Source organism: Aquarana catesbeiana, linkage group LG04 (assembly GCF_042186555.1).
Source record: "Aquarana catesbeiana isolate 2022-GZ linkage group LG04, ASM4218655v1, whole genome shotgun sequence".
Classification (NCBI taxonomy): Eukaryota; Metazoa; Chordata; class Amphibia; order Anura; family Ranidae; genus Aquarana; species Aquarana catesbeiana.
In genome coordinates this window covers 614,220,859-614,292,947 of record NC_133327.1, presented here as the reverse complement: position 1 = coordinate 614,292,947, position 72,089 = coordinate 614,220,859, and positions in this window count along the sequence as shown.

The window sequence follows — 72,089 nt, the reverse complement described above, 5'->3', positions numbered from 1 at the left end:
TCGTGATTGTCTACTTGGATGACATTTTGATATTCTCGACCTCCCTAGAAGCACATTGTGACCATGTGAAATCACAGATTGAGACAAAACGGACTTTATGCTAAAGCCGAGAAATGTGAGTTTGAGCGCCAGACCATTCACTTTCTTGGCCTGGTAATAACAGCCATTATGTCCTGGCCACCCCCAACCAATAAAAAAGGAGTACAATGTTTTATTGGGTTCTCCAATTTCTACAGAAAATTTATCAAAAACTTCTCCAGTATCATAGCACCTATCACGCAGCTCACAAGGAAGCAAAGACGTTTTCAATGGACTGCAGCAGCTCAAGCTGCATTTGACAAATTAAAAGGGTTATTTACCTCTGCCCTAGTGCTAAAACATCCTGATCCTGCCTTGCCTTATACCCTGGAGGTGGTGCTGTGGGGGCCATCCTGTCCCAACGCCAAGGACCTTAATGCACCCTGTGGCTTTCTTTTCCAAAAAAATTAGGTTTATCGGAAAGAAATTATGACGTAGGGGACCGAGAACTCTTGGCAATAAAATCGGCCTTGGAAGAATGGCGGTACCTCCTGGAGGGAGCTGCACACCCAATATTGATCTTCACAGATCATAAAAATTTTGAATATCTCAGGACTGCAAAGCGCCTCAGACCCAGACAGGCAAGATGGGCTCTTTTCTTTTCTCGTTTTAATTTCCATATTACCTACCAGCCAGGGTCTAAGAACAGCAAACCCGATGCGTTATGTTCACGGAGGCTGAGGTTTCATCCCCACCAGATACTATCCCGCAAGCTGGGAATTTCTTACTAACCCTTACTAATCTAGTTTTGTGTCACAAATCCATCAGGCATCCCTAAAAACATTGCTACCCCCAGGTACAAACCTCCAAGAAAAGGATGGACTCTTCTGGCGAGGAAATAAAATTTTTGTCCCTCAAAATCTGCGCACCACCACCCTACAGGTTTCCCATGACTATCCCTTGGCAGGTCACTTTGGGAGTCACAAGACTATGGATCTAGTTCAAAGGCACTTCTGGTGGCCCAATCTTGCAAAGGACTGCAGGAACTACGTTAATTCTTGCCTGACCTGCCTCAGGAATAAGAACAGTAAAAATAAAGCATGGGGACAATTGAGACCACTGCCTATCCCTGAAAGGCCATGGGATAAGATCGCAATGGACTTCATTGTCGAGCTCCCTCCCTTTGAGGGGTTTTCATCCATCTTCGTGGTAGTTGATCGCTTTTCTAAAATGGCACATTTTATCCCCATGAAAGGGACCCCGTCAGCAACCGAGACCACCAGGATATTTATTAAAGAAATTGTTAGGCTCCACGGAATCCCCAGTGACATTGTTTCTGATCGTGGGGTACAGTTCACATGAAAATTTTGGAAATCATTATGTGATGCACTAGGCATCAAACTCAGTTTTTCTTCAGCCTATCACCCCCAGGCCAACGGGCAGACTGAACGTACTAATCAAATGTTGGAGCAGTACCTACGTTGCTTCTCCTCTTTTTCTCAGGAAGATTGGGCCTCATTACTGCCTTTGGCAGAATTCGCATTCAACAACTCTACTCACTCTGCCACAAATTAGTCACCATTCTTCTCCAATTACGGATTTCATCCCTCCTTTTTGCCAACACTTGTACCAGACTCTCCTGTACCAGCTGTCCAGGATAGATTGAATTTCTTTGTCACGAACAATCGGATGCTTAGAGAAACCATCTCTAAGGCACAGGAAGATAATAAAAAATTCTTCGACAAGAGAAGAAGGGGGGAATTGAACTTAAAAGTTGGTGACCGTGTATGGCTTTCAACTACAAACCTGAAACTGGCATGCCCTTCCAAGAAACTGGGACCCAGATACTTGGGACCCTTCCCAGTTAAGAAGAAGATCAATTCGGTAGCCTATGAACTTGAACTCCCCGACTCATTTAGGATCCACCCTGTATTTCATGCTAAAGGCAACATAGGAGGTGGCAGACTATTGATCACAGAAGAGACAAGCTCACAGTCTTCTGTGGCATGTACACTGAGCTGAGTATGTGCAGCTCAGTGTACATTGTTAGCCAATCAAGACAGCCGAAGATCAGAAATCAAAAAAATCTTCTGAAAAGATGCCAGTGCTGGCAAGTATTGTGACTGTAGTTCCGCTTCAACCACTTGACAACCAGCGATGTACCCCGTATGTGGCTCAAGTGATTAAAGGGATGATGCCTGCAGCTGCGATACTGATGTTTTTTAGAGCGGACGGTCTGCTCTCTTGTAAAAGCAATCCTAGAGGCTAAGTAGCCTCTGGATTACTATTACAAGCAGTAGAAGGGGACCCCCCCCAAGCCTTCCTCGGCTTCATCAGGATGTCCCATCCCACCAGGACACCCAATCAAACAGCCGTGCTTTTGCTGGCTGATCGTAAAAACGAACAAAGACTGGAACTGCTTTCAACTCACTTCCGGTTGACCCGGTTGTACATGGAGCCATTTGTAAAAATGAAAAGCACTTGATTACACCAATCTTGGTGTGACCAAATGCTTTTAAGGGCAGAGGAGGGATCTGGATTCTTATCTCTCCACAAAGAGTGCCTGTCACGTGCCTATTGCTGTCACAAGGCTGTTTACATTCCTTGTAACAGCAATAAAAGTGATAAAAAAAAAATGAAAGTGACAGTGTAAAAATAAAAAAATAAACAAATAAAAACTAATTTTTTAAAGTGCTGTCAGCTGTCAGCCAATGACAGCTGATCACGTGATGTAAACAGAAGATCGGTAACAGTGTGAGGAGAAAAAAAAGCCAATCAAAGGAACATCGGTCCCGAATAGGGAGAGCCACCGCCGCCTCATCTGTGCCCACCAGTGCGCCTGCAATTGTCCACCAGTGCCCACCAGTGCTACCAATCAGTGCCCACCAGTGCCACCTACCAGTGCCCACTAGTGCCACCTATCAATGCCCACCAGTGGCACCTATTAATGCCCATCAGTGCTGCCAATCAGTGTCTTATAATCAGTGCCACCTATCAGTGCTGCCTGTCAGTGTCACCTACCAGTGCCTATCAGTGCCCATCAGTGCCACCATTAGTGCCACCTATCAGTGCCATCTATCAGAGCCACATATCATTGTCCTTCAGTGCCACCTATCAATGCCCTTCAGTGCCGCCCATCAGTGCCACCCATCAGTGTCACCTCTCAGTGCCACCTATCAGTGCCCATAGTGCCACCTATCAGTGCCCACCAGTGCCACCTTATCCATGCCCACCAGTGTCACCTATCAGTGCCCACCAGTGCCGCCTTATCAGTGCCCATCAGTGCAACCTATCAGTGCAGCCTATCGGTGCCCATCAGTGCAGACTCATCAGCGCACATCAATGAAGAAAAATTAACTGTTTGCAAAATGTTATAACAAACTATAAAACTGTTTCGTTTTTTTTTCAAAATGTTCAGTCTTTTTTCTAGCAAAAAATAACCCAGCAGTGATTAAATGCCGGCAAAAGAAAGCTCTATTTGTGGGAAAAAAACTATACAAATTTCATTTGGGACAGTGTTGAATGATTTGCAATTGTCATTCAAAGAGTGACAGCACTGAAAGCTGAAAATTGGCCTGGGCAGGAAGGGGGTTTAAGTGCCCAGTAAGCAAGTGGTAAATAAAAGTCAGCAGCTACTTTTTTTAAAAGTGACTGAAGAACCAGTATTTTTTTTAACAAGAAAGTGGAGAACCACTTTTATGGGAAGAAAAAATAGCAAATAAAAGTTAAATAATATAGCTTATACAATTGCGACACAAGTTATATTGTGATTGAATGTTATTAAACATTATCTTTCCTTTTCAATCTGCAGCCACTGTAATTTTATGCAATGCAATATGGCTACCTGGAGGTGTTCTGTATACAGAATGTGTATAGAACGCCCCCCAGAAACATAATTTCCTGATTGTGTGATTGGCTTACTGATCTTCCCAGAAGTCCACACTAAGATACAAGTCAGATTTTTGGCATCCCCTGCAACAAAAATAATAAAAATAATAATAAAAGTAAGATACTCCCAATAAGAAGTCATGTCTAAAGGGATGCAGACCCAGCAGTTTTCCTAATTTGAGCCCTGCAGCTGCAGCAGCTGGTTGATAAATATGAAACCACTTCTGTTACACTCAGCACAGGGGCACAGAGGAAAAAACTGTGATTTCTTCAGAATACCAAAAGGTAGAAATCTGCAACAAAGTTTTTTAAAATCCCTGCAATGTACAAACATCACCCAGAGGGAAATGTTTTTTTGTCAACAAAAGTGGAGTTACTCTTTAAGTTTGTGGGCTTAGTTCTGCTTAAAGAAGAAGTGAAATAGTTAAAAAAAAATGAACATTGTGAGCAGGCTGGATCTTTGTCTCTTCTGCAATAAAACAAATGTTCCTGTCTGTTTGCAATCTTCATTCCTGAAAAAAAACCCCATGCATATATGTGGAGGTTATGTCACCTAAAGCGGAGTTCCAATTAAAAAAAAAAAAAAAATTAAAAGTCAGCAGCTACAAATACTGCAGCTGCTGACTTTTACTAATCAGACACTTACCTGTCCCAGGGTCCAGCGATGCGGGGGAACGAAGCCCCGCTCATCTCCCCCTCCTCTTTGCGGTGCCGGCATTGTCACTGGGAAGCCACAGCCAGGCACGCGCTGCGTGCTGTGACTGGCCGGCAATCATCTAGGACCTGTGATGTGTCCCAGATGATTGCCGAGAGGGGGGAGAGGTGATCTCCCTTCCGGGGCCGCAAAGCCCCGGGAGTAAGTGGGAGCTGGAACCCTCTAAGAAGAGGGTTTCCGCTTCCCCCCCAAAAAATGACATGCCAAATGTGGCATGTCAGGGGGTCACCTTCCCTTAAAGCAGAAGTTCCATTTTTGGATGGAACTCCGCTTTAATAAATTAAAACTTTTATCCTAAAAAAACCCTGTTGCTGTAACTGCTAAAAAGTTTTAGCTGGAGTTAGGCTTTAATTTGATAGCTATTTATGTAAAGTCCATCTGAATCTGCTGGTCCCATCTAACACAGGAATCTTCAGACTACAGCCCTCCAGCTGTTGCGGAACTACACGTCTCATGAGGCATTGTAAAACATTGATATTCACAGACATGACTGGGCATGATGGGATTTGTAGTTCCTGAACAACTGGAGGGCCATAGTTTGAAGACCCCTGATCTAACACTACCCTCTCCACAGGTTAATAATGCCACTGTCCAAGGATGGTACATTGCTCCTCCATAGATACAGTTCAGTTAATGAGCATAGCAACCCAAAGAGCTCATTCACACTATTGCATTTTGGTAAACCATTCTGAATTGTGCCCCAGTCCACCTTGCCAATGGTTGTGCATTACAGCCCGACCCAAAAATGCCCTAATGAGTTTTGTTGTGCAGATATATGGTGCAGATATAGTACATGCACCATTTTTGAAACATTTTGGATTGCTAGGCAGTATATTCAAACAAATAGGCTGCCTTAAGGCAATGCACATTGGTGTGCATGTACTAATATACCGCAATACATTAGTTGAACAATTTTTTTTTGTTCAAACCAACCGCTGTGATAATCAGCAATGCCACCTGATATCTACCCCTGTGCATGGCCCTTTACACTCCTGTCAGATGTTCATGCACCCAAAATAAAGTATTCCCAAACAACAGGAAAAAAAAACATTTTGTACTCGATTGCTGGGACTCATTAAGTGATAGCAGTCTGTTCAGCCCACTTTAATGGTCTGCTGTATGTCTGAAACAAGGCTGATAATGTAATTGCAGGTGGTCTATGTGAGTCACTCAGCATCCGCACTGCGTAACAATAGCTGGCCCAGATAGAAAAGCACACCCTTGTAAAGTAAATTAGCACTGTCTTCACAGAGACTTTCAGGGGTGAACAAAGGTAAAGTAAATGCAAATGTGTCAAACCACCAAAGTTGTGCTTCAATTGGAATATAAATGTCTTGTTACAGAACCGTTTTTATATTTAGGGGGATTCCTGATATAAATGAGTCAGACGTATTGCTGTTAGAATAACCGAGCATTGACCACAGGTCAAACCTAGAAAGGAACTTCACAGCTCCTCCTTTTCCCTGTAGACATCTCTGGAAGAAATGAATTGTCTCACTGTGGAAGAACAAGCATGTGAAAGAGCTGCATGTCAACCCAGCAATGAACTTCAGAACACTTTTCAAAGGAACGTGCAGATTTTTTAAGTCTTTTTTTTTTAAATTGTTTTTTTATATATATGTTTTTTTAGTCACCTTAAAGCAGTACTATCATGAACAAAATTGCATTATGATATTGATAAATACCGAAAGGCATAGTTCATTTTTACCAAAAAACTGCCTATGTAGGTAAAGGGTGCATGTAGATAAAAACAAACTGCAGCCTCTACCAAAGTTGACTATTACCCTGACTATAGGTGTAGGCCACTTACATACCTCCCGAAGTCTGACTGCTCCCAAAAACTCCAGCTGATGGCATCATCTCATCTGGCCTCATTGCTAGGATGTTGCTAAGATACTACTAGCTGTTATTGTTCACCTCCACCATCACAGGAGTGAGCTTTCTCTGATTCAGACCCCCTCACATGGGCTTTCTCTCCCCTGATGAAGTAGCTCTGAGCTCAGCATTTAGGAGCTTGCTCATATGATGGTGAACAGTAACAGCTGGGAGCGTCTCAGCAATGTCCTAGCAACCAGGTATCTCTGGGAGGATTTCAGTGAACTGGGCCTGGGTTTGGTAAAAACTGCCAGTGTGAGTACACCATAAGTCACAGGAGCTACACAGCTGAGTAATTATCAGATAGTTAAGCTGTTGTTATTATTATAATATAATATAATACTATATTAATATGCTTAAAACAAATAGATTTTTTTACAAATATCCATCAGCATAGTAACTGTCCGTCTGATGGTCATAGAGCTAAATATTCAGTCATTGCTGAACAATCTTCTTGGGCTTACTATGGCGACATCAATACCGTAATAATGGTTCTCAGTGGTATATAATTACATTTTGCTGTGCTTTACTGCCAGGGGTCTTATGCTAGAGGAGCCCATGTGTCATTACTGTGTAGATATCATCAAATCAATTATCTCATAAAAAAGCAGTTAGAGAAAATGCAGGTAGCAGTCACAGCTTGATCACATTTGTCCAAGAAAATATTGAAAGATCATGAATAATATTGGCAGTATGACCATGGCAAATAGGATGACTGTCTCAGATAGCGTTTTTTTGAAAAGGATGATATATTTAATTTGCTTGTCAATAACAAAATATTATTCGAACATGGTTTAGGCACAGGATGCAAAATGCAGCTCTAGTCATGTTATTGCTTTTGTCCTTTTTCTCATTGAATGATGAAATGTAATGACATTGACCTGAGATGGTGGTAGAAATCTAAACACTAATATAACTTTCTTAAAGTGTATTTCCACTTTTGCAGCCAATTTGGATTATATCACCTGTTTTAAATTTTGTATATTATGTCCTCATTCAAACAGCAGAGCTTAAAAAATATTTAAAATTACAGCTTACCTTTTTTAAATGCTTTTTTATGGATCCTTCCAGAAAAAAAAATCCTACGTAGTTCCCTTTGTTTCTATGGGGGCTGGGAAACTGTGTTTGGCATAATTAGGCTCTGCGTAAACTGTGGGTGCTATATAAATCCTGTATAATAATAATGATATAATAAGTAACCCTGTCTGTACTGTGCAGGCAGATCTTCATTATCAATAGTGGTGCAGCACCCCTGTCCTGGGCTGGTTAAATTCAGTATTAGGTTCTTCTGTATACAGCTGAGCTGCAACTTATTTTTCAGGTCTGTTCAGTTGTTCCCTAAGCCTGATGGTTGGTTGCCCATGTTTGCTGCTTGAGGAATGTTCCAGAAAAAGTGTGAGAGGATCAATGTCTAGGTTGTAAATAGTTACTACTGCTACTAGGCCTCAGCAGGTGCTATGAGCTGAAGGTCTATAAGATGCAGAAGCTGGGCTGGAGAGGGAAACCTTCACTGAAGAATGTTTCAGGGGAGCTGTGTGGGAGATGCTGCCTGGACATTGTGAATAGGTCCTTTTACCCATAGCTTCAGGTGCTCAAGTGTGCTTGAGGGTAAGACGCCAGAACTTGTTACTCAGAACTGTGGCTGCTCTCATAGGGTCTCAGAATTGCTGTCTGTCCTCTCTTTATTCAGCAATATTTTTGAGGCTGCTGCTATAAAGCCCAATATTGCTGGAACCAGGGTTTTTCAAGATGTTGGCCCCCAAGATTTTTGTGTTTGCCTTTGTGTATCCTGCACCCTCAACCCTCCTCCCTGTATTGTTCTTAGAGCCTGCATTAAAAGGTAAAAGACCCCCTAGACAGAGGCTGAATTTTTTGGTGTGCTTCTGGGACTGAACATCACATGGCCAGCCTCTGGACAGGTAGGTTTGACCAAATATTTTTCTAGTGGCCCCTTCAGGAGTTAGCTCCCCAGAACCAACGTAACCCAAAGTCCCACCCTATGCATTTCATCATAGATGTTCAACGTCCTCCAGAGAAGACGCGTAGGGCAGGACTTCTGGTTACATCACTTCTGCTTGGTTGGAACGCATGCTGGAGGGCTCAGAGGCAGCTCCTAGTTTTATTCTATAAGGCCTTTATGCATTTGTAGTGTGTGAGTGCCATATTTACCTTTTACTGTGTGAGGTTTAATAAAATAACTGACTACATTATGACAGGCTTCCCTATCTTCTCTTTCTAATGACCCTGCTGAAAACTGTGCGGTGGCCCAAGAGGACTTATAGGGGCAGTGAAGCATTCCCTATATTTGATGGAAGGTCTGGTCAATGATGGATGCTAAGAGCAGCGTGATCCAGTTTATGGTAAATCCAGTTAAGAGAAGTGCATTTTGACTTTCTTGTATTATACAAGGGGTTAATAAGATCTGGTGTGTGCAGTGTGTGGTGGAGTGGTGCAATGCACTGAGGTTAATTTTGAGCATGTGTGACTAGGAATAAGCACACAGAGCACAATAAATATGTGGACTTATTACACTGGAATTAAAAGCAGGTGTTTGAGGGGCGTTAAAAACACCCCTTAATTGCCTGTGCAAATGATACAATGGAGAGCACATAGTGCTGTTCACATTATCAAAACATGAAACATTAGCGTCACTTCATTTCAAATTTGAAGCCTCATGTAGAGTCAGTAGGCATTTGAAGCCTTTCAACACCTCCCATTCAAGTCTATGGTAATGCTTTGCAAATGCAGGCATTTGCAGTGCGGCTGCGGTGCGACTGTGGGGCATTAAAATTAGTTTATTTCCTGTAATATCCCATTTCTGGATGGGTTTTAACGCTCCTTAACGCTCATCAAATGATATAAAACTGCACATAGGGTGTATGTGGAGCATTTTTAAGGCTTGTAAAATGCCAGTCTAATGCCTATACTAAAGCTCATTGACACGAGTCTAATGCTCATAATAACGCCATAGGAGTGTTTGTTAAGTGTTAGAAATTTAGCCAAGCCATTATGGTTTATTTGTTTATTCTATTTGTATATAAGTTGTAATATAAGTTTTAGAGGTGGCTTATATTATAAATACTGTCTTGCTCTATAAAATTTATATAGGGCTTTGTGATATGCTGTGTGAATGGGAACACATAATAAACATATAGCGGGGATCTCTCAAATTTGACTGCAAAGTGAAAACACGCTTTAAGGTAAACTTATCACAAACTGGAGCAATTAAAAATGAACCTGTGCTTCGCCCATAAAGGGCAAGATAACTGGTTTTCTTGATAGCTTACATCATCTGCTACTAACACCTTCTCACATTTCCCTTTTGCCCTTCTGCGTCCAGAAATCATAATTAAAAATCCCTATGTAAGCACAGTGTAGGACTAAGTCAGAGCATAGACAAGGCTACGATCTTTACCCTGCCCCATATAAAGAAGCTCAGGTGCTGATCACTGCAACATGGAAGAAACGGGAGAGAGTCACTTCATGTATTTAAAAATGCTTAGACTTGTGGACAGAGTGCTGGGACAGAAAGGATCTACTATAGAGTGGACAGGCTATTTGGTGGCCTTGTTATTTTTCTCGGAATGTGTAAAGTGACAGGTTTTCTTTAAATCCCCTAAAAGATCATTCCCTGGGTGATGCACCATGTTAAAGCCAGCAATGGTTGAAGACTTCCTAAAAATCCTTGTAATTGCTAAGCAGTTGTTTCCTCGTCTCCATAAAAGTGAAAACAAACCTTCTACTGGGTACACAGCACAAGTTACCATCACCAGAATTATGCAGAAAAACAAGGTGTTGTAGTGTTCAGAATGAACTAGATCTCTTACCACCCATTGTGCTCTTTTCTTCTTAATGCTAAGCAGGCATTTTATGCTATAATACTTTTTATAATGATCTTAAAATGATTTTTGTTTTACAAACTCTACATATTCAACTTTTCTGTTTTGATTTTGTCCATGATAGTGTCCCTTTAAAATAAAATTACATATACACATAAGATTGTCACATCTTTTGCCAGTTCTGCTGAAAGATATTTTTAAGCAGAAAACTGTTATATTACATTAAATTGTGCATTGGCGACAAAGTTTTGGGTAAACTGAAAACTATAATTGCATAATAATTGTAAAATTGCTGACACTGGATTCTCCCCAGGCTTCATAAATTAGGATAATGGAGCAAACACTGTCTGTACATTATGACTTTGAGGTTTCTAGACATTCTTTATTTTGCACAATCCAGTTGTACAGAATGTGTTTGAAATATTATAGGGCTAAACAGTAGACATTGGCTGTTGTGTTTAACTTTCTAGTACCTTTTTTATTGCCTGGCAATAAGGCAGGCTATTCAGAATTGGAAACAAAACGATAATCTAGGTTTGAGTCAAATAAAAGAATATGTTGTAACAATTCATCCACCAACTTGACTTCAGAAAATATTAATAATAGCAACCAAGCTCATGATATATTATGGCAACTATGAATAACTATGAATGTCTCATACCAAGATTTTGTATTAGAAGCAAAATATGATTCAAAAGGTCTTTACTACTGCTCGTGTTCTTACAACTGTTTCTATAGGACAGACAGTGAAGGAAAATCTCCCCAATTGGAAGCAGAAAAAAAAATAAGCCTTGACGAGGGTCTACTCTATGCAAAAAAAGTTTTGGCTTTACATACACATTAATTGGACAAGGTGGAGGTCTTTTTAATACTGAATTAATAATATAATTTATTTATTTGAGCAAACATCTAGAACAAAAATCAATATATTTTGGTCATTATTGCTACCACAACCAAGGATTTAATTGTAGCAAGTATTTTTACATAAAAAAAAATGTGAATGTTACAAAATGTATACATGTGACTTGGGATAAGTAATTAGATTGCTTTCAAAAATAATCTTTGGTAGGCCAAAGATTGTATGGACCGTCCTCACCAATAATGCTATATTATTATACATAGTGACAAGTCTTTGTATGTCTAATTTAAGTAAACATTATCTTAAATAACAGTTCAAGGTCTACTCTTAACCATAATTCAGGAAATATCAGAAAGGGTGTAAAAAAGCTCAAATTTCAACTATTTTTTTCAAAACCAATTGAGTACTGTCCGTGATACTTTTTTTTAATTTGCTCTAACATTCAAAATTTCAGGACAAACTTTCAGGGTGAACCCCCTTCTTCAAGGTCCAAACAGTACTCTAACCTTGAAGAAGGGGGTACATCTGGAAAGCTTGCCCTAAAAATGTGGCTGTTAGTGCAAACAACAATGTACAATCACGTCAACTATTTTTCAAAAAGACCACTTGCCTACCAGGCCAATTCTGACATTTCTCTCCTACATGTAAAAATCATCATTTTTTTTCTAGAAAATTACATAGAACCCCCAAACATTAAATATTTTTTTTTAGCAAAGACCCTAGAGAAAACAATGGCAGTCATTGCAACTGTTTATCTCTCACAGTATTTGCGCAGCAATTTTTCGACTGCATTTAAAAAAAAAAAATTTTGTGCTTAAAAAAAACAAAACAGTAAAGTTAGCTTTATGTTTGTTAATGTTTTTACATAATGTGAAAGATGAAGTTACGTTGAGTAAATAGATACCTAACATGTCATGCTTCAAAATTGCACACACTCGTGGAATGGCGCCAAACTTCGCTACTTAAAAATCCCCATAGGCAACGCTTTAAAGTTTTTTACTGGTTACATGTTTTGAGTTACAGAGGAGGTCTAGGACCAAAATTATTGCTCTCGCTCTAATGTTCGCGGCGATACCTCACGTGTGTGGTTTGAACACCGTTTTCATATGTGGGTGGGACTTACGTATGTGTTCGCTTCTGCATGCGCTTTAATTTTTTTTGTTATTATTGGTAATTTTACTTTATTTGTTTTAGCTTGAAACTTTTTTCCCCCAAAAAATTTTTTGATCACTTTTATTCCTATTACAAGGAATGTAAACATCCCTTGTAATAGGAATCTGGCATGACTGGTCCTCTTTACAGTGAGATATGGGGTCAATAAGACTCCACATCTCACCTCTAGGCTGGGAAGCCTGAAATAAAATAAAAAAACGATCCTGGCTTCCCAGCTGAATCGGCGCCATTCGTTTGAATGCAGAGGCCGGGCGTGATGTCATAACATCGCGCCCAGCCTCCGACGTTAATAGAGACTCCATCGACCATCTGGTCCACCGGAAATCTCTATGATGAACATCCGGGACTGGCAGATCCTGTGTCCGACTCACCGATCGTAGCGGTGAGTTGGTAGAAGCACCGGAGGGCGGCGGGAGGGGGGACGTCTCCTCTCACCTCCCGTAAGAACGATCAAGCAGTGGAACAGCTGCTATGATCAACCTTATGGTGCACAGAATCGCCGGCTCTAAAAGACGATATCTGAATGATGCCTGTAGCTACAGGCATCATTCAGATATCTCCGCTCAAAGCTGACCACGTCATTTGTCGCATGGCGGGCGGGAAGCGGTTTTTAAGCAGCAGTGTACAATGCACTCTTCTCATTTAATATAACTATTTCTTGATTTCAAACTGTTTTTCAAAAATGTATACTGCAATATTTTCATAGAAATTGTTATTAAAAACAAATTTACAGGGAAGAGCCGAAATAATCATGTATTATAATAATGTACGATTCTGTCAAAGCTAAAAACCTGCTATGGATATAATTACACAAACCTAGCAGCAGGGAGTGGTTATCCCATCTGATCGTGGGAAGATTATACTTCAACGCAGCGAAGCTGTGAAATGGATTTGGTCAACTGCATGTTGCAAAGTGGGAGTAAATGTGCACCGCAACCATGAAGGCTAGGACGGGGTACAAGAAAAACATAGGGTAATTACTAAGAAAAAAAACAATGATCTCTCATATCCAAAATGTCTGGATGCTGTCCAATCTCGTGTCTGACCAAAAAAACAAGCTGCATACATACAAACTTGTACAAAACAGATTACTCTCAAATTAGCATGTGTCTCTTTTCAATCAGTTGTGTATTTAGGAATATATAGGGTTTGTCAGTCATTTGTACAATAAGTATGTACAATAATTATCTTATTATTATTATTATTATCTTAATTATAAATAATAATTATAGTTTTTATTGAACACTGTCGAAACCTTTCACCAGTGTCGGCCACTTCATACGTGGCACAGGGGTGCCACCCCCCTAATTCGTGCCCCCAAGTCCATGAAGGGTGCCGGACGCATGGATTTCAACATTTTTTTTTTGAAGCACATGATTAGAGCCTAAGGCATTAATTGGCTTCAAAAAAGGGTGGGCTTGGGGTGCAGAGCACTGCTCCCTGAGCCCACCCAGTTGTGTGACATTAGCAAATTAATATTCGCTAAAGTCTTCCTGCTTCTTCTCCCGGCCAATCAAAAAGCGGGTCCTGGGGGGCGTGGCTACCGCACTGCTGTACAGACGCATGACCTGTTAGCTCCACTCCAACAACAGGAATCGAACTAATTTGAGGCGATCCAGTTTGCTCATTTCAGCACCAGCACCTAGCTAAAGACCTGCACCACCCCAGATGACTAGAAAGCGGCAAAACTCCTCACAGCCGAAGAAACTGAGAGATTTCTTCCCTCCTAAGAACCACAACGATGTCCAAGATGGCGCCGCCGGCTACTCTCCGGTCACATCGATAGGTTCACACTCAGCTACGCCGAGCCCGGGCTCCGGAAAAGGACTACATGGTCACTCTCCAGACGCCTCCACTCCACTCTCTGGCAGTCCTGCCAAATCGAAACCCTGCATGTCTGCTGACTCACACAGGCAGAAGGTTAGTACAGGCCAGGGCTCATTAGAAGACACGAGGGAGATGGCTGACTCAATTAACTCCTTCCCCACTGTAAACCAGCCTCTCTCAGACACAACCTTAAGAGACATGCTGGTCTCATTACGCAGTTTCTTACATGCGGACATGATGGAATGTATGCGGAACTTTAAAGTAGAAGTTTGAGAACTTGGAGGCAGAGTTGACCATGTAGCAAAAAATATGGGTGACTATGCAGCATCATATAACACTCTAGTAGATGCACACAATGAGCAATCGGATGAGGTGACATGGCTTAAAGAAAAAGTCGCGGACCTCGAGGACAGATCACGCAGAAACAACTTGAAAATGCGTGGAATCCCAGAAAATGTCCAACCCTCACAACTCCGTCAGTACGCTCAGGAATTTATGTCAGCCTATTTACCATCAGTCCCCTCCTCGGAGCTAGTCATTGATAGGATTCACAGACTACCCAAACCAGCACACCTGCCAGACAATATTTCCAGAGACGTTCTGATGCGGGTGCATTTTTTCCACGTTAAAGAACAATTCATGCTCGCCTTCAGAAAAAATGCACAACCCCCTGAGCAATATTCTAATATTCAATTGTTCGCAGACCTTTCACAGTTTACTATGCAAAAGCGCAAATCATTGCTAACTGTGACTAAAGCATTACGTAATCACAATATTGTTTACAGATGGGGTTACCCAACAAAGCTTATTATTACTCATGACAGCAAAACCTCAGTGGTTACTAACCTAGAAGAAGGTCTATCAATGCTGCGAACATGGGATATACTCCCAGAGCAAACCCCTGCTAGATCCACCTCCACATCGAGGTTGGACGACCAAAGCGAATGGCAGGTTGTGTCACACAAAAAGAAACCAAGGAACTGCAACACCCACTCGCCTCGAATGACATAAGCAACCCAATGCTACGAGTTTCCTGATACCATATGGAGCTAATACCCCACAAAGCTCCCCTCCTAAATAATGTGCAGTATATCTGCCATCGGATTCCAGACGGAATCTAATTTTTTTATGCACCAGTTCCATTTTTGTTTGTTGACTCTCTGGTTTTTATCTTTTGTACTTTTTCTATTTCTTATCCCTTACCCCTCCTCATCGGTGATGGAGCGTAAGATCATATACGTGAAGGAAAACTACCCCTCTACGAAGCTGACAGGATATCACTCAAGACCTCTGGAACCCTGCTCTGGATTACTAAGAGCCCTTTCACACTGGGGCGGGGGCGGCGTCGGCGGTAAAACGCCGCTATTATTAGCGGCGTTTTACCGTCGGTATGCGGCCGCTAGCGGGGCGGTTTTACCACCCGTTAGCGGCCGAGAAAGGGTTAAATACCACCGCAAAGCGCCTCTGCAGAGGCGCTTTGCCGGCGGTATAGCCGCGCCATCCCATTGATTTCAATGGGCAGGAGCGGTAAAGGAGCGGTATACACACCGCTCCTTCACCGCTCTGAAGATGCTGCTGGCAGGACTTTTTTTACCATCCTGCCAGTGCATCACTCCAGTGTGAAAGCCCTTGGGGCTTTCACACTGGAATGAAAGTAGCGGCACTTTCGGGTCGGTTTGCAGGCGCTATTATTAGCACAATAGCGCCTGCAAACTGCCCCAGTGTGAAAGGGCTCTTAAGGTACCAACATCTCACCACCTCACACACCTTACATGGCAATTAGAGTGACCTCCTTTAACATCCATGGCTTGAACCATCCTGCTAAAAGAGCTTCAGTTTGGAAGGAGGCTCTCAAACTGAGCTCTGACATCTTATGTCTACAAGAGACACATTGGGCAACCTCATCAATCCCTAAGTTTTTGCATCACAAATACCCCCACATTTTTCATGCATTAGCTTCTAAAAAACAAAAGGGCGTTCTTATTGCTATCAGAGACTCTGTTTCCTTCTCACTTCAAGAGACCCACATGGACTCAGAAGGACGCTACCTAGTCCTGATCGGAGAATTCAACAACCACCTATACACAATAGTCAACCTCTATGCGCCCAAGACACACCAACTCCGCTTTTTGAAAAAGCTATTTCAAAAGATCAACTTAATCAAAAAAGGAGCAGTCATAATGTGTGGGGACTATAATGTCACAGTAGACTACAAGATGGACACCACCTCCAAGTCAAGACGCCCTCTACCTTCAATCCAACACATGCTACATACCGAAGAGATGTATGATGCCTGGAGGTGTCAGCACTCCAATGAGCCCGATTTTACCTTTTAATCAGTCGACGCCATTCAATCATTTTTGGCAGACCTCTCACTACCCTCCCTCTCAAAACCACAACTAGAATTCCTCAATTCACCCATAACGGAGACTGAGATCCGAAAAGCAGTAAAAACACTACCCAGTGGTAAATCTCCAGGACCAGATGGGTTACCAAATAGCTATTACAAAGTATTTTGTGAAAGCCTGTCCCCCTCGCTGAAAGAAATTTATTCCGAAGCAATGTCCTCTGCCTCGTTCCACGCTGAAATGCTCAAAGCATATGTTGTCACCATTCCAAAACCGGGCAAGGACCCCATAACACCTGCTAATTTTAGGCCTATCTCCCTACTAAATACAGATGTAAAACTGTATGCCAAAATCCTAGCCCACAGACTTTTATCAATCCTACCATCCCTGATCAATCCAGATCAAACAGGTTTCACCAAAGGTAGACAGGCGTCTGATGCCACAAGGAGGGTTATTGATATCATCCACTATGCTGGATCCTGTCGGGTGCCTTCTCTGCTACTCTCTTTGGATGCGGAGAAGGCATTTGACAGGGTCCATTGGGGATATATGACACAGACACTCAAAAAATTCAGATTCTCAGGTCCCATTCTCTCAGCCATCTTAGCCCTGTACTCCTCACCATGTGCGCAAGTTTATACCTCTAACCCCCTCTCTCTTTCTTTCCCTATTACCAACGTTACCAGGCAGGGATGCCCACTTTCCCCCTCAATATTCAATCTCCTTATAGAGCCTCTAGCAGAAAAAAATCAGAGCACACCCAGGTACACCAGGATTTTCCCTCTCAGGTAAATCACATAATATTAATCTATTCGCAGACGACATCATTCTTCTTCTGACATCACCAGAAACATCTCTAAAATGTGCACACGATATTCTTAATAATTTCAGCCAGGTGTCCTATTATAAAGTAAACTTTTCAAAATCCCTAGTATTAGGCTTAAATCTCCCCTCCTCTCTTAAATATGACCTACAGAAAAATTCCCCATATACATGGAACTCATCTAGCATCCAATACCTAGGATTACAGATAACGGCCGATCCCTTAAAATTAGCAGATGCCAACTATAATCCACTGATAGATAAAATCACTAAAGAAACAAAACGTTTAACCAAAGTAGAATTATCCTGGTCGGGACGCCTAGCATCTTTCAAAATGCTACTCCTACCCCAAATTCTATATGTATTTCGTACACTACCCATTCCACTCAAAAATACCCACCTCCAATCACTAAACTCCCTCCTTAAACACTACATATGGGGATCTAAAAGACCCAGATGCTCCAGAGCCTTTCTAGTTAAGCATAGGCTGGCTGGCGGGATGGGCCTAATTGATATCAAAGACTACCACCGAGCTTCCTTGCTTACCCAACTCAGATATTGGTTTTCACCATCTCCAGATATCCTCTGGAGCAACATGGAGCAAGCCCTTAGCCCAACCCGAGATCTCCGTATGCTCTTATTACTTGATATATGGAAACCGTACCCCCTACGCTCACTACCACTAACCGTTCAGACCTCCTTATCAACATGGAGAGAACTTCATAAATCAACTTCAGTCTCCCCTAATGATACAGATATACCAATTCCAACAACTATTCTAAACTATGCCATTCCACATTCTAATTTTTCAAGTTGGCCCACTAAAGGCATATCTCTGATAACTGACCTATATGTTGATAACACACTTAAAACATTTAGTGCACTGGCGGAGGAGTATTCATTACCTCTAGCGGATCACTTTAAATATGTCCAACTTACTCACTTAAAGTCTTTGAAATCACCCCACATACTTATACAAGACTTGGTGTGGCAATTCTACACAAAAACCCCTAACACTTCCAAAGGAATATCTTTTTTCGATAATCTCCTCCAAAATAAGACCTCCTTTAACAAACTCCCATCTTTCAATAAATGGGAACTAGAACTAGGAGAATCTTTCACAGATGCTCAATGGAAAATTGCATTTAAAACTACATATAAGGTAACTCGATGTGTCCCAATCATTGGGAACTTTCCCTAAAAATAGCTCAGAGATGGTACCTCACACCCTACAGGTTGTCTAAATTCTCCCCCTCCAATTCACCATTATGTTGGAGAACATGCGGAGAAGTGGGAAATATTTTACATGTGTTTTGGTCGTGTAAGCATCTCATTAGTTTTTGGAAAAATGTTTTTAAATGTATATCACGTATCACAGGAATTTTAAGACCACCAAATCCTGGACTGGCATTATTAAATTTAGGTATCGAAAGCTTTCCTCCCTGTTTCCGAACAGTGATCACACATATACTCCTGGTGACCAGATCACTAATAAACAAAAATTGGAAATCAAATATAGTACCCAATGTATCAGAAGTTCTTGCAATAACACAAACTAATTATATCTACGAATCATTATTAGCAGCTAGAACTGAACAGAGACCTTCCTTTGATAAACATTGGAAAATATGGTCAGACTGGTTTAGAAAAGAATAAAGAGGGGGGCGTGGTTTGGCGCCGGACTCCGATGGCCGCTTGATCCCAGCGCTCCGGTCCTAGGAGGTATTTCATCAGCCTAACAGAGCCACTCAAACCCGCTGACATGGGGAAATCAAAGGGGAACCCATCCCCGTCCCGATCCCGATCCCCGCGGAGACCCGACTCTCAGGTGAGCCGCAGCATACCGGAGATTTTCCGGACACAGCCACGCGAGGCCCCGGCTTCATCTCGGGCCTACTCCTCCACAATGCGCTCCTCCAGCCTCAGCCCCTCCGGCAGACACCAGGAGCAATCACCCACATCTCAGTTGGCGGCAGAACAGCCCCTAAACATTGGGGACTTGAGATCAGTGGCAGAAGACATTAAAGCCACATTGGCCTCAGCGATCACAGACCTCAGGAGAGACATCCAATCCATGACGGTCCGCATGGAGAACATGGAGGAATCAACAGCTCGCAATGAGAATGCCATCCACCAGCTCCAGACTTCTTCCCAGGCACACAATGTCCAACTCAGAGACCTGTATAGATATATGGAAGATCTGGATAACCGCGGCAGACGGCACAACATACGTGTAAGAGGCATGCCAGAGACAATCGATCATACCCAACTTGCCCAGGCAACTGTAGCCGTATTCAACGATCTGCTAGGCAGACCCCCCGAGACCCCCATTGAATGTGAGCGCTTACACAGAGCTCTCAGGCCCAGAGGCAGAGACACAGATCCTCCAAGAGATGTAGTGTGTTGCCTGGTTAACTTCAAGCTGAAAGAAGAAATCCTGCGCAGGGCCAGAGATCGTCGTAATCTATCATGCCAAGGCATGGAGATAAAAATCTATCAAGATCTATCACCCATTACTCTCCAAAACAGAAGAGATCTGCGTCCCCTTCTGGACTTACTACGCACAAATGGAATTCAGTATCGCTGGAAGTTCCCTTTTTGTCTCTCGGCCTCAGCACAAGGGCGTACGGCCAATCTGAGGGTGCCTGAAGACATCTCCACATTCTGTGAAACTCTGAACATACCTTGCATTGAGCTACCTGATTGGTACAGATCTCTCAGACCTCCTCATCTCAGAAGATCCAACTCCATGAATGCCATCCCAGTACGTGATGAATTCCACATCAGAAGACGCAGATCCAACTCGCCCAGGACCAATACGTCCGCAAGACCCAGGAACTCTGCAAACAATAGTCCCACGGCATCTCCTGCTCACAGACGACCCCGTCATGGAGGCCCTGAATAATAAGTCGGCTCCCTGGCGTCTGTCATTCTACACCGGAAGCCCTCAAACCAGTTATCTAACTTACAAACCAACAAGATTTTCTACAATTAAACCCACTACAACGCAACTGTCTACATTCAGAAACCTGATGTCCAAGAGGAATTTCTTCTTGTCCCAACTGACTAGTTCAATACCCTCCCCTCACTTTGTTCTTGACAGAAGCCCACCACCTGGAGCCTGAGGAATACTCGCACGTAGACATCGCCCCCCACCTCTCTTCACAACACAAAATCGATGCACGAACTAAGAACCAACCACGACTCCGGATCCCCTTCATCTGAGACAACCAACTGTGACTTCTATAACACGGACAAACTACTATCAGCTTGATCATTGTCACGCAAGTATAATTTACGATTGATCTGAGAGGGAAAAAAAATTTATAAGACCACCACATACTACTCCACAAAATCTCCCCTCCTCATTATTTCCTCCACATCTCCTCCAGCTTCCACCCCCTCATACAACTCCCATCTAGGCTTGGCTCAAGCCCTCTGATCAATTTCTATTCCCTACCATGAATCGCAAAAGGTACATTTCCAAGATAAGGACCTTCTATACGAATTCAAATTCTTCCGCAAGAATTTAAACTTAAATGATGTTAGTGTAAATCCCTCTCTGGGGAGGGCGATTCCACACGGAACGTGGGTTCAATGCCCAGTATTACCCACTCTCTATTTATCCAGCTCCAGTAAACTCCCCCCTACTATGCAGAGTTCATCTCCATCTGCCCACACTCCCCATCACCCTCCCCCGAAGTCAGTCAACAAGGGGAACAATAGGTCTTCGAATTATGACATCCACTAAATTACCGTCCAATACCTACCCTTTATCTCCTAGCAGCCCCCAGACGAACCTTATTTCGGTGTGGACTCGCCCACTCTATACACTTGGTGACACACAAAGTTAACCCCCCCAAAAAAAAAAATCTCCAGCTGAGTTAAAACCCAAAGAAAGTAATTAATCCTGCTAACAGTGATTGTTATTACTATTATATGATCATATATTGCTCACTGTCAACGGGCTATATTGGAGACTGCAAAATCCCTCCCTTTTTAGCATATATGATGTCTAAATGGCTAGGCTCATTTAAAGGCTTCCTAAGTTTCCTTTTATAGTTTATTGTTGTGTTGTGTTATAATTTTTTCTTTTTTTTTTTTTTTTTTATATAATTTTTTTTTTTTTTTTATTAGAGATCCGTCATAGTTAATAATACTTTTCTTTATACAGCTAAACGGAAGAACCCGGATGGACCTCTGGCGTGTGTGGATTATCCCTACACCCCGCTGAAAGGGTAAGCCCTACTTCATGGCCTCTCGGACGAGCATACAATCAGGTGGGCGCAAACGGTCTTTTCCTACAGCAATCTCTCAGGAAACCCTTTCCCGAACTGACCGAGGTTTATCCACACACGCCGGGGGTCCATTCTGGAGGGGAAAATGATGCAATCATAGTTGGGTACACATGATAACTGTAAAACGTGAAATTAATGCAACAAGGTTAAAAAAAAACAAAAACTTTACAGCTGACTTCTCTCATTTCACAACAAACATTTATGCGATTAATCGCTGAACAACCACCCCCAATCCTCACAACACCAATGTTGACACTTCCCAATATAAGTGGAAGTAGTCCATCGCCCCCAATGACCCCGATCTCATCTGTTACACAATAACTTAATCTATACCGCAATATCACACTAAAACATAGCGCCCCCCTCTTTGAACCTTAGCACGCATCTTAACTACTAGATTGCAATGGCTCATTCTCCCATAGCAAATACCCTTATACCTCTGAGGACCAGAGGACCACACTCACCTATTAACTCCGATCTCTCCGGCGCCTCTCACCTCTCCACACAACGAGAACCCATATTTCCCGTTGACCTCCACCGGACAACACAACACCCCATAAGGGGGGTCTTGGAACCCTCCCTTACCTCCGGAACACTTGCTCCTCTCCCTTTTTAAAATTTTATTTTTTTTTTGTCCTCTTCCCTTCCTCTTCTTCATTGTCCTTGCTCTCATTTCCCTCTCTCTCTCTCCCCCTCCATACGTAGTGCCGTGCCCCTCCTCTACATCTTCCTCTCCCCTCTCCAGTCACACTCATTTTCCCTACTTCTCCGTAGTCCTCCCTACTCCCACCCCCGTCTCCTCGGTCTCCGCCACCTTACTATCACTAACTTGACCCTCCCTCATAAGGCTCCAATATTCTCACAAACTACTCTTCGTCACACCTAAGGCTATTTAGAGACAAAACCAGCAGACGCTCTCCCTTGCCCAAAGCCTCTCCCCCCCTAATCAGTATGTCGCACATCAAGCCTACCACTACACACAGCACGCTAAAAGTGACATCCTTAAATGTGAAGGGGCTCAACATCCTAGAGAGATGCAGCCATGTTCTCTCTTTGATGCACAAACTAAAAACCAATATCGTCTTCCTACAGGAAACCCATTTCCGCATAGACAAGATCCCCAAGCTCACGAATCACTGGTTCCCACATTCCTACCACTCTACCAATCCACAGGCAAAAACTAAAGGGGTTTCAATTCTGATCTCCAAAACCGCAATGTGGGAACTCACCGATTCGCTTATAGACAAGGAAGGCAGATACATCTTTTTAAAAGGCAAGATTCAAGGTCAACCTGTAACCCTGGCCAATATTTACAGCCCTAACTCTGCACAATCCAACTTCTTCAGACAGATCTCCCAACTTTTATCTGGTTTTTCGGCCGGTCTAACCATACTAGGGGGAGACTTTAATGTAGCTCTATACCCAATACTGGACACCTCATCAGGCACAACATCATTGCCATACAAAACCCTACGCCAAATCAAGCTACAATTCCAAGACCTTATGTTACATGATACATGGCGCTCTCTCCATCCAAACGAAAAGGATTACACATTCTTCTCCGCCCCCCACAACAGATATTCCAGAATTGACTACCTCTTCCTTTCCCAGACAGACCTTCCTCTCCTCTCCCACACAACAATCGAACCAATGCTCCTATCTGACCACCACCCAATTACAATGACATTGACCTTCCCTGACCTTCACACCGTTTCGAAGATATGGCGCCTAGACTCATCTCTATTGACCTCAGAAGAGGACATCAAAGACATTAGACAAACCATACACAACTTTTTTCTAGACAACGACAACGGAGAAACGGCCCCACTAACACAATGGGAGGCCCATAAATGCGTCATGAGAGGAAAACTCATTCCCCTAAAAACGTCGCGGAAAAAAGCCCACCAAGCCAAAATCACAAACCTGATTCAAACGATTAATACTTTAGAGATAGCTCACAAACAAACCCAAGCCCAACAGACATACCGAGATCTCACACACGCCAGAGAATGCTTACTCACAGAACTATCCCACAAAACTAAACGTAAATTTATTTTACAACAGAAATTATTCTATGAATTTGGAAACAAAAGCGGAAAATACTTAGCAAAAGCCATTCAAACGAACAAAGCACGCTCCTCCATCCACACCATCAATGACTCCCAAGGTAGACCTAAAGTCTCAGCCCCAGACATAGCTTCCCAATTTGAAGCATACTATTCCACTTTATATAATCTCAAAACGCAAACAGATGGCCCTACTGCAAACAACGCTAGACGCTCCCTTATCAAAAATTTCCTAAAAGAACACTGCCCCAAACCCATCGACAGGGAAGACGCCCGCCTATTAGAGAACCCCATTTCAGAAGACGAACTGAAAAATGCAATTAAACAACTAAAAGCCGGAAAGAGCCCCAGCCCAGACAGATTCACAGCCGTATACTTTAAAACCTTCACAGAGGTACTCACTGGTCCTTTCGTCAAGGCCTTTAACTCCCTCTCTTCCTCCACGCTTCCCTTCCACAGACTTCTCGAAGCCCACATTACAGTTATACCAAAGGAGGGGAAAGACTCGACATTAGTCACTAACTATAGGCCGATCTCCCTACTAAATGTCGACATAAAACTGTTTGCCAAAATCCTAGCCAATCGCTTGCTTCCTCTACTATCATCTTTGATAGACAAAGACCAAGTTGGTTTTATTCCAAGTCGAGAGGCAAGAGATAACACTATCAAAGCCATAAACCTCCACCACTGGATGACAACCACTAAATACAAAGGATTCTTCCTATCATTGGACGCGGAGAAGGCGTTTGACAGGCTGGCATGGGACTATATGGGAGCAGCTTTGAGACACCTAGGTATCCAAAATCGTATGTTCAACTCCATCATGTCCCTGTACACGACACCCACCGCCAGAGTTCGGATTAATGGCCATCTGTCAAACGCCTTCTCCATAACCAATGGGACGAGGCAAGGTTGCCCACTATCCCCTATTCTTTTTGTACTAACCCTTGAACCCCTCTTAAACTGTCTCAGGAAAAACGAAAATATTAAAGGAATACCCATAGCAGGCCGCACCTACAAGTTGGCAGCTTTTGCTGACGACATTCTCCTCTCCCTTAGCGAGCCCCATACTTCTATTCCAAATTTATTGAACGACTTCCAGCTTTTCCAACGCCTCTCTAACTTTAAAATAAACTTCTACAAATCCCATGCCCTAAATGTTACTATCCCACAAGAGACAGTTACACAGTGTGAAACTAACTTCCCTTTCAAATGGCGCCACGATGCAATTAAATACCTTGGAATCTACCTTACAGCAAACCTATCAGATCTCTTCGCCAAAAATTACCTTCCCATTCTCAAAACCATATCTGAAGACCTTAAAAAATGGAACAAACCACAGTTTTCCTGGTTCGGTCGTGCGGCAATTATCAAAATGAACATCCTACCGCGTATCTTATACATCCTACAAGCTATCCCCATTAAACTTCCCCCATCATTCTTCCTATCTTACAAAAGACTATGTACAGAATTTCTATGGAAACAAAAACATCCGAGAATTGCCTACGACCTCCTAACACGACCTAAGACGAGGGGAGGCATTGGTCTTCCAGATCTCAAAAAATACTACTGGGCCTGCCACCTTACCAGGATTGTGGACTGGTCACTACACAACCAATACAAAGATTGGGTCAGACTGGAAAACACATTGTCTCCTTTGCCTTTGCAATCAATGCCCTGGTTGGCACCTAAACATATTCCCTCCACTCTCAGAGAACACCCTCTTATTGATCCGACCATCGGATGTTTCAAAGAAGCTTGCAAGAAGATACGCATCTCGTCCACTCCGAGTCCCTTAACCCCTATAAGACTAAACCCCGCCTTCCCCCCTGGTATGTCCGCACAATTTCTATCACAGCAGTGGCAAGTCCCGAACATATTAGCGCATCAATTTTTCCGCGACGACTCTTTCTTAGATCGCCTTGCATTAACACCTACCACCACTAACAACCCTCTCCCATTCTGGACCTACTTTCAAATTCGCCACTTCCTACAGGGGCTTAATCGCGACTCCTCCATTACACGACCACTTACTCCTTTCGAACGTCTTTGCTCCCAATCCAACCCCCAACAACATTTAATCTCAAATATCTATGAAATGCTATTTGCAGAAACTTCCCCCAAGGAAGGGAAAACATTTAAAACATGGGAAAGGGAATTACAATTAGAACTATCAGAGGATCAATGGGAACACATATTTACAATTGCCCATAAAGGCTCTCTAAATGTTTCCATTCAGGAAAACAACTACAAGACCCTAACACGCTGGTACCGAACCCCAGTCATACTAAACAAATTTAACCCCTCGTATCCCATTAAATGTTGGAGATGTGACGGAGAACCGGGTACATTGTTACACATTTTGTGGTCGTGCCCAGCAATTCAACCATTCTGGACGCAAGTCCGAGAACTCACCGAATCAATATCAACTTACACATTAGAGCATTCCCCAGCCCAATGCCTCTTCCACCACTCTGATTTGTCAGCTCCATACTACCGTAAGACACTGATTTTACCCCTACTTAATGCAGCAAAAATGTGCATTCCAAGACATTGGGGCTCTCCCTAGGCGCCGACCATCCCAGAATGGTTCAAACAAATTAACAAAATAGCTGAAATGGAAGAACTCATTTCCATCTCCCGAGACTCCCCAGCCAAATTTTCCAAGACGTGGGCATGCTGGACTCATTTTCGAACAACCGACAGATACCTGACATTGACAAACTAATTTCTGACCAAGACCTGCTAATGTGTGATAAATACTCATTACCTCTACTGCAGAGTCCCTTCAAGCACACCCCCCCCCGCCTGTTTCCAATCCTTTCCTAGCCGACATGGACCTCCCACCCCTAAACAAGGGACGAGTATGGGAGGCCACATGTCAACATTATCTCTAGTTGGCTCTCCGGCAACAGGTGTCCTTCAAACCAAACTCACGCCACCCTAAAATGATACCATTCCACATCTACACTAGGAGTGGCGGAGACCGAGGAGATAAACATCCCTCTACTACCTAGACCTCCCGCCTTTATCCCTACCTTCCCCCTCACCACACCTCCATCCATATACTTTTCACTATCCGCCCAAAACCTATATCAATATTGCGTGCGGCATGGGTCCTCGCAACAGAGCACCCAGCCAGCAACTTTACGCCCCACATGGATTTAATCGTCATACAAATTCCCGCACCACTACTCTACGAATGGTTTTCTCCCCTCAGTGGTTGTAACAGAAGATGTAAATTATGCCAATATATCTAACAATGATTACTCGACAGTCAATTTACTGTTATTATTCTAATAGTTAAAACATGCTTGTTCTATGTAAGCTGTAATATATGTATGAGAGTTTTTTCTGTTATAGCCAAATCATTGGCACACTTGTTCTAACCATAACAACAACTGTTCCATGATTTTTGAATAATTGTATGATGATACTGTAATACTGCAAAGATTTATCCTCAATAAAATACTTTTTGGAAAAAAAAAGAAAAGAATAAAGAGATTGGTGAGCCAGGGGTATATCACTATTACCCAAATGTATAGCTCCGGGTCTTTGAAACATTGCTTTAATAGGAATACTACTCCTCTCTATGCTTCACCTAAACTAGAATAGTTAATGATAAAATGTAAATATGCCTCCATCACCCTACTACCCCCCCCCCCAGTTCCCTACCTTACCTTCCACCTCTCCCTTTTCCCCCTTCCTCTATTTTTTCATATTATTGTTTCATGGAAATGCACTATTCTACCTAAATGAACAAATATGCCAGTATATTACAGATAAGAATGTAATAGGACTGTAAGAATCAACCTTCCTCAAGAATGTACACTCTGAGTACCTTATATCTTAATGTCTGTTCTCATGCTTTGTACTTTAAGAAAAACTTGTACTATGTTTTGTATTTTGAAAAACCTTTAATAAAAATTAATTGAAAAAAAAAAAAAAAAAAGCGGGTCCTGAGACTCGATTGGCCAGGGAGTCTTAGGACTCCTAGCCAATCGGGTCTCAGGACCCACTTCCTGTTCGGCTGGTAGGAGAAGCAATGGCCCGGCTTGGCAAGCTGAAGCGAGGAGCAGTGGGCGGGGGGGGGCAGCAACGGACGCTTTGAGAAGCCCTACCCCAGATCCAGCACCACCTCGTCATCGGAAGGTAAGGCCATGGATCGCCGCCTTCCTATCCGACCCACACGGGGAGGGTTTTCCACCCCCCAAAAAAATATTGAGCACCAGCCGCCACTGCCTCTCACTAATATCCACATGACATCTCTAATGCTATTTCCCTTTTTCTTAAATCTCTTCTTCACACAACCAAGTATTAATTGTACAGTATATGCATTTTTTCTAAATACATCATTAGATTTTTAGTTGATTTTACTTCCAGAATTTCTCTCCCATCAGTCACACTTTCTGTTTTATATCTTCATTTTACTATCAGGCTACAATATACTGTTACAGCATAGCTAGGGATGCCAGTTCCCTCTTACCAATTGTTTCTGCGTGTTCTCTTTTTGGGTTTTGGGCAGCGTTCTCATCATCCTTTCAATCAGTGCAGTTCATCACTTTGTAAAATCACTGCAGAAGATGTTGGCCCTGTTTAAAATCAACCTGCCATTAGGTATATATTTTTATGTTAAGTGCATGCTTTGAAAATAATGTGAAGCATTGACACCTACAAGCATGTAATGCCTCCCACCAAAATCACAGAATCTCCCTGAACAATGCTTTCGTCTCATTTTCTTGCAGAAGGATGGCACCATGTTCATACACTATACAGGATCAGCAACTCAGGATCTATATCTTGCACTGATATGCTGACCCAGAGACATAATCATGTAAACCCTGATGCCTGTGCAGGTCTCGCCTGTGTTCACAAATGCCTGACACTATCTTCATCTTCGTGCAGTATCTCTCCTTGTGCCAGTTTTTTGCTGTGGTCACAAATGACCACTAAGGATGAGCCGAACAACCCCCGGTTCGGTTCGCACCAGAACTTGCGAACAGACCAAAACTTCGCACGAACGTTAGAACCCCATTGAAGTCTATGGGACTCAAACGTTCTAAATCAAAAGTGCTAATTTTAAAGGATAATTTGCATGGTATTGTCCTAAAAAGTGTTTGGGGACCCGGGTCCTACCCCAGGGGACATGTATCAATGCAAAAAAAAAGTTTTAAAAACGGCCGTTTTTTCGGGAGCAGTGATTTTAATAGTGCTTAAAGTCAAACAATAGAAGTGTAATATTCCTTTAAATTTCGTATCTGGGGGTGTCTATAGTATGCCTGTAAAGGGGCGCATGTTTCCCGTGTTTAGAACAGTCTGACAGCAAAATTACATTTCAAAGGAAAAAAGTCATTTAAAACTACTCGCGGCTATACTGAATTGCCGGCCCGATAACACACATAAAAGTTCATTGATAAAAACGGCATGGGAATTCCCCACAGGGGAACCCCGAACCAAAATTAAAAAAAAATGACGTGGGGGGTCCCCCTAAATTCCATACCAGGCCCTTCAGGTCTGGTATGGATATTAAGGGGAACTCTGGCCAAAATTAAAAAAAAAAATTGGCGTGGGGTCCCCCTCAAAATCTATACCAGACCCTTCAGGTCTGGTATGGATTTTAAGGGGAACCCCGTGCCAAGATAAAAAAAAAATGGCGTGGGATACCCCCAAAAATCCATACCAGACCCTTATCCGAGCACGCAACCTGGCAGGCCGCAGGAAAAGAGGGGGGGACGAGAGAGCGCCCCCCCTCCTGAACTGTACCAGGCCACATGCCCTCAACATTGGGAGGGTGCTTTGGGGGTAGCCCCCCAAAGCACCTTGTCCCCATGTTGATGAGGACAAGGACCTCATCCCCACAACCCTGGCCCGGTGGTTGTGGGGGTCTGCGGGCAGGGGGCTTATCGGAATCTGGAAGCCCCCTTTAACAAGGGAACCCCCAGATCCCGGCCCTCCCCCCTGTGTGAAATGGTAAGGGGGTACAAAAGTACCCCTACCATTTCACAAAAAAAATGTCAAAAATGTTAAAAATGACAAGAGACAGTTTTTGACAATTCCTTTATTTAAATGCTTCTTCTTTCTTCTATTTTCTATCTTCTTTCTTCTATCTTCCTTCGGTTTCTTCCTCCATCTTCTTCTGGTTCTTGTTCTTCTGGTTCTTCTTGTTCTTCTGGTTCTTCATCCAGTCTTCTCGTCCGGCATCTTCCTCAGCAGCGCCGTCTTCACTTCATCTTCTTTCCTCGGGCCGCTCCGCATCCACGATTGGATGGGAGGCTCCCGCTGTGTGACGCTTCTCCTCTTCTGACAGTTCTTAAATAACGGAGGGCGGGTGACCCCGCCCCCTCTGACGCAGGGCGGGTGACCCCGCCCCCCTCTGATGCACGGGGACTTTCCTGTGGCATTCCCCGTGACCCGCCCTCATTATTTAAGAACTGTCAGAAGAGGAGAAGCGTCACACAGCGGGAGCCTCCCATCCAATCGTCAGGAAATAATAGAATAAAGATAACTGTAAAGTTGCTCAGAGGCTCACTTTAAATAGGACCATAAATTGATAATAATGGTGTTATTAATGATAATAATAATAATAATAATAATATGTGACCCTGCTGTTAAGTGGGTAGAATCCTATATCAGGCAAGAATGTGACAACATTCCTCTCCCAAAACTCCAGCAACTGGTCTCCTCATGGCCCAATTTTTTTTGATGTGTTGCTGCCATCAATTTCAAAATTAGCTTTTTTTCTTAAATGGTTTTCTCATTTTAAAAAATGTGATATGTTTTCTGTTTTCTATAAAATATGGGTTTATGAGATTTGCAAATCGCTGCAGTCTATTTTTTTCTAGATTTTACGCGTTTCAACTTTTTTGTGTAATAGTGTAATAGTAATAGTGTAATAGTGATATTATTATTGTTAATATTATTAGAACCAATAAAAATAATAATAATAACAGTAATGTTGCCTTTTTTTTAAAACAAAATACCTAAAAATAATCAGTCTTCAAGATTTTTCATAACTTCGTTGTTGCTTATATTCTACTTATATAAGGATTTTGGGAATTATTTTAGTCAATCGTAAGTAAACTGTTTTGAGTTTGACAAGTATAGATATTTAATGATTAGAGTTGGTCTGAACACCCCCCGATTCAGTTTACGCCAGAACTCTCGAACATTACAAAAGTTCAGACCTGACCCCGAATCCTATTAAAGTCTATGGGACCCAACTTGAAAAATCAAAAGTCCCCACTTTGAAGGCTTAAATGCAAGTTATTGGCCATAAAAAGGATGTCCCCCCGGCTGCTGCCCTTGGTGATATGTATCAATGCAAAAATGATTTTTAAAAAAGACAGTTTTTACAGGAGCAGTGATTTTAATGGCGCTTAAGGTGAAACAATAAAAAATGAAAAAGTCCTTTAAATATAGTGCATGGGGGTCTCCTTAGTCTGCCTGAAAAGTGTTGCATCTGTATTGTGTATAGAACCTGCTGCAGCAAAACTGACATTTATAAAGAAAATAAATTACATTCAAATTGCCGGCAATACAATACCATTGCCGGCAATACAGAAATGTAAAAAAAAAATGGCACGGGGGACCACCCCATTCATACCAGGGTTTGAAATGAAATGAAAAAAAAAGTTTTTTTAAAAGACATTTGGGGTGGAGTTCCCTGTAAAAAAGGGCCTGGTATGAATTGGAGGGGGGACCCCCATGCTTTTTTTTTTACTTTTTTTAATATTCCCAGCAATGTTTATTTATTCATTCAGCTGTCAGCTGGAAAGCCTGTTGACAGCCGATGACTCATCCGTTGTTAAGGATGCAGAGGCCGGCTTCCCGGCCCGCTCCTTAACAACTACCTATTCATTGTGCCCTGATTGGGCAAAGCTTTCTAAGCCCAATCAGGTCTTAGAATGCATTGTGCAGTGCGTAGTGCATCGTGGGGTGTTTGGCGGGCAAACATCCCGCCAAGTTTCCGTCAAATTCGGGTGTTTGCCAAATGGTCCAACAGGCGATGTTCGAGCTGAACTTTTGCTCAGCTCGAACTGTTCACCCATATCTACTTATGACTCTTTTTCTGTGTTTATTACTAGAGGACGAAAAACAACACTGTTGCATAGCACCAAACACCAAAATTGGCTGTTTATCCAAATGTGTTACTTCTTTTTTATAATAAAGTGCAATGGCCAGTTTTCTTAAACTGGCAGGATTTTTTACAGGTGTTCTATGAGAAGTAATTAGATAAAGTGTATCAAAACTTTTTCTTTAGTTTAGATAAAATGGAAAAGAATAGGAACCCCCTAAAGTTTTAATTGCTGTCTGTGTCCTTGCTCGGAAAATGTATCCTCTCTATTTGTCCTGTTGGCCATTATCACCTGGACTCAAAGTACGGGAAAGTAAGGTTAGAATCTATTTTGATTGTAGATTGGAAATACCAAGAAGGAAAGTTCAGGGGTGGGGGGTCTGAGGTGAGAATTCTCTAGTGGACCTTTGGTAGAGTTTCAAGTGATCATGGTTCTTCAAGCATGAGGGATTTGCCTTTTCTACCATCTCTGTATCTTTTTGTGTGTAGTATTCAAGTATCCCTGTGCTAAAATCCAGATAATTTTCTAACCATAATGACCTAAAACCAGAGTCTCTATTTCATTCCAGAAAAGCCTTAAATAAAAAAATCTGGTGGTAGATATTTAGTTAAAATTCCTCCCCCATTAACAGCCATCCCCTTGTAAATAATTGTACTTAACTTTCCTTTGTAAGTGATTTCTAAGAGCAATAAACATTTTTGATAGACAAAGAACTTTATATCAGGCCAAAAAGAAGCAGAGAGCTTTCTTCCCATTCAATTACAACATACTTGATGTATATCTCACATCTTGGATTCATTACTAAGGTATTTTAATAGGACAAATGCCAACTTTGGCTCAATAGATTGACTTTAATTTTAACCCCAAAGTTAATCTTAAAAAATAAATTAGACCTCATATTTCCCATCCCCTTCCACCTACATTTCCTTTTATCACATGGTTAATTGTCAACTAATAATGCATCTGGCTATGGCGATTAACTCAAATACCGTTTAATGGCTAGTGGAGAAAATTAAAGTTGTGTCAGGGAGAGTTACAAGGAGAAGACATGTAATATTACCTAGAGTATGAAATATGATTAGGGTCTGTTTGTTCCCCTTCACTGATAATGAATTTACAGAAACATTTCCCCAATGCACTTACCAGTATTAATGTTTCACAGGATTTAAATGCCTAATGGTTCTCATATGGCTGAATTGGCTAATTGTACTTGCTAAACAGCAACATGTTCTCACTGGTGTTATGGCAAAGTTTCAAAAACTAGAAAATAGGTTAAAGAGTAATCCTTACTAAAGAAGTGCATAGTTAAAACTCTTACGTAGGGACGGTTTTACGCATTAGAAGGTTTATAAAATAATTTACAGTAAAACCTTGGTTTGAGAGCGTTTTGCAAGACAAGCAAAATTTTTAAATAAATTTTGACTTGATATACAAGCAATGTCTTGACATACAAGTAGCATCATGTCACAACTGAGTATAAAAGAGAAGAGAGGTGCCTCTAAGTGTAGCAATGAAGGTACAACATTTAGAAACTCACATGGTTTATGATTAAAACAGGCACATCTAAGTATGCAGGCATCTGGGGTAAAGCTGTCCACATAGACCATCCTCCGCACTGCCATTGACGTTGTCCCTTCCATGCTGCGCGTCACGAGCACCTAAAGCCTCACTTTCAGATCACCCTACTGCAGGGTAGACTTCCTGGTCACGATTGACAGTGGTGAGAGCTGGCGGTGCGGAGGATGGTCTATGTGGACATCTTTACCTGCTTGCATACTTAGATGGGCCCTTTTTAATAATCAACCATGGGAGTTGCTAAATGTTGTAGCTTCATTAAATGTAACCATATTTCTACACTTAAAGGCAACTCTCTTCTCTTTTATACTCTGTAGCTCCTGCTGGATTTTGCTTCTACATCTTACGGTTACACAACTTGGTCACATTGCTATAGTCTTTTTATATGGACTATAAACTGTAGGACTTATAAATAAATGGTTGTTGGAATGAATCATTTGAGTTTCCATTATTTCTTATGGGGAAATTCGCTTTGATATACAAGTGCTTTGGATTTCAAGCATACTTCCAGAATGAATTATGCTTGCAATCCAAGGTTTTACTGTACATCATTTTGTGATACATTGCAGTTAACTTACTAATGAAATAAAGACTTTTTACTAAGCAAAGTGAATGCTCAATTTGGAAAGTATATGTGTGTGAGTTCACTTCAGTCTTCCAATCTCATGTAAGCAATCGGTGTGAGCTCAAAGTTCAGTCCAAACACCTATTGCTTTTCTTTTAATGGGTGTGTTTCATACTGCTTGACATGGATCTGCATCGCTGACCAACATGACTGACAATGGATTTATATTGTGGGACATTTTTTGTATAAAGGAATAAAATACTTTAATTACTATTTACTTTTTTTTTTGCGTGAACGGGTGGGGTTCTGGGGGCACCCTTATTGTTAAGGGGAGCTTCCAGACTGTGAAAAGTTCCAACCCATAGACCTCCACAACGAGGGTTGTGGGGAAAAGGCCCTTGTCTTCATCAACAGTGCTTTGCAAGGAGATCCCACTTGACAAGGTTCTCCCGATGTGGAAGACATGTGGCCTTGTATGGTCCACCTTCCCTTTCTTGGCCTGCGAGGCTACACGCTCAGATAAGGGTCTGGGATGGAATTTGGGAGGGGGGACATGCTGTTTTTTGGTAGGTCCTCCAATAACATCTTTATCAGACACCTATCTAGGATAAGGGTCTGGTACAGATGAAGGGAATCCCTGTCCATTTGTTTACAAACAGAAGGAAGCATGCAGGAACTATAATTTGCTGGCAATTTAACCAGTGTTTTTTTCTTTGTAAAGGTCAGTTTTGCTGTACAAGGTTGTATAAATGTGCCACTTAACAGGCAGGTTAAAGGGATTGTAAACCCTCACGTTTTTTTCACCTTAAAGCGGAGTTCCACACAAAAATGGAACTTCCACTTTTCAGAACCCTCCCCCCCTCCGGTGTCACATTTGGCACCTTTCAGGGGGGAGGGGGTGCAGATACCTGTCTAAGACAGGTATTTGCACCCACTTCCGGCATAGACTCCCATGGGAGTCTATGCCTCTTCCTGTCCCTCCGCGCTGTCTCCTGGGAAACGCACAGCTCCCAGGAGATAGCGGGGACCAGTCACGATGCGCAGCGCGACTCGCGCATGTGCAGTAGGGAACCGGGAAGTGAAGCCGCAACGCTTCACTTCCTGATTCCCTCACCTAGGATGGCGGCGGCACCTGCCGAGAACCGAGCAGGTTCTCGGCGTCGCCTGCCGACATCGCTGGACCCTGGGACAGGTAAGTGGCCATTTATTAAAAGTCTGGCTTTTAATATTTTTTTTTTTTTGGCGGTTTAGGTGGACCCCCCGCTTTAATGCATTCTATACATTAAGGTGAAAAACCTTTTGTGCTGCAGCACTTCCCCCGACCTCCCTTCTTTTTCTTACCTGAGCCCAATCGTTCCAGAGACGGGGATGAGCACAGCAGCTTCAGCCGATGTCTCGAGTCCTTATTGGATAGATTGACAGTAGCAGGAGCCATTGGCTCCCGCTGCTGTCAATCAAATCCAGTGATACGGGAGGGGCTGAGTCCTGCTCTCTGTGTCAATGAACGCAGCAGCAGGACTTGGGAGCCACCCGCATGAGTGTCCACATGGAAAGCGGCTCTCCATGGGGGCACTCAAGAAGAGGAGGAGCCAGGAGCGCCGTGGGGGGCCAGAAAAGGAGGATCAGGGCCACTATGTGCAAATCCCTTGCACAGAGGAGGTAAGTATAACATGTTTGTTATTTAAAAAATAAATAAAACTAAGCTTTACAATCATTTTAAGGGTATCCCAATGCATGTTATTTAACCACTTCCCGTCCGCCCTATAGCAGATTGACATCCGGGAAGTGGTTCTGTTATCCTGACTGGACGTCATATGACGTCCAGCAGGATAACATGCCGCAGCGCGCCCCCGGGGGCGCGCATCGCGGCGATCGGTGGAGCGGTGTGTCAGTCTGACACACCGCTACACTGATCTTGGTAAAAAGCCTCCGGCGGGGGCTCTTTACCACGTGATCAGCCGTGTCCAATCACGGCTGATCATGCTGTCAATAGGAAGAGCCATTGATCGGCTCTTCCTCACTCGCGTCTGACAGACGCAAGTAGAGGAGAGCCGATCGGCGGCTCTCCTGGCAGGGGGGGTCTGCGCTGATTGTTTATCAGCGCAGCCCCCCCTCAGATCACCCCACTGGACTACCAGGGATGCCACTAGGACCACCAGGGAAGGGGCAACGTGGATGGCCAGGTATGTACCCCATGGCCATCCACATGTGCCCAATCTGTGCCAATCAGTGCCCACAAATGGGCACTGATTGGCACTATTATGTCCATGATCTGCCCAGATCTGCCAAGCAATGCTCTATCAGTGCCACCTGTCATTGCCCATCTGTGCCACCTGTCATTGCCCATCAGTGCCACCTGTCAGTGCCCATCTGTGCCCATCTGTGCCCATCAGTGCCCACCTATCAGTGCCCATCAGTGCCACACATCAGTGCCACACATAAGTACCCATCAGTGCCACCCATATATACCAATCAATGCCACCTACGAGTGCCCATCAGTGCCGCCTATGTGTGCCCATCGGTGCCACCTATGAGTGCCCATCAGTGCCGCATACCAGTGCCACCTATCAGTGCCCATCAGTGCCACCTATCAGTGCCCATCAGTGCCGCCTATCAGTGCCCATCATCAGTGCCCGTTAGTGCCACCTCATCAGTGCCACCTCATTGGTGCCACCTCATCGGTGCCCATCAGTGCCGCCGTATCAGTGCCCATCAGTGCAGCCATATCAGTGCCCATTATTGAAGGAGAAAGCGTACTTATTTACAAAAAAATTTAACAGAAACAAAGAAAAACTTTTTTTTTCGAAATTTTCGGTCTTTTTTTATTTGTTGCGCAAAAAATAAAAACTGCAGAGGTGATCAAATACCACCAAAAGAAAGCTCTATTTGTGGGAACAAAATGATAAAAAATTTGTTTGGGTACAGTGTTGCATGATTGCGCAATTGTCATTCAAATTGCAACAGCGCTGAAAGGTGAAAATTGGGCTGGGCGGGAAGGTGTCTAAGTGCCTGGTATTGAAGTGGTTAAAGGTATTTTGCATTTTTAATGTTGCCCTTTAAAGTGCTTTAACTAAGCTCTCTCAATCAACAATAACTATTTTTAATCCTTATGCTGCTAGCATTAGTAGATAGATAGAAAGGTTTATTATATTTAATATACCAGTTTTAAACTTTTTTTTTTAAATGTCTTCAGTTGCTTTCTGGTTTCTGACCTAGGCCAAATCAATGCCATGCATCCCAGGAATCTTCATGGGAAGTTTTTTCTTTCATCTGGAAGAGGAGAGGAGGGTCTTTCTCAGCTATGCACACCCTCCTACCTTTCAGCCTGAGCTAAGAGCAGATGGATTCCAGGAAGTAAATACTACAATCATCTGCCCTTACTCAAGATGGCCACAGTCAGAAATGCTAGGGGGTGTTTTTTCAAAGTGATTTCTCAGGAAAATACAGCATGGAGATATGGATGGATTGGTCAGTTTTCTTTGAGTATTAAAAATGAATTAAATAGCATCTTCAGTTTGTGGTGCACAGATACAATTAAATTCCGCTTTAAGCATTATTAAAATCACTGCTTCCTGCCAAACAAAATTTGTAATTTTTTTTTTCTTTGATACATGTTTCTTGGAGCAGTGACCCCCCCTCCCCCCCTCTCCTTCACCAGGTAATTTGTTTGACAATCTCTTGCATATAACCCTGGAAAATGACATTGCAGGTTTTTTTAACATTCGGCTCTAATTGACATTAATAGAGCTCACATTCCGCACCTGAACTTTACTCATCATCATCAGGTAACTTTCAATACATATTGAAAATTACCTTTAAAGTGGTTGTAAAGCCTAATTTTTTTTACCTTAATACATTCCTTGCATTAAGATAAAAAATGTATATATATATGTATATATATATATATGTTATAGGCTGCAAATGATCTTTAATAGGTGAACACAGCCATATTCCTAATTTTACAGTCCATGTAACAAGTTCAAAATAACATAAATAGACCAGTGATGGTGAACCTTGGCACCCCAGATGTTTTGGAACTACATTGACCATGTTGGTCATGCACTCTGCAGTGTAGTTGAGCATCATGGGAAATGCAGTTCCAAAACATCTGGGGTGCCAAGGTTCGCCATCACTGGTCTAGGGTGTTCTGAATTTTCCTCAGTTTCAATTGGCTGCTTTAAGAATGCATATCTAACACATTGGGGTTGATCTCTTAACGGCAAACAGGCTGGTCACTTGCAAGGGAGTTTTTATTTTGCAATGGAAATTTTCACTTAGCTTAGTGAATGTGGTGAAAATTCACATTGTAAAGAACCACCCAATACCCAATCACGTGCAAGGAAAAAAGAAATATTATTTTGCTTGAATGTGATTGGATGATAGAAGACGTCAAAACTTCTCACTCCTAAGCTAAATGTAAACTTCTTTGCAAAGCAAAAAATCAGATTGCAAAGTAAGCAATGTATTTGCCTTTAGTAAATTAACCTCATTGAGTATTTTTCCTGTTTGCCAGATAAACCACAAGTAATACATTTTTTTCATTATTTAAACATCTTGTCACTGAAAAGAAATTCAACTAATATGGAAAATACTCTTTGGCTTATGACACAATATAAATAGTAAACAGACGGGCTATGACTTAATGATCCAAATTATATAAATAACTATTAAGCATACATGCAAATAAATGTCTTCTTTTTAATTCTAGAATTTAGAATCTATTTGGCTTCTGAACTGGATTTGTTGATATGCTATAGATGTAGTAATTTGTTTATTGAATTTCCTAAAACCCATTAACAAGGGAGATTAATAAATTCTGTCATTATTAAATTGGACTTTAGATTATGTACATATTTATAAAAAGACTATCTGTAAATTACAGCTTCAACACAATTAAATAAAGGAATAAATACTGTTTGATGCATGCATTCCCTGTATACTCTGTGTGGAGTGTATTCTGGAAGTGCTAGTCTGGGATTGCTTGGGCTAAGTTTAGACTTGCGTCTAAACTGTCTAAACCGCTGTGCCTCCTAAAAGCAATATGACACCACCTCACTGCCTGTTTAACCAGATAAATGCTGCATTAATGTACCAAAGCTGCATGCATTGCACATTTGCAGCACACCCCCATCCCCTTGAATGGGTCATGTTCAGTGATGGTACTACCCACTGAGTGTAACAGGAGCTATAATTTGTGCCGAAGGCATGAAGCAAAGCATCACGGTGGTGGCATGTAAACCCTCATGTCTGCTACCTTTTCAGCTTAAGGGAGAAGGGTGGGGAAGCCATTGGGGGCCACTAAAAACGTGGCTCAACTGCACATTTATAATGCCTCCCAAAAACAAGTCTAAACAAGTCCTTTGAGAAATATTGCAGAAACAAGTACAACCCTGGGAAGTAAGGAGAAGACATTGGCCACTACATCACAAGGAGATAAGCTTGTCTACAACGTGTGTATATGTATATATATATATATATATATATATATATATATATATGAAAACCCTCTGTCATATATATATATGACAGAGGGTAAAAGAAGCCAGATTACACTCAAAACCAATAGGGTGTGAGTGAACATTTATTCCAGATGCATGAATATGTGATCAAAATTCTTGAACCAGAAACTCTCTACTCACTCTTCATTGGACACTATGGGTGTTATTTGCGAAAGGCAAATCCACTTTGCTCTACAAGCGCACTGTAAGTGCAGTCGCTGTAGATCTGAGAGGAAGATCTGAAATGAGGGGAAGCTCTGCTGATTTTATCATCCAATCATGTGCAAGCTAAAATGATGATTTTTATTTTCTTTGCATGCCCCCCTCAGATTTACAGCAACTGCATTTCCAAGTGCACTTGTAGTGCAACGTGGATTTGCCTTTCGTAAATAACCCCCTCTGTATCAGTGCACCCAAACAAGAATGTTTTCTCTACTAGCCACAGGGAGCCCACAACTACTTACAGATTTATTACTCTGTATGATCTTGAAATTTGTAAACTTACTTTGTGAAGATCCACACACGTTTACTTTTCAAATTTACTACATTAATTCACAATGTCGTGTGTGAGTAGGCACTGCTGTTTCACACATTTCACAGAACCTGCCTTCTGAACTACATAGGTGCAGAGAGCAGGCGTTCCAGAAGGCAGGGTCAGTACAGGAGTTAGAGCTTGCAGGCAGCAAGGTACCATGGGATATGTAGTCCTGAAATTCAAACTGAAAGTAAACAGTAGAGGAGAAGATGCAAAGCATGTAGAGAATCCAGGAAGTTGTGGAAAGAAATGGCCAGCAGACAGGCAGCACTTACATGAAAGGAGATTTTTCAAGTAATCTTATATTGGATTGTCTAAACTTAGTATATTTTGCAATGCAGATGTTATAAAATGAATGTGTATGCTGTAACCATAAAACTCCTTAAAGTGATTGTCATCCAAAACAGAACAGACAATGCTTCACTGTTCTCCCCCTCTCAAGTGTAACTGTGATAAGGTACACTGTATGGGTCCAAGTTAGTCAACTCAGCTGGTATTGTCCCTGTGCCCCTTTAGTACTAATTGCCCAATTGTGGGTAAGATGACAAGCTCCCGGGGAACACAACAAATACCACTGCACTTTTGAGGAAGGAGGGAGCAACAGTTCTGCTATATTGATATGATAAAATTTTCCTTCAGACTAGAGCAGTGATGGCGAACCTTGGCACCCTAGATGTGAGCATCATAAGAAATGTAGTTCCAAAACATCTGGGGTGCCAAGGTTCGCCATCACTGGACTAGAGGAAGAGATGTCTGCTGCCCCCATCACACTCTGCGTCACGCAAACCAACTGGTTTGCTTAGCAGCATGGTATATCTTACACCCTAAATTTTGGTGTGACGTGTTACAAGGTGCAAAAGGTAAAGTTAGCCTTTATGGGGTGATATATATTATATTATATGTGTGTGTGTGTATATATATATATATATATATATACAGTTTAAAGTTTTGCTCTTATATGGTTTCTATGTACTGCTTTTCATGCAGCTATTTTGAGCAGAAAACATATGAAATGTGTTTATTGTCATGTGTTTGTCATTCTTTATAGCTTTCAACACAATTTAAATAAATCTTTTTGGGTTCTGTCAAGTTGAGTCTGGTTTGAATTATCTGTTGATGTTGCATTGTTGCTGCAACACTTATTGTTAAACAGAACTGGAAATATATTGTCCATCTCGTGACACATTGTAAATGAAATGATAGATTTATAATGAGTATAAGAATGGAAAATGTACCCTATTAAACTTGTTGCAGGATCAACAATACTATATATAGAGTGTTCCCCTTTTAAATGTGTCTTCATAGTTATATCATAAAATGTACATTGTACAATTTGGATTAAAATTCAAATCAGTTAACCTGACCATACTGTACATCTCATCTTTTTTGAGCATGTATTTCTTCATTGTGTCTAGCATCAACTTGACAATACAATTGTTACTCAGTAAATAGACAGAGAGAGCTGCTTTTATGACATTGGTACGGCTGTCAAACAAATGAAATACAGCTTACCATGCAAGGATAATACAGAAACAACTTAAAACAATAAACATTAATAACCTTACAAAAATCACAGCAGAATTGTCGCATGACCTCCCATTAGTGTGAGAATTCAGATAGAATAGCGATCCCCATGCTGCACTAAGTCTGGAATTATCCAGAGGATAATACTATCAGAATATTTCCAAGTGTCACAGCACACCTTTAAGTTTTTCTGTGTTGTACCAAGTTGTGTGCCTGATGGTGGCCACTACATCCTTGGTTGATCCAGGACAGCTCTGATTGCAAGTAACAGGACCAGATTTTAAAAAATAGTTTATTTTTAATTATTAAGTTATTTATTCCTCTGAATGTTTGTTTTAACTAAAAGCATCAATTTAAATAATATTGGCTTGAACTATAACATAACATAAATTAGGAGGACCTGCTTAGATGCATCAGGACAGTATGGTTTTCCTCAACCCTAAAAAGACAAAAATCTACCATCTAGTCAAATTTCTGCTCATTTGAATATGGAACATGGTGTAGCAGACACATGAATAGACATAGGGGCCTGGTGATCCCAGTTATTTTATTCAAGTGAGATGATGAGATAGTGTCCTACCACTTTTCTTTTTTTTTTTTTTTCTCAACAGAAGATGTATCTACAATTTCTTTTCTTTTTTTTTTGGAGGGGGGCATATTAGGAGCTACATGTTTTTTTTCTGATCATCTGATTAGCAAAACCATCTTTTCTGCTCCTTGTAAAGGTGGTCCAGCACCTTCAGATTGAATTATGTTACATAAGGATGATGAACTACTTATATAAGGAACGTGCCTTTAGATCTTCCTTTGTCTTTGGAAGGACAGGGCAATAAGATCTTCATGTAGGTAAGATCTGATAAAGTGGGTTCGGATTTGCCTACCAATGTCCAAGACCTTGTGCCCACTAGCATCTAATCACTCATGCTTAGATTAGATGCAGGTGACTGATCAATTGCATGTGATCGCTACTTGAGCGATTATATGCGAGTGGGTGTGATTAGCTGTGAGAGCCAGCAGCTTACCATTGCTTTCAATGGGGCTGCCTACTCACAGCTAATCATGGCACCCCTCGCTGGGGTTCTCTCAGGTAATTGTGAAGAGGGTGCAATCGCAAGTGTGAATGTAATCTTATTTGCCGGAAAAGCAGATGCTTGCATTTTTTTAATTCTTACTCAGACACTCAATGATGTATGCCACTTGTAGGGAGAGCCGGAGTATGATAAGGTGGAGTGTGCCTCTACTACTGGTAGGTGTGAGGCTGATTGTGTATGATGAGCTGTTCCAACTTGTAATTTTTTCACCTCCCATGCCTGCTTCTTTATCATTGCTTCAGCAATGAGGACTTATCCCCATATTTTGGGTCATGAGAAAGAAAGAGACATGAAAATGCATTCTAGTCTAAAAAGCCTCTACTGTGCTTCTGGCTAGTTTATTGGAGGATTTCTGGTTCCTATTGGTCCATCCCTCCATAAGCTGTTGGGTTTATTATCATCTTTTCTTTTTACTTAAATCCTATTCCATTGAAACCAGTGTTTCCATACACCGCACTGATTATGGCCTACAAGCCTGTAGCAGCTGTATGTAGATTTGAGGAAGTGCCTCCATAATATTAGGCTGTAGTGGTTCTAGATATACAGTAAGCCACGGGGGTATAAAGAAATGATTTGCATGTCTCCACCCAGTACCCAAAACTGAGCAATAATTCCCTTATTTTTGGATTTTGTGATGGAATGAGACCTCTAAATACCTTCTGTTCTAAGAAAACTCTGCTGTGCTTCAGCAATTGTAAAAAAATATTGGCTAGAAGAGGACTTTAGACAACAACAGCTGATATTAAGTTGTGAATGGAATTCAGAGTGATGATGAACTGGACCAGGATAGGATGACTGTCATTGACCATTGTTCTTCACACAGGAGAGTGTGAGTGACAGGTTGTCTAATAATTTACAGAAAAAGTGGCCACCTGTAGGCTATCTGAGTCTGGCCAATGGCCACTGACAGTGAGTTACAAATAAATCATCACCATTACTGGAGACGGCCATTTTTAAAAGCTGCTCTGGATCATTTAATGTTATCAGATTGTTCTTGCTTTCATTTTCATCAGTTCCACCCTTCTGCTCTGAGGGCACCTCCTGGTTATCATGAACTGTTATCTATGCCCTGTTCATCATTGCATCATTACTTCATCCAGTGTCTAACAGAATATTAGAATAAACATTGCTGTGGCATTGTGTGTACTTTTTTCACCCCCTAATTTGGCAAGAGGACCATGGCCACCCCACCATTACCATGGTCATTAGCAGCTTTTTCACTTTCAGTGTCCACCTCCTCACCATATCCCTCTGCTGATATATCAGCAAATTTAATATTTCCCTAATTTCTCTTTCTCCTTGGTTAGATTTGGAGATCTCATGTCTCCATGAACACAACTATTTTTCCTTTCAACATAAACACTGCCTTTAGAGACTAGGAAAACTTGAGATGAAGATAAACTTGAGAGGAAGACTGCTTGAAAAAGATAAAGTCATAGGAATGAGCGGTACCCTGGTGCAAAGTGTCAGCTCATCATGCTGAGATCGTGAAGATGAACAGGCTATCCAATTTATTGTCAGGGGCTTGACAAGGATAAATTATCCTGTTCTCACCAATTGACAGGCTTGGGAACTGAAGCAAGTTCTTGCTGCTGCTGATACACTTAACAGTAAAAGAATTTTCTTCTTCTGTTGTGTCATTAGAAAGTGCCATAACACAATTATTCAATGCAGCCTTAGTTAATTGTATCAAGCCAAAACAGCACATTATATGGCACCACAATAGCTTCTTATATATCACATTACAACACAAATAATAGTAATAATAGTTCATCACATTTTGCAAGTCAAAGACATGTGGAATTACGGAAGTGTTTAGTATATCAACTCTTGTGAGTATTTATACCTTTCAGCAGGAATCCCTTGCATCATCAATTTGCCTCTCTATAGTGCAGTGGTTCTCAACTCCTGTCCTCAGGACCCACTAACAGGCCAGGTTTGCAAGATAACTGAAATACATCACAGGTGATATAATTTGCTGCTCAGTGATTGCAGTATTCTAGCCTGCATCTCCCCCAAGGTAATACTTAAAATCTGGCCTGTTGGTGGGTCCTGAGGACTGGAGTTGAGAACCACTGCTATAGTGCATGACACAGGTAACTAAGCCAGAAACATCAGGTCAATGGTTTATTTTTCAGCAAGGTAATACACTAAGTAAGGTACAGTTTGTACAAGGTTTGCAATGCAATGTAACAATCTGTGCTTCTCACAATTTAACACATTGCTTTCCAACTAATACTGCAGCATTTTCTTCCATTTAGATTAGGGGTGTCCAACATTTTGACCTTCTTGGGCCACATTGAAAGAAGAGGAATTGTCTTGGGCCACACTTAAAATACACTAATACCTAGTACACACGGACCAAATGTCGGGAGACATTGTCCGGTTCAATAAAAACCGGCCGATGTTCAGCCCATGTGTATGTCAGCTCGTCCGACAGAAGGCTGCCGTTTGGCTTCTGTCGGACTAGCATGCTGAAAAACCAGCAGCTGACTGGCTCCCAATCAGCACTTTCAGCCAATGGCAACGGCAATGGCAATGGCAATGGCCAATGTCTAAGAGCGTCAATCGGAGTGTTCTGGTGGCAGGGCCACCCCCCTGTCAGAACACAACAGCTCAGCATGGAAGATCACTGTACTAACCTCAGATCATTAGTACAGTGGCTCCAACTGGCTCCAACGCTGGCTTGAATGGAAAAAAACTTAGTGTGTACCAGGCTTTACAATGAGGACAGCTGATAAGCAGAAAAAGTCGGGCAGATCACAAGTTAAGGTGATACTAAACTCTTGTTTTGTTTTCTGTAAAAATAGCAAACATGTTATACTTATCTGCTCTGTGTAGTGGTTTTGCACAGGGAAGCCTGGATCCTCCTCTTTTCAGGTCCCTCACCAGTGCTTCTGGCCCCTCCCTCCTGTTGAGTGCCCCCACAGCAAGCAGCTTACTGTGGGGGTACTTGAGCCAAGCCGCAGCTCCATGTATCCATTCAGACACGGAGCCGTGATTCAGACCTGCCCCCACTCTCTCCTCATTGGCTTACTGACTTTGATTGACAGCAGCGGGAGCCAATGGTGCTGCTGCTGTGTCTTAGCCAACCAGGAGGGAGAGTCCCGGGCAGCCAAGGCACTCGTGAACATCACTGGATCGAGATGGGGCTCAGGTAAGTATTAGGGGGAGCTGAGGGGGACTGCTGCACACAGAAGTTTTTCTTAACTTAATGCATAAAATGCATTAACATAAAAAAACCTTCTGCCTTTTTAACCACTTTAACTATCACTGATATTGATAATGTACCTATCTAAGTAGTAAAACTTTTTTTTTTTTTGTAACTTTTTTTATTTTATTATTACATTATATATTTTTTCATATAAAAGTAAGAGGGACACATAAAGTTAGTGCGATATTCTACACCGTTTTTGATAAATTAACGAATTAATATCTGGTTGGATGGATGTAGTAGCAATTCTCAATGAATACTCGTCAGATATTTTGATTCTAATTTTGCCCTTTGTGTGCTTCATCCTTGAAAATGGTTGCTCTCAAATATAGGTGCACATTGAGTAGATAAGGGACTGACTGGAGGCTGCTGGATGACAATGCAGCAAACAGTAGGAAGCTCTGTTAAAACATGACTACAATCTCTATGTTAAAGGAGATCTATTATGACACCATACATTTTCATTTTCTAACATCAGCGTTGTAATAACAATACATACAATAGTCATAGTTTCAATCCAATGAAAGCTTATTTGAAGAATCTCCTTTCATATTGTGAATTTAGCCTGTTCTCTGGCCATCTCTTTCGACAACTTCGTGGTTTCCCTGGATGCTTTGCAGCTTCTCCTCTGCTGTTTTTTTTTTCCATTTTTATGGACTACATTACCCATGGTACCATGCTGCCTGAAAACTGTGATTTCTGTACTGGCTTTGCCTGTAAAAACTCCTCCTCTCATCACCTCTGTAGCTCGGAAGGCAGGCTCTGTGACACATGCAGTGACTACTCACAGGCCATAGTGAATACGTGTCACAGAATTCAAGTATAATAAATGTGTGGGGATCTTCACACAGTAAGTTTACAATCTTCAAGATCATTCAGATTAATAGGAGTAGGCAAGGCTGCTGTTAGAAACCATGGGGCCGCATACAGCAAACACAGTAAACACAATTTACTATGCTTCAGTTATGAATGAACACAGAGAGTGATCGGTACAAATCACTCATTGTGTTCATTAAAGAACAGAAGGGGCTGGTAAATATGACATATTTACCGGACCCTTTCCCCACTGTGCATCCTAAAGGATCCTATTGTGTGCTTGCAGCTGCCAGCAGGTAGGAGAAGAAGGAAGTCGGAAGCACTGCAGGGGTGGTGGGCACACAGGGGGGTCTGGGTAGCAGGGGAAATGTATGGTGCAGAGTGAGCATTACGGGAGGGAGGTAATTTCTGGAACCAATCCCCTATATGACTCTCTCTGCAGCAGCTGAAAGCCTTTGAGAGGGAGAGGAGAAGAAGCTAGCTTTCAGCTGCTGGCCTGGGCCCTGTACAGGAGGACTGGTGGTACCCCACCAGTCTACGGCCCTGGGAGTAGGATAGAAATAATTTACCTTCATCCTATCTGTAAGGCCTAAAATACCAAGGAGATTTTATATTTCTTACCAAATGTATGTCTTACTGTTGACAAATGCCTAACTGAATTTATGTTGGCAGCAACAACCTGTGCCATCACAAAAATGACAAAAATAAAGTCATGCTTTCGTTAGCAAATGTTATTTTTTTTTAAAATAACAATATGGCATTATTTTGATGAAAATCATAATCAGCTCTTCACCGAAAAACTAAAGAAAACATTTAAGTAGCAGAACATTTCCAGAGAGAAAGTAGCTGAGAGCTTTGCCCATTACTCTGTCATCAAACACATCAGCTTCAGGTTATGTTAGGCACATTTGTCCATGTATTCTGATATGAGTTCATGTAGCTGGAATTTCAAACACCAGCCAGCTGTGGGAACCGAGGGAGAGACTTGTCACACTGAATGCCACATAAATATGTTCCTATCTATAATGTGGCAGGAGCATGCCGGTACTGCTGAACATATACATAAATATTGCAGCAGAATTTTTTTTTTTGTTTGCTATATAGGCTTATTCATTGTAGCAGTGCAAGAAGCAAGGACGTTAAGTACAGCACCCATAGCAACTAATCTGAATCCATTTTCTACTGCCTTTATTAAAGAGTAACTCCACTTTTGATGAGAAAAAAACATTCCCCACTAGGTGATCTATGTACATTGCAAGGATTTTAACAAACTTTGTTGCAGATTCCTACCTTTTGTTATTCTGTAAATCCCTGTGTGTCTGTCTGTCTCCATGTGATAAGTGAATCTGTATGGGAGTGGCTTTATAATCATCAATCAGCTGCTGCACCTGCAGGGATCTAATGAGGAAAGTGTCAGGGTCTTCATCCCTTTAGACGTGATTTCCTATTGGGAGTATCTCACCAAAAATTAATTTTTTTTTTGGAGAGGATTCAAAAAATCTGACTTTTATCTTAGTGTAGACTTCTGGGAAAATCAGTGAGCCAATCACACAAGCAGGAAATTATGTTTCTGGGGGGCGTTCTGTACACATTCTGTGTACAGAGTTCCTCCAGGTTGCCATATTGCTTTGCATTTTACAGAAAATTACAAAGCTGCAGATTGAAAAGGAAAGGAATTTTTTTAATAACGTTCAATTACAATATGACTTGAGTCGTAATTGTATGCGTTATATTATTTCTATTTTATTTGCTATTTTTCTGCCTACGAAAGTGGAGTTACCCTTTAACCACTTGCCGACCAGCCGTCACAGATATACTGCAGCAGGGCGGCTCTATTGTGTGAATCACTGTACCAGTACGGAGCTTTGTGCAATAGCTATAGCAGGCGCGTCGCCAGAGCCGATGCACCTGGCCGACGGCCGCGATGTCTGCCGGCTACCTGTGATCACTCCACAGAGAGCCATAACGGGGTTCTGCCAGTGTAAACAAAGCCAATCCCCATTCTAACACGGGAGTAGAGAGAGATTGACTGTTCCTAGTGATCAGGAACAGCGATCTCTCTCTGTACTTCCAATCAGTCCCTCCCCCACAGTTAGAAACAACTCCCTAGGGAACACTTAACCCCTTGATTGCCCCCTTAGTGTTAACTCCTTCCCTGCCAGTGTCATTTATACAGTGATCAGTGGATATTTTTAGCTCTGATCACTGTAATAATGTCAGTGGTCCCAAAAAAAGTATCAAACGTGCCCGATCTGTCTGCCGCAATGTCACAGTCCCACTAAAAAAATCGTTGATCACTGCCATTACTAGTAAAAAAATAATAAAAATGCCATAAATCTATCCCCTATTTTGAAGACCCTATAACTTTTGAGCAAACAAATTAATTTAGGCTTAGTTATTATCAAAAGTATGCAGCAAAAATGCATATTGGCCTAAATGGATGAATACATTTGTTTTTATATATTTTTTTGGACATGTGTTATAGCAAAAAGTAAAAAATATTGTTTTGTTTTTTTTTTCAAAATTGTTGGTCTTTTTTTGTTAATAGCGCAAAAAATAAAACCGCAGAGGTGATCAAATACCACCAAAAGAAAGCTCTATTTGTGGGAAAAAAGGAAATCCATTTTATTTGGGTACAGCATCGCACTCCTACGCAATTCTCAGTTAAAGCGACTCAGTGCCGTATTGCCAAAAATGGCCTTGTCATTAGGGGGTAAATCCTTCCGGGGCTGAATGGGGTTAAAGTGAATTCTAAAAGATCACTGCACTTTGCCCTTAGCTCTTTGCACCTTGTACTTACACAATATTATAAAATATTCATAACAACAAATGCAATATATATTAAACATTTGTATCTAAATCTGTGGTTTTCTTTAACTGACAAAATATTCAAATGTATCTTCTTGTAAGGGGGAAGAATTGACCCCTTTTACATTTTATCCCATCCATCACTAGCTCCCGTGTTTTTCATTCTGGTCATCATTTTCTCTCTTATCTGTTGAACCCTGGTGAGGCATGAAATGGCCACTATTCTGTAACTATGAGCCTCTGTGAGCATGAGCATGCACTGGGGTCAGGGCATGTCAGCAGCTACAAATACTGTAGCTGCTGACTTTTAATTTTAAGGCACTTACCTTTCCAGGCCTTCTGCGGTGTCCTCACCCAAGCTGATTCTTCGTTTGGCTATCGGGTGCTGGCGCCGCCATCTTGACTAAGGGAAACTGGCAGTAAAGCTTTGCGTCTTCACAGCCGGTTTCCAACTGTGTATGCGTGAAGCGCCCTGTACTTTGTGAATGGGCCGCAGTCACAGGTCCCAGAAGGCTGCAGGGGAAGGAGGGGGGCCAAATTTCCAGCTCAGTTCCTATCAAAAACAGGTACCGGCTTCCCCTCCCCACCAAAAGGGGTGGGGAGAAGGTAGACAAGCGGAACTTCCCCTTTTGGGTGGAGCTCCACTTTAAGAAGCACCATTCAGAGCTTTTTAAGCGTATGTAAGAGCAAAAATATATATTTTTTTACTAAAGTGAAACTCAATTTAAATATTAATAATATATTAATAATAATATTAATATTTTAAACTCTCCCCTTCCTTCTGTTTAAAGAAAAAAAAAATCATATTCCATATACCTTCTCCGTGCTCCAATGCCTTCCCCAGCTTCCTCCTTTGTCCAGCATGGGCAGTCCAAGCGGAAAAACACTTGTGTTGTTCTTGCTGTTTGCTTTGAACTCAGCCTATCATTCACATGCCCTCTAGGGGGTGGGTCATCATGCTGGCTGGGCTCACAGTACTCCAGGACTATGTGGCAATAAATGTCATTAAATGAGCACCACTCATCCCTGGAAGAATGTCCAGAGGAAGAAGAGGAAGCTGTGATGTTCCTGGACCAGTTAGAAGAATGCAGGAAAGGGGTATGCATATGTTTTTGTATGTAAAAAATGCTGTGCGGGGGTCTTCAAGGGTTTGAGGGAGGCAAGGGATTTAAATGCCGGAGTTCCACTCTTCCACAAAGTTTAAAGCTTAAAGCAGAGTTCCAGTCATATTTTTGTGTAGCTGCTGACTTTTAATAAACAGCCACTCACCTGTCCGACGGTCCAGCGGTGCACTCACCCGAGCTGTATTCTCCCCGTGTCCCCCATCGGCAACATCAGCATCTCTACTATGGACAACCGGTTGTGACAGCTTGCAGCTTCACAGCCAGGTTCCCACTGCGCATGCACGAGCGGCGCTGTGCTCTGTGACTGTTCCCCAAAGGCTTCTGGAGGGAGAGCATCCCCTTCCGATCGCCTAAGGGGTACCTGCTCCCCCCCAGTTCCCCAAAAGCGCCAAAAGTTGGGTGGAACTCTGCTTTAATGATTACCTTACTGTGCTCCCCATTTTTCTTTTTTCTTTATACAATAGCAAGAAATACCTAATGATCCTGCCAATTTTCCCCTTTTTGCAACTGCTTCCTTCTGCATTATGTCAGTGCTATTTGTGAGTTTAGAGTGTGGTAGCATTGACAGAAAGACAGCTTAGCCAGTAAAGGGAACAGCAGAATGCCATACTAACGTGTCTTTTGCAGTCTCTTAGAGCACGGGTGCTCAACCCGTGGCCCTCCAGCTGTTGAGGAACTAAAATTCTAATCATGCCTCTGCCTTTGGGTATCATTCTTGTAACTGTCAGCCTTGCAATGTCTTATGGAACTTATAGTTCCACAACAGCGGGAGCCACAGGTTGTGCCCCCCCCCCCAGTCTTAGAGCTACAATAGCCACAGAGGAAAGAGGAAGATCTATCAGTCATTAAGCTGCTGAAAAAGGAACTTGTGTAAATTTTTTAGCATTGAAAATGAAGAGAAATGCTTAGTGATGGTACCTGCTGTATTCAATTTTTTACCTTTTGCTTTGCTTGTACATATGCAGTAAAACCTTGGTTTAAGAGTAACTTGGTTTGAGAGTGGTTTGCAAGACAAGCACATTTTTTTAATTAATTTTGACTTGCTATACAAGTGATGTCTTGATATACAAGTAGCGTCATGTCACAACTGAGTATAAAAGAGAAGAGAGGTGCCTCTAAGTGTAGCAATATGGTTACAATTAATGAAGGTACAACATTTAGCAACTCACACGGTTGATGATTAAACAGACACAATTAAGTATGCAGGCATCCGGGATAAAGCTGTCCACATAGACCATCCTCCTCACCGCCATCGACATCATCCCTTCCACACTGCATTCCACAAGCGCTTCAAGCCTCACTTTCAGATCGATGTACTGCAGGGTAGACGGGTAGTCCAACGGAGTTACGGTGGACTTTCCGAATGAACGGGCTTGCCCACACCAGGACAAGTCCGTTCATTTTGAACGTGACTCGGGTACGATGGGACTAGAAAGGAAGTCAATCTAGCCGCTTTGTCTTTTATCTTTATCTGATTATATAGGGGGTGACCCCGCCCCCTTAAGACGTCACAGTCCCTGGGCATGCTGGGACTATGACATCTTAAGGGGGCGTTGTCAACAACACCGGGTGACCACGCCCCCTTAAGACGTCATAGTCCCAGCATGCCCAGGGACTGTGACATCTTAAGGGGGCGGGGTCACCACCTATATAAGTCATAGCGGAGCGCTCAGAGAGCATTACAGCCGGAGAGAGCGTCGTGTCAACATCGGAAGAAGAGAATAAGGAAGAAGACAAGAAGGAAGAAGGCAGAAGTCCGGGCCACCACTAGCAAAAGAGCAGCAGAAGAACCGGACGCCGGGAGAAGAGGCCGGAGAGACCCCCGAAGTCGGAAGAAGACCCCGGAGCTGTCTAATAAATTACTTTAAAAAAACCTGTCTAGTGTGTTTTTTTTATTGACACTTTTTTCCTAGGTGAATGGGTAGGGGTACCATGTACCCCATACTCATTCACATAGGGTGGGGGGCCGGGATCTGGGGGCCCCCTTATTAAAGGGGGCTCCCGGATTCCGATAAGCCCCCCGCCCGCAGACCCCGACAACCAACGGCCAGGTTTGTCGGGAAGAGGCCCTTGTCCTCATAAACATGGGGACAAGGTGCTTTGGGGTGGGGGGCCGCAGGGCGCCCCCCCAAAGCACCCACGCCCCCATGTTGAGGGCATGCGACCTGGTACGGCTAAGGAGGGGGGGCACTCACTCGTCCCCACCCCCTTTCCTGACCGGCCAGGCTGCATGCTTGGATAGGGGTCTGGTATGGATTTTGGGGGGGACCTCATGCCGTTTTTTTCGGCGTAGGGGGTTCCCCTTAAAATCCATACCAGACCTAAGGGCCTGGTATGCCCTGCGCTCGCCACAATGGGAAAATTTGTTTCTCCTATTGAAGCGAGCACGAGATGCAGTACCCTGCCCTTGCGTCGCATCTGGTCCGTCGGACCATCATACAGACGAACGGGCTTTCTGTCAGGAACTGAGTCCGGCGGAGTTACGACGTAAAGATTTGAAGCAGGTTTCAAATCTAAGTCCGTTGGATTTCAGACCGAAACGGTCCGTCGGAAGTCCGATGCAGCCCACACACGGTCGGATTGTCTGCCGGATTCGGTCCGTTGGACCGGTCCGGTCTGAAAGTCCGCCCGTGTGTACGTGGCATTAGGGTTTACAAAACATTGCTTTATTAAGATCAAAAAAGATCACTGGACCGGAGACTCGCAAGATGATTGTTTGTTATACATGTTATGTGGTTAATGTCACTGTTTTTTGTTCTTTGATTTTTTTTTTGTGTTATGTTTGCTACACTTTCAGGGCCACTTTGTAAAGTGCCCGTCAAGCAAACACCAAGACTCTTATCTCAATTACCTCTTTTCTCCATTAGAGGCAGATCTATATGATCCTTTTTTATCTTAATAAAGCAATTTTTTTGTAAACCCTAACACTGTACTCTGTGTCACTCATGTGGCCGTCTTTTCCCCCCACAATCCTTAGTGGGGATTGCTTTTGTTTATATGCTATGTAGGGGCTAGAGTGACACTACCTTAATTGGTAAGCAGTGTTGGCATAGGGTATTATCTTTACATATGCTAAATAGCTATTATCCCTCAACCTTTTTTTTTTTTTTTACTAGCTGTTTGTCGGCTCTTGTTAGGTACATTTAGCACAAGTGACTGGATTGGTGTTCTTTATAAGAAATGTATGACAGATGGCTGTGGGCAAAAACTTAAGGGCACATGAGTGTACAATATTTGCAGTCAGTGTCTGGCAGCAAGCTTTCTGTTAGTGGCCCTATTGTTGGTGGTACAATGTTTTTTTTAACACAACACTTGGGCTTTCCAAGTCATTATAGTAATGGCAGAACTTCTTAAGCAGCACTGCTTTTAAAAAAACGTTCACCAAGTGCACTAGAATTACTAGAACTAGAACAAATATTTGCAAAACAGAACTATGTCATCTAAAACCCTATCAATGTGTATTAAGAACATGAAAAAAAAAACACACATCATGACTGATACAATAAAAAAAAACTCTCCTTTTTTTTGTAAAATAAGACCCCAAGCCTTGAGCTGAAGGGGAATTATTTAGACATTCCATGTTGCCAGTCTTAATTAGTTTGTATGCCCAATAACGAAGAGCTGCTAAGATGATCTGTCATGGCAAGGGTAAATAAGAGAATGGGCAGATCAGGGATGGTTGACAAAAAATCCTATTTGGTGCCTATTTTACCTACAGCAATATATTTGGTGAAAAGGCTAGTGGAAGGGGCAGTGCTTAACTAGTTCATCATTCAGTCAGAAGTCAGGCTATGAGGTTTAAGGCCTCGTGCACACTGGACATTTTTACAGCTGTTGTTTTTGGCATTAGGTGTTTTTTTCTGCAGCCAGTAAATTCCCCAGCATGTTGTCCTATGTGTCTATGCACACATACAGTGCCTTGAAAAAAGTATTCATACCCCTTGAAATTTTCCACATTTTGTCATGTCATGTTACAACCAAAAACGTAAATGTATTTTATTGGGATTTTATGTGATAGACCAACACAAAGTGGCATAAAAATGTGAAGTGGAAGGAAAATGATAAGTGGTTTCCAAATTTTTTACAAATAAATATCTGAAAAGCGTGGGGTGCATTTGTATTCAGCCCCCTTTACTCTGATACCCCTAACTAAAATCTAATGGAACCAATTGCCTTCAGAAGTCACCTAATTAGTAAATAGAGTCCACCTGTGTGTAATTTAATCTCAGTATAAATACAGCTGTTCTTTGACACCCTCAGAGATTTGTTAGAGAACATTAGTGAACAAACCACATCATGAAGGCCAAGGAACACACCAGACAGGTCAGTTAGCAGGGCTAGGTTATAAAAAAATATCCCACGCTTTGAACATCTCACGGAGCACTGTTCAATCCATCATCCGGAAATAGAAAGAGTATAGCACAACTGCAAACCTACCAAGACATGGCCATCCACCTAAACTGACAGGCCGGGCAAGGATAGCATTAATCAGAGAAGCAGCCAAAAGGCCCAGATAACTCTAGAGGAGCTGCAGAGATCCACAGCTCAGGTGGGAGAATCTGTCCACAGGACAACATTTCGTCATGCATTCCAGAAATCTGGCCTTTATAGAAGAGTGGCAAGAAGAAAGCCATTGTTGAAAGAAAGACATAAGAAGTCCTGTTTGCAGTTTGTGAGAAGCCATATGGGGGACACAGCAAACATGTGGAAGAAGGTGCTCTGGTCAGATGAGATCAAAATGTAACTTTTTAGCCTAAAAGCGAAACGCTATTGTGGTGGAAAACGAACACAGCATGTCACCCTGAACACACCATCCCCACTGCGAAACATGGTGGTGGCAGCATCATGTTGTGGGTATGTGTTTCTTCAGCAGGGACAGAAAAGCTGGTTAGAGTTGATAGGAAGATGGATGGAGACAAATACAGGACAATCTTAGAAGAAAACATGTAATGCCTCGTACACACAACTGGACATTCTGACAGCAAAATCCGTGTTTTTTTTCCGACTGATGTTGGCTCAAACTTGTCTTGCATACACACGGTCACACAAAGTTGCTCAGAAATTCCGAATGTTGAGAGCGCGGTGACGTACAACACGTACAAAGGCACTAGAAAGAGGAAGTTCAATACCAAGTGCGCCACCCTTTGGGCTCCTTCTGCTAATCTTGAGTTAGTAGAAGTTTGGTGACAGACGATTCACACTTTTCAGCCTCCTGCTTTTCAGATCGTTACTGCTCTTTGGTTTGTCCACTCGTTTCTGATTTTCAGCTCTGGCCTTTCTGTTTTTCAGTGCTTTCTGTTAGTTCGTTCTGACCAGCCGATCGTTTTGAAGCCATGAGGATCCTCACCTCGGACCAGAGGGTTTATAACTACCGTCTGGCCAGCGCCAGAAGAGTGGTGGAGAACGTTTTCGGGATAATGGCCAGTCGGTTCCGCCTATTCCTTACGCCAATCAACATGGCGGAATATAAACTTAACCAGATAATCCTTGCATGCTGCATTCTACACGATTATTTAAGGAGAAATCCAATGAACTATGAAGAAGAAATCCTGACGGCGCTTGAAGCTGGCCATCCTGGCTTGCCCCCCCAAAGCGCCCGTGAAGTAAAACAGAAGTATGTTGAGTACTTTGTGGGTAGGGGGGCCAGTGATATGCCAGGAACGGTTTAAGAAATATTTTATCAACAATTTTTGAACTTAAACTGAAAGAAGATTTCCTTTGATTTACTGCCTGGATTTCTTTTAGCTGTGTCCTAGGTTCTCCAATGGGCTTTTTGGACATTTTCTTCAATAGTGCAAATGTAATTTATTTGATACATGAGATGACAATCTCTTCTTCAGCTAACTATTATTATGTTGTGGGTCTGCTACACACACCTTGTTTTTGTTGTTAATGTATGTAATGCATTACTGACAAAAATATTAATCATTTTCAGTACCATGAATGACTTTTGTGGAGTCATTGTGGCAAATTAGAAAGCACTGTGGGAGTTATTTACTAAAGGCAAATCCACTTTGCACTCCAACACTTAAAAGTGCACATGAAACTGCACTTGGTGTGCAAAGTGGATTTGTCTATAGTAAATAATCCCCATGTAAAATGTAAACACCAACTTACTACAAAAATTGCTATTGAGCATTGAGAGAAGAAGCCACACACTGTTGAGTATAAAACATTTTACTCAAAGTACATTCACATGTGCGTTATGGGGCGTACACACGGTCGGACTTTTTAACCAGAGTGGTCTGACGGACGCCGACCAAATCCGGCAAACAATCCGATCGTGTGTGGGCTTCACCAGACGGACTTTAGATTTGGAATAGGCTTCAAATCTTTACGTCGTAACTCTGCCAGACCCAGGAATCCGTTCGCCTGTATGCTAGTCCGACGGACAAAAACCAACGCTAGGGCAGCTATTGGCTAATGGCTATCAACTTCCTTAATTTAGTCCAGTGTACGTCATCACGTACGAATCCGTTGGACTTTGGTGTGATCGTGTGTAGGCAAGTCCGTTCGTTAGAAAGTCCGTCGAAAGTCCGCTGGAAAGTTTGTCGGACCAGTCCGGTCGAAAAGTCTGCCCGTGTGTACGCGGCTTTAGAAAAGGGTTTTTGAACAAACCAACATCTTTGGTGTATATATTTTTCTTTTTTTGGCTAAACATTCATGTTTCAAAGCATAACATACACAACTCAGGAACTAACAAAGTTGAACTTTGATAAAGTGAAGGCAATATCAGACATGAGTATGTCCAGAATGTGTTGATATTGCCTTCATCAGATGGGGTGATGTCACCCCTGTAAAAGCCAAATTTTGAAGATGCACACAAATTGGATTCAAACTGAGGATTTCCCTCCTGATCCCATGCCTAATGTCAACATGTGCTAGCTCCCATCATAGGGGATCAATGGACGTGTTTTGGGGGTGCTACCCCTCCCTCTTACCTAATTGAGTTGGGAGGAAGGGGTTGCACTTACAAAACGCGTACATTATTATCCCCTGATGGCAGATAGCACATGTTGACACACTGGGTGCATCTTCAAAATTTGGCTTTTCAAATACTCTACAACTTTACAATTTTGTTGTTTTTTATATTCTGCCTAAAACATCAATGATGTTATTCATTTTTTTTTAACATCATTGATGTTTTCCTTTATATTTTCTAAATAACGATTGCACCCCAGTCTCCCCCCTGGATCTGGGCACTTTCACTGGTGAAATGAGATTCTTCTTCCACAACATCCACATCACCTAAAAGAAAAAAACACACCATGTATTAGAAATATGCAGGCATAGATCTCTTACGTGAAGCTGTGGTCTCAGACACTCACCTGTTGTGGTGACAGTTTTGCCCACTTCATAAACCTCTCCCTCCTCATCCTCTGCTTGTGGTGTGGGGATTTCCCCTTCTTTAGGAGGTGGGGGGTCCCTGGTGTCCTCAGATGTCCCGAGTCTTTTCTCCCCTATGTGAATAAAAATAGGTATACTTAGCACACAGATATTTGAGGGCAGAAATAGGAATATGAAACATTGCTTGGAAGTGTCATACAATTGTCTGTTTTGGCAGAGTTCCAAGCTGAAGAACATTTAATTTCCTTTCTAAAGCTGGAATACTTCCCTTTTTTTGTTAAAGTATCACACATTGAAACACCCCTATAGTATCCACTGGAGTACCTGTGTGGGACACCCTAAAATGTTTGTTCTGGTGTCCCACACTAGTGCACCTGCGTCCAGATGTGTAAGTGTGAGTGTCCTCTCCTTACACAGAATCAAGTTTACATTTCATTGTAGTTACAAACCCATCTAGACAACAAACTTATTTTAATACAAATAGGCATGAACAAATGTAGTTAACCTGTATCTGCCAAAAACATCTTAAAGTGGGTGAACGAACAATGTTTCCTACGATCGATTACTGTGCCCATGAACATGAAAGTAGCCATTTTAAAATGTACAACAGTAAAGAAAAACACATGGGGCAGCACAAACGTTAAGAAGAAGAATAGGAACACATGACAAAATACTTACTTTTTTCAGCACCCTCTTGATTCTTCTGTACTGATCCTGCTCCCTCAATTTGAGGTCTGACCATTGTTTCCTCAGTTGATCCTTGGATTGCCGTACCCCAAAATTCCTGTGTACACTCTTTACAACTTTAGGCATGATCTTGGCCTTTCTCACATTTGGGTTTGGGTAAGATCGATCCTTCCCGTCATAGTCGTCCCTCTTCAAGATGTCCACCATCTCCGCCATCTCTACAAAGGACATATTTGAGGCCTTCAATCTCCTCCGAGATCGTGAGGTTCGGGGCTCCGGCCTTTCGTCGTTGCTGCTCTCCTCTACATGCACCTGTTTTCTCTCCGCCATGTGCTCTCCCACTGTGCCGAAAGAGAAGGGATGGGGAATAGACTACAAAGAACGTCAGGGCGGGGGGAGTTTCACGCATACGCAGTGTATATAAAGTCGTACGTACGTTCTGTGAGCGGAGGACGAAGTAAAGGAAGCGACGATCGTTATAACGAAGGTACAATTTTAAGTTGGTGCATCAGTGGCCTATACTGCTTATAGATTGAGGCCTATATTGGGTCAAGGTTAGGAGAGTTTCGCCTCTATGTGTACAGGGAGCTGCCCTGTCTGTGGCAGGTAAACCACCCGTTTTATAAGAATAAACCAAAGAGGAAGGCAGCGCTGGATCAATTGCTGGAATTTGTGAAGCCGGTGATCCCCACGGCAGACATCCCCTATTTGAAGGCCCTAATTGGTGGCATGAGGAGCTCTTATAATAGGGAGTGCAAGAAGGTCCAGGATTCCCTGAGATCAGGAGCTGCAGCAGATGACATTTATGTACCCAGGCTGTGGTACTATGAAGACCAACCTGGGCCTTCCAGGCAGCAACATGTGGAGGAGCCCAGTCTTGAGTCAGGTATAGCATTCTTCAAAATGTTTCTGTTTGTCAAATTAATGATAAAATAAATATATGTTAGTTTTGATAACTAATTTCTGATTTCACAAAGTGTTTTACATATCAATAGACAATAGTGGCCACAAATGATTGGGACAAGAATGAAAAATGCTGGGGTCAGAATGATAGTCTTTTCTATTTATTAACATTCAATTTGCAACAGTCATGAGCTGAAAATTGTGTGTGATTGATGAACCAAAAACTAAAACTATGTCCCTTTTTCATACACAGGAAAGTCTCAGCCACGAGAAGGCCGTGGAAAGTGGCATCCCAGGTCCCTCCCCTTTGCCTTCCACAAAAAAGTGCCAGGAAGAGGAGTAACCTGAAGGAGGCAGCAATTGGCCTATTTCTGAAGGCTACTGAGGCCCTCAGAACCCCCCCCCCCCGGTGTTCAAGAGGACTATGCCTACATGACAGCCTGCAAATTGCTGGAAATGGAAGAGGGCCAACGCCTCTTATGTGAGGAAGTTATGTTACCAGCCCCAAAATAAGGGGTTGAGGGACGAATTCAGAAACCAAAGTCACGTTTGTGAGTTCAACCATGGTCCTCCTCCTCCTCCAGGTCCTCCACCTCCTGCCACAACTCCAACACCAGAGCCATAGCCTGGAAGGAAGCGTCTAAGGAAGACAAGAGAGTGATGGCCTGGGTTCTCACTATTATATGGACTCCTCAGGCCACCAATTTTGACTGTAAAATAATTGATGTGTGCCCTGGGGTACAAAGGCTTCGCAAATTTCAGCAGTTTCTCCAACGTTGCCTTCCTCTTTATTTTGTTATAACCCAGAATAAATAGCTATTTCTTTTTCACAAATACTTGGCTATGTGTTTTAGTTCAAAAAGGACAGTTTGTTTGTGAGTAGGCAGGTACATTTCAAAAATACAAGGTCAAATTAACAAGGGACACCAAAGATGGTGTTGTGGTAGCTTGACACACACAACGAGAAATAATATTATGGAGAGCATAGAAAAAAATGCAGATCTTGATTAAAAAAAAACCAAAAGAAAAAAAGAAAGAAAAAAAAAAAAACATTATTATGGAGATGTGACGAAAAACAAAATTAATATTATTCATGAGACCACAAGAAATAATAAAGAAATCAGTTTGTGACAACTCTGTGTGAATATGAGCAGCAAAACAACTTCATTCTTCTAGCATTCTAAAGAAGAAGAGAATGCGCTGCATTAAACTATTTTAAAAATTGCAGCATGACGAATGTGCTATCTCCATTACGAACGGTAGTTTTACCAGACTGAGTGCTTCCGTCTCGTAATTTATTCTGAGCATGCGTCGGAATTGTGTACACACGATTGGGATTTATGCGAACGGATTTTGTTGTCGGAAAATTTGAGAACCAGATCTCAAATTTTGTGCGACGGAAATTCCGATGGAAACTATCCAATGAAGCCTACACAACAAAAGGCTCCCATCAAACATTTTCCATCAGAAAATCCGACCATGTCTGTAAAGGACTTGAGACTGGGGCAGAGGTTCACCTTCCTACAGGACAACAACCCTAAACATACAGCCAGAGCTACAATGGAATGGTTTATATCAAAGCATATTCATGTGTTAGAATGGCCCAGTCAAAGTCCAGACCTAAATCCAATTGAAAATCTGTGGCAAGACTTGAAAATTGCTGTTCAAAGACACTTTCCATCCCATCTGACAGAGCTTGAGCTATTTTGCAAAGAAGAATGGGCAAAAATGTTGCTCTCTAGATGTACAAAGCTGGTAGAGACATACCCAAAATTACTTGCAAATGTAATTGAAGTGAAAGGTGGTTCTACAAAGTATTGACTCAGGGGGGCTGAATACAAATGCATGTAAAACATTTTGAAAACCATTTATCATTTTCCTTCCATTTCACAATTATGTGCCACTTTGTGTTGGTCTATCACATAAAATCCCAATAAAATACATTTATGTTTTTGGTTGTAAAATGACAAAATGTAGAAAATTTCAAGGGGTATGAATACTTTTTCAAGGCACTGTAAGCTGTTATCAGCATTTTTTGGCAAGGACGTTTTCTGGCTGGAAAAAAACCCAGAACTAGTGGGTTTTAAGAGGGGGTTTTCAGCTGTAAAAATGTTCTAACTCTGATAAAAGCTTAAAAATGCTAAAACTGCTAAAAACCCTGAAAACGCGGCTATTTGGCGTTTTCAGCATTTTTGAGTCATAAGCTTTTGTGGGAGTAAAGTTTTCCTAAAAAAAAGCCAAAAACACTACTGCAAAAATGCTGCAAAACTCATTCTACAGCTACTGCTTTCTACAGCTATCACTACTGGTGTTTTTAGAAAATCCGGTGTACATGAGGCCGTAGTCTCACACTGCAGCATTCTAGGATATCAACCTCACATATCCCAGGAGGTTTTACTTTCCTCATTCATAGAACAATATGTAAACAAAAGAGGCACCAGATCTTGCTCATGCGCAGCCATAGATCTGACACCATGTGTGCTTACATATTGTTTTATTAATAGAATTAATATTAATAGAAGAATGTAATATTTGCTGGGATATGTAAGAATGATATCCCAGGAGGCATTATTTTCCTCCATTCATAGAACCATATGTAAATAGACAGGCACATGTGCAAACCAAGATCTGGCACTGCTTCATTGGGGGGCTGGCTGCAAGAATCAGGAAGAGACAGCCGGTATTCTGTCAGATTAGCAAACCCATCAGATCAGCAAACAGAAGTGACGTTCCATCAGCTGATATAGTTACTACGCATACGTTCCACCGCTAGCAGGTTTGCTAATCTGATAGAATGCCTGCAGTGAGAAGGCGGCAGCAGACATCTTGTTACACCCAGACAAGTCTTGAATTTCAGACTCATTATAGCAATAAAGAGAGAGTATATGCTTATATACAGTACTTTGAAACCCGTGGGACTGTTTTGATATTTAATTTTGAAAGCCTGCAGAACATCGGCACCTTTATGACTATAAGTTTGGCATTGAGCAGTGTGGGGTGTATCAAGATGGCCGTTGCCACCTTCTGACTGCAGGCTTTCAAAATTAAACATAAAAACAGTCTCACGGGTTTCAAAATACTGTATATAAGCACAAGTCAATTTGGTTGGTAGCTGGCTGATTGGTAAGTTTGAGCTTGGAAATCTCTTTGTATTTGTTTGACATGCGTCGCCGCTCCAGTGCTCCTTACTGCAATAGACCAGTTATAGGTGGGGGCAGTGGCCACTTGTTTGTATTTTGATTATATTGGTCAGGCAAAGCATTGACATCTTTTCTGCCATAGTGCTATGTGCTGGGTGTTCCATGTGCCCCTGTACCTTTAAGGAGGAGTTGGCTCCTTCCAAGCCACCTGTCCTCACTTATCCATAAAAATGCAAGTGCATTTCCATTGTGGAAACCCAGAAGTCAGGGTTAAGGACTAAAGAAAACAGGGTGCCTTGATGGGGCCTGTAGCTTATGCATGTACTTGTGAATGTGTGCAGACTAAACCCCTGTTCTTAACGCATATTGTTAGACAGGTCAATTCGGTTGGTCACTGGTTGGTTGATAAGTTTGAGCTTGGAAATCTCTTTGTATTCGTTTGACATACATCACCCTTCCAGTGCTCCTTGCTGCAATAGACAAGTTATAGGTGGGGGCAGTGCCACACAACACTTGGGCTTTCCAAGTAGTCATTATCGAAAAGGCAGAACTTCTTAAGCAGCACTGCTTTTTAAAAAACTTTCAGCAAGTGCACTAGAATTAACCAAATATTTGAAAAACAGAACTAAGTCGCCTAAAACCCTCACAATGTGTATATAAGCATATATGCTCATTTCATTGCTGTAATGAGTCTGAAATTGAAGACTTGGCCTGGTGTAAAAAGATGTCCGCTGACGCCTTCTGACTTCAGGTGTTCTGTCAGATTAGCAAACCTGCTAGCGGTAGAACGCATGCACAGTAACTATTTTTGGTAAATCAGTTGATGGAACGTCACTTCCATTAGCTGATCTGACAGGTTTGCTAATCTGACAGAACACTGGCTCCCTGTAATGTAAAAATAAAGATGGCAGTGTGTGACAGGACCTAGAGTAGGAAACTGGTGCCAGAGAAGAGTTTAATGTTGGATCGATTGGGCTTGTTAATCCAGCATAGCAAAGCGCAAATTGTCATTAGGAAAAATAAATAGCATTTTTATTGGGAAGCTGAAGTTCCTCTTCAACTCTGCCTTTTATATGTTATAGCGTGAAAATACTGGTCTAACCATGATGAAATGTGAAGGATAAAAAAGAACTTTTTATCCTTCATGATATCCAACTAATAGCGAAACCAACAAGGAAACAGACACCTGGAACTCAAATTGAATAAACAAAATGTTGAACCCTCATGATTTATGGCTTAATTGCTGTGTGGGAGAATCATTTTTTCCTTATTGCAAATATTGTTTTGTATATAACCTGTTCGACCTCTTTTCAGAAACATATCTGAGGTCATATAATATGTTATAACCTACAAAATATGCATGTATAGTCATGTTGTATGTCACTTAACCCTAAAGAGATATAGTACAAGTTAACACATGTTTTCATGTCACGTAACCTAAAACAATATAATGCAAGATAATACCCTGAGCGAAATATGGATTTGTACCTTTCATAGGTCCTAAGTAGAAATAAAACTGAGGGAATTGAAGCAATGTGTTTTAATAGCAGCATATATCCATACAATCCTCTGCTATGCGAAGGTTAGCTCAGTGTGCCTGATGATTTTAGAAATGTAGCACTACAGCCAAGAAACTGGAATTTTAGCTCAGGCTAATATTATTCTTTCCCAATGTAACTCTTGCAGCATACTGTAAGTGATTACTGAGTGTTTTTCTATACTGAATTCATAATTGTCAAAAGGCCAGGTTGTTCACACCTGGTCATACATGGGTATTATTGACATTCGTGTCCCTGGAAGGTAATTTTTCTCATTCCATGCTCATTCCTACATGTACATTATTTGGCCAAAAATAAGACATCCCTCTACTCTTATTCCATTCAGTTGCTTCCACTGAATGGTACTGTTAGTGCTACAGAATGTTAGACAATTAGACAACCTTGTGGCAACAATTTGGGAAAGACTATTTTGTGTTCCAACATGACTGTGCCCCTGTGCTCAAAGCCAGCTCCATAATGACATGGTCTTTTTGTGGAGAAACCCAAATGACCTGCACAGAGACCTGATATCAAAAGCTACTGAACCTTGGGGATTAATTGGAACAACAATTGCAAGTCAGGATTTCTCATGTAACAACAGTTTGTGACTTCAGAAATGCTGTTGTGGCTGAATGTGTACAAATGTTCACACACACTCACAAAATATTGGGGAAAGCTTTTACAGGAGAGTAGAGGCTGTTATAGCCACAAGGGGTCAACCAATTCCACATTGCCAATTGCTCAAGTAGATGTGATGGTCAGGTATCCATACACTTTTGGGCATATATTATACATTCATTGGGGTACGTTTACTAAATGAGTTAAAGAATATGAAAACCCTAACAATGAATCTTTCTTATTTTTTTTATTTGGTTTGTTAAATATAACACTGAAAGCATTTTGTTATATCAGTTAGATAATTGGAAAAAAACCCTGTTGATGATGCCAGAAATTCAGAACTATCCTGCATCACATTTCAAAGACAGTAATTACCGCTCCCAGGTCTTATCATGGAACTACTAAATGATTAGCCTTTGTGTTGTGAAGATGTAAGAGTATGTATGTGTGAAAGAAAACTGAGCAGGGCTGATAACACTCAGTCCACATAAAATTCTTTGTGTTGTCAGCCCACAACAGGACTTTTTTTTGTACTTGTAGGGTCTTTAAAGGGATAAAACATGGGAAAATGTTCATGTATTGCAGGGATGTATTGCATATGTTTTTATTTTTCCTTGACATTCTCTTTAATAGTAAACTTGAGTGAATAATAAATAAACTTTACCATTTTGCTCCCCAGTGTACAGTAAGGTATCTGGTAAAAATTGGTGCAAAAAGAAAATCCCCTGAAGGGATCCTTAGCTTACGTTCTAGGCTCACTTACCTTGTATTCGGAAGTATAGCTGATTCAGATATCTCTGATGGCTACCTTAATACCGTAAAGTGTATGAAAAGCAGTAAAGGAGTAAAATACGCTCATATAAAGCATTTTTTGTACAAAGTTTGGACGAGTTTAGGAGAGTTTTACTGTTTTTCTGCCTCCAAGCTCGAATCAGAAGCGTGAACCAGAAGGTTTTTTTTTCTGCCTTTAAACGTTAAACTCAAAATATGCCTCTTTAACGTCCGAATGTGCATGGACACATAGGATAACATTAAGCTGCTTCTACAGGCAGAACACAAAACTCCTATAGAAGCAACGTTTTTTTATGCCAGTGTGCATGGAGCCTAAAGTGTTTATTCCTAACCAATGACACCACAAAGCTCCTAGTTCACTCCCTGGTCATCTCTTGCCTCGACTACTGCAACTTCCTCCTCACGGGATTACCTTAACATAGGCTATCCTCCCTTCAGTCTATCATGAATGCTGCTGCCAGGCTCATCCACCTTATCAACCGCTCAGTGTCTGCTACCCCTCTCAGTCCCTCCATTGGCTTCCACTCACCCAACAAATTAAATTCAAAATTCTAACAACAACTTACAAAGCCATTCACAACTTGGCCCCAGCTACATCACTAATCTAGTCTCAAAATACCAACCTACGTGTTCTCTTCGTTCATTCCAAGACCTCCTACTCTCTAGTTCCCTCATCACCTCCTCCCATATGCGCCTCCATGACTTTTCCCGAACCTCTCCTATCTAATGGAACTCCCTAACCCAATCTGTCCGACTATCTCCCACTCTGCTTGCTTTTGGACAATCCCTGAAAACCCTTCTCTTCAGAGAAGCCTATTCTGCCTTCACCTAACAAATGTACTCTTACATTCTCCATCAGCTCATCCCCCACAGCTGTTACTTTTTGTATCACTTGACCCTTCCTTCTAGATTGTAAGGAGCAGGGCTCTCTGATTCTTCCTGTATTAAATTGTATTGTAACTGTACTGTCTGCCCTCATGTTGTAAAGCACTACACAAACTGTTGGCGTTATATAAATCCTGTATAATAATAATAATATTTGTTAAAAAAATGAAAAAATACCTATTAATTTCCCCGCAAATCTTGTGAACTGATTACCTCCTCTGCTCTGTACCAGTGCAAAAAGGGGTTATGGAGATGAAGAGTGAGAGTACATGAGAAGGGGTTATAAAAGTGAGGAGACGAAGGAGGGGAGCTCTGTGTTCTCTGCAATCCAAGAGAAATGAAGTAGGCAGAACTGATACCAAATGCTTAGGAATTCAGAGCTGGTTTGTCAAATCTAGGAAGATGTAGGAGGACACTATATTTCTGGCATATCAATAGTTATTTTTGCTGACGCCTTCATGGCAGCACACACTGGGTTGTGACCCTGCCTCCACAACCTGACAGGATTAGTCTAGCTATAAAAGTTGAAGAGAGATCCCCCCCCCCACTGTACTCTTTTTTATCCTCACCTGACGAGATTGGATGGACATCGCAAACCTCTTACCACATCACCCCAGCAGGTTCAAGCCTCTCCTGTTTGGAGCTTCTATGGAGGAAACCCCGTTCTGGTGGTCTCAGGGGCATCTGCAAAAAGAATATCTGGCATTGAGTAAGCTTTAAAGAAGCTTCTAAACATTGCAGTGGTCCCCTACTTTAATTACTGCTTTAATTACTGCTTTAACTACTACTCAAATATTGCACAATCTTTACTTTTTTTTCCTTTTCATTCCTGGGATCTGTGGTCCCACAAACATGTTTTCATGGCCGCCACGTCTCTCTCCGCATTGCGCATTAGCGGAGGAAGGAGATCTGGCTGCTCAGAGCCTTTTGCCTTATTCCAAGATGGCACCGACATGATCACGGTGCTTCTGCGCATGCTTAAAAACAGCAGAATGCCTGTCAGTGATTCTGGGTCAAGGCTTACAGACAAACTCTGTATGTTTCACCCACAGTTTCCAGGTAAGTGTACCAGTCTTATCCTTTTATGAATACTAATGCCGCGTACACACGGTCGGACTTTTCGTCTACAAAAGTCCAACGGACGCTGACGGACTAAAGCTGGCTGGTAATCCGATCGTGTGTGGGCTTCTCCGGACTTTCAACTGACTTTTTTAGCCTCAAATCCGACGGACTTTAGATTTGAAACATGCTTCAAATCTTTATGTCGTAACTACGACGGACCCCGAAATCCGCTCGTCTGTGTGCTAGTCCGACGGACAAAAACCCACGCTAGGGCAGCTATTGGCTACTGGCTATGAACTTCCTTATTTTAGTCCGTTGTACGTCATCACGTACGAATCCGTCGGACTTTTGTGTGGTCGTGTGTAGGCAAGTCCGTTCGTTAGAAAGTCTGCCGCAAGTCCGCCGAAAGTCCGCCAGAAGTCTGTCGGACAGGCTGTCGGACTTTTGTAGCTGAAAAGTCCGACCGTGTGTACGCGGCATAAGGGTTTTAGCACTGTCTGCTCTATTTTCTAAAATTTGTTACTATCCTTTACAGGGCTCTTTTTTCTTTCTGCCTGCTTCTATCTACACCGCTCATGGAGACCACTGCCCACGCAGACCACCCTCATCCAATAGGGTAAGAGGATGTCCGCTGTTATTGGTAAGTATTGAAGAGAGAAAAAAGAGAGCACAACTACTAACATGGCACCTTCTGGCAGCCCTTGCAGGTCAAGGTCAGGATGTAAAGGCCAGTCAAGCCATGCCTCAAGCAGAAGATCCTGCAGAAGCCAATCTCGATCCAAATTTCATCATAGGCATTCACTCCATAGCCATTCATGCCATGGTCACTCACACCACAGCTGCTCGCGACGTAGCAGATCACATCATAGAAGATCACCTTCATCACATCACGAGCGAAGTCACCACAGCCGACCTGCAGAAAATGCCTGCTGGGTATGTGGCGCCCCGCCTTGCCAGATAAATGAGCATGCCGCACATGCTTCAATGAGGCCACCAGAGAAAAAGAATTGGATGCCAGAGAGGTGACTGAGCTGATTCATGAATCTGTGTGGGAATCCATATTGGAGACAACAACACCTATGCCTGGCAGACCAACTCCAAACACATCATCTGCTGCTACCCCTCACGCAGTAGAACCGGAATCCCCTTCCGAGAATGAGGAGCCAGAAGTGCCAGCTGGTTTTGACTTCTCTCTGGTAGAACCCTTTGCGAAGTCAGTCAAGGAGGCCATAGGTTGGGAGGAATCTGAGGAAACACCTCAGAAAACGCAGAAATATTTTCCAAATTTAAAAAGGGATCCAGAAACCTTCCCCTTCATTGAGGAGCTAGAAGACCTCATTAAAGACGAATGAGAAAGATCCGACAAGAGGTCCAGCCTTAATAATAGGCTAGCTAAGATGTATCCCTTAAAAGAGCCTAGGGTTAACCCCTTAATTAATGCTCCTATTGTCGATGCTTCCTTAATCCGCTTGGCAAGTCACTCTACCCATCGAGGAGGCAGTCTCCTTCCGGGACGTTTTAGATCAGAAAATTGATCTAGAACTAAAGAAAGCATACCCCACGGAGGGAGGCGCCTGTAGACCGGCAGTCACCACGGCGGCAGTTGGTAGAGCCATCTCGGGTTGGGCTTCTAATATCGAAAGATCTCTTCAGGAAGGAGCAGACCAAGAGAAAATAATTACTTCTCTGCAAGAACTGAAGTTGGCAGGCGATTTCGCCGCAGAAGCCTCAGTGGATATTATCAGATGCTCGGCCTGGGCAATGTTAGCCTCGGTGATGGCAAGAAGAGCTTTGTGGCTAAAGCCTTGGATAGTCGACGCTGCATCAAAAACAAATTACGGCTCTAATATCTTCGGGTCCAAGTTAGATGCAGCCATTTCCAAGGTTACAGGGGGCAAGTCGGGCCTCATTCCTTCTGACAGGAGACCCAAAATACCAAGGGGTCCTACCTACAAACACAACCTTCCCGAAAGATACAGGGAAGCCAAGACCTACAGACCAGGTAAAGAGTTTAAGCGAAACTGGAGGAACACACAGTCATCTTTCCTAAAAATGCAAAAAGCCAAGACCACCCTGTCTGGCGAACAGCAGAAGTCTTTTTGAGGATACGCCTGCCCATCCTCCAAAGGTGGGTGCCAGACTCAAGAAATTCTCACAAATATGGACAAATCACATCAAAGATTCCTGGACCATCTCTACAATTAAGTTCGGTCACAAGTGGAGGTTCTTAAACAGAATTCCCAGAAACCACTTTTACCCAACCAGACTCCCGTCTTCTCCAGTCAAGAAAAAAATCCTACTGAAATATATAACAGTGTTAAAACAAAAGGAGGCTATCCTGGAGGTTCCATTATGTCAAAGAGGCAGAGGATTCTACTCCCCCCTAAACAGGGGATTTAAGACCAGTACTGGACTTAAAGAGACTCAACAAGAACATCAAGTTAGAGTCCTTCAAGATGGAAAGCCTCCAGTCCATACTATTAGCAATAAATCTAAAAGATTGGATGCTGTCCGTAGATTTATCTACACATCCCAATACATCCTGCCTTTCAAAAATGTGTCCGCTTTTCAATCAGCCGCTATCACTTTCAATTCCAGTGCCTACCATTCGGCATCTTGTCGACTCCCAGGACCTTCACCAAAGTTCTTCTACCTATCATTGCATATCTCAGAGAGAGGGGTCTAAGAATACACCATTATCTGGATGACATACTGCTTCTAGCAGAAAGTCGCCAGACCTTGATCCAGCACCGGGAGATCTTACTGACAACCCTGCAAGATTTCGGTTGGCTAGTCAACTGGCAGAAGAGCAAACTGCAGCCTACACAGAAAATGGTATTCCTAGGGGCAGAATTGGACACCATTCTAAACAGAGTACAGCTTCCTCAGGAGAAGCTTATGTCTCTAATTCAAAAAATACAGAGGCTAATCTCAGCAACACACTTACCACCTCGAATTTGTATGAGCATCCTGGGGTCCATGTCTGCAACTCTCCCCATGATCCAATGGTCCCAGTGGCACATGAGAGTGTTGCAGATTTCTTTTCTAAAGCAGTGGAATGGAGCATCAATGCTTCAGACAATCTACATCCACAGATACGTGAAACAATCGATGTGGTGGTGGACACGTTTAAGCAACCTCAAGAGGTACAAACCTATAGTCCCTCCACAGCTGGAAGTTGTTACTTCGGATGCCAGTCAGAAGGGGTGGGGAGCCCATTACCAAAACCAAGAAGCCCAAGGACAGTGACAGTTTCAAGCTCACGGTATTGTATCGAATATACTGGAACTCAGAGCAGCCTTTCAGGTGCTTATGGCCTTTGCTCCATACCTGACGGGGAAGAGCGTTCTGGTTCAAATGGACAACAGAGTTACAGTGGCATACATTCAAAGGCAAGGAGATACGAAGAGTCGCACACTAATGAGAGAAGTTCGCCCCATCCTGGACTGGGCACAAGTACATCTGGTAGACCTGAGGGCAGTGTATGTCCCGGCAGCACAGAACATGCTGGCCAACTATCTAAGCAGGGAAATTCTCTCAAACAACGAGTAGTCATTGAGCCAGCAGGCTTTTTCTCTCCTTTCAGAAACTTGGGGAATACCGGAAAACGTCTTGGTGGTTACTCCTGTGAACACCAAATGTCGGTGATTTCTGTTGAGAGCAACATTCCCTTCGGCCAAGGGAATAGACTGCCTGGTTCACCCGTGGAATTTCAAGCTGGGATACATTTTTCCACCAATTCCCCTAATCGCAAGATTCCTTTCCAGGCTCCGGAGATCATCAACCACAGTGATGGCAGTAATTCCTTTTTGGCCGAGGAGGCCTTGGTTCACAACTCTACTACAGCTCAATGGAAAGGAAAATAATTAATGCGCTACCTAGAAAGAAAAAACAAAAGCTGCTACAAACCATGTGACTAAAAATGTGTACCAATGTTCAATAAATTGTAGCGCTAAAGAACACATCTGTCATAAGAACAGAATGTCTCTGTAATCGTAAACTAGTGTCCCAATAGTGACGTATAGTCAAAGAAAAAAAGTGGTAATCCGCAGTGGATAAATATGAACGGTATAACAGTCCCTTCTACTTCCCAAATCTCAATTCAGATGTCATCAAACTCATGAAAGGATGGGGTACGCTTACCGGAACTGTTGGATTCTACTGCCGTAAGCATAGAATCAATCGAGCTGTGTGCCACCCTGGGCAGGTGAGTGTAGTGGTTGGAGGCAGATGGAACCTCTATGGGGCCTGGATGTCACCTCTGGATACACGGGAGATGAGTCAAAACCTGGTTCCAGGGTTGAAGATGTTTTCTCCTTGCTGCAGTGTTTCTCTACCTGATTCCTTTCACATGTGTGGCTTGGCTGTGCTCACCTAGCTCGATTGATTCTATGCTTATGGCAGTAGAATCCAACAGTTCCGGTAAGCGTACCCCATCCTTTTATGAGTTTGATGACATCTGAATTGAGATTTGGGAAGTAGAAGGGACTGTTATACCGTTCATATTTATCCACTGCGGATTACCACGTTTTTTCTTTGACTATACGTCACTATTGGGACACTA